Genomic DNA, 72,089 nt, shown 5'->3' with positions numbered 1-72,089 from the left:
TAGTTCGGACAAAGAAATAGCCAAAATGCGGGCGACTAGCTAGGAGAAGTAAATAAAAATACGGTAAAAGTAATTCTTTAATCCCATTCTACACACCCCTCTCCACCACAATTAAGACCATACCATGTGATTTTATATACATGTGCTATAACTCCACAATTACATTCAAATACCACATAAAAATCTCAAATCTACATCATTATGGACACTACACTTAAATATGCGAATTCAATTATGAAACCCATTTTTACCATAGAACCATGCCAAGCATCCAAATTCGACGACAAGAGCTCTTTATGTTAGTGAGATGGCTTATTGCAGAACTTCATTTATCTTTTGAAAAGACACACAATTCATTCAATTAAGGACTAAATTCCAGCCTTTAAGATTTAGAAGAGCAAAGAGAAATCAACTCCAATGACAGTCCAAACTAGCTTCACGACAACTCTAATAGACCAGGAGATCCAAAAATGATAAATTAACTTTGAGGCCAATATGATAAGTTCATCTCCTAAGTCCTATGCCAAACAGAGGAACCTTTATATAACATAAGCCTTATGTGCTTTTGTGTCAAAATTTAAAGAACAAATGAAAACCAATAGATCAAAGTAACATATAAATTACACATGCTCGATTCTGCCGAAAATAGGATCAATCTATGCTACTCAAATATCACCATTATCTTCATACTAAGGGCAATCTAAGCAGGACTGATAAAGCAAGGAATATAGCAGCCCAGGCATCTTAAACCAAAAGAATGCGATTGAGAACAAGTCGTAAATATCGCAAAGAAGTTCTCGAGATTCGACTTGCGCTTAATCTCAATCGGACGAGCAAGGCAAACTCAAGAGAATTAAAGTAGAACAATTTTATCACCTAAAAAAAACATAGACAGATTCTAGGCATTTATTCTGTTTTAATCCAAAAGTTCCATCATAATTTAGTCATACTTCAAATAAAAAAGGAGGTAAGATATAAACCTGAGTGCAAGCAACTTTCGATTAATAAATTCAGGAACGAATACGGGCAAACCGGCGTAGGAATTTGAAAGTGCGACAGAACACGAACAAGACAACAAGAATTGAAATCGGAACCGTAAACCTCGACTTCCGAATCGCACTCGAAACCACTCCGGACAGCGGCGATTTCAATAATCTTAGCTTGACTCCATAATTTAAACCTTTCTCGTTCTCTTCACTATTTTTTGGAGCTCTTGCTCTGTTTTTCGTCTGTATGTGGGAGAGTGGTGAAGGCTGTGCGTATGTTAAGATTGAAGAAGAAAGCCTTCAGGGGGGTCGTGTGTGTTCAGTGGCTTCAGAGGTCTAGGTCATTGAATGTTTGGTCAGTGGAAAAGGGGTGGAGAAGAAGGAGAATGGATGGGAGGGGTCGGTCGTCTGTGATATGCCGTTGAAGGAGATGAACAACGAGTGATGGGTTTTTCTTGATTATCAAAAGCGGCGGATAGCTTCAGCTTTTTAGGCTTAGGTCCCTAGGTATTAGGCATCGTTTGGTTGTATCCATCATCAGAAAACCACTGATTAGTAAATTAGGGGCCTAGGTCTTTTAGTTTATAATTTGGTTTATATTTGATAGGTGAAAGGATTATGACTATTGAATTAAAATGGATCGATGATTGAGATTAAAATGGTGTATTTGGGCGGGTCAACTGGGTTGATGGGTTATTTGGGCTGTGGAGAATTGGGTTGGTCCAAATTGGGTCCTAAAATTGGGCTCCAAGACTTTTAAAATTGTGGTCTAACACCTTAGTTAACTCCATTTAATAAAAGATAAAAATACTACACAATGCAAAAACTAATTTTAATTAATTAAACTAAACTATATTAAAATATGAAACTATTATATATTTTTTGTATTTTCAAGATTATATAAAGATAAAAATAAGGTACTATTTTTGTATTTATTTATTTGAATTTATGAAAGATACGTAAACTAAAATATTTTTGTAATTTCCTTTTTTTGTGACAAAATAAAGTAAAAGAATTAAAATTAGTTGAAATAAAAATATTAGGCCTAAACTAAATATTTACATGCTAAAATATAAAAAATCTTGGGGAGGGTCAAAAATCACATGTCTACAGCTGCCCCTCTTTGACTGGAAACATGAAGTATTTTCAGATAAAGAACGACTAGACAGGTTTTTTGACCCGACCCTTATTTAGGGAGACCAAAACTAAGAGAAAGGAGAATGTGACCGAGCCCTGGTATCTGAGTTGCCTACATATCCTTGGCTATAAAGGAATTAGGCCACGTGTAGTTTAGAAGTGCGTTAGATGATGGAGTATACCGAGGTGGACAACCGATCGAGGTGATATTCCGTCGAGGTTTCGGTCCGCGGTCCTGTTATTACATCAAAATCAAAACCTGAAAAAGACTAATTTGGATTGTAACTAACTTCTGTTGATCATCTCGGACTGTTGACTCATATTCTTGCCGCGAGCTTCTTTTGTTGCTGACTTGAATTGCATTCTGAAGTGAATTCCCTTGTTCTCCAGGCAGGCGCCTGATTACCAAAACTTGAATTGTATTCCCTTTGTTACCTTAAGCTGTTTTCCCTCGAAACCTGTGTTGACTTCCTTTAAAACTTGAACCGCTTTCCTTGTTCTCCAGGTGGGTGCCTGATTGCCAAAAGCTTTAACTTTATTCCCTTGCTCTCCAGGTGGGCGCCTGATTGCTAAAACTCTAACTGTATTCCCTTACTCTCCAGATGGGCGCCTGATTTCCAAAACTTGAACTGCATTCCCTTGCTCTCTAGGTGGGCGCCTGATTGCCAAAACTTTAACTGTATTCCCTTGCTCTCCAGGTGGGCACCTGATTGCCAAGACTTTGACTGTATTCCCTTTCTCTCCAGGTGGGCGCCTGATTGCCAAAACTTTAACTGTATTCCCTTGCTCTCCAGGTGAGTGCCTGATTGCCGAACTTTAACTACATTCCCTTGCTCTCCAGGTAGGCACCTGATTGCCAAAACTTTAACGTTATTCCCTTCCTATCCAGGTGGGCGCCTGATTGCCAAAACTTTAACTGCATTCCCTTTCTCTCCAGGTGGGTGCTTGATTGCCAAACCTTTAACTATTTTTCCTTGAGACTTAGATTGCTTCTCCTTGTTCTCCAGGTGGGTGCCTGATTTCCAACACTTGCACATGTTTTTCCTTGAGACTTGAACTGCTTCTCCTTGTTCTCCAGGTGGGCGCCTGATTTCCAACACTTGCACTGCTTTTCCCTTGAAAGTTGACTTGTTTTCCCTTGTTCTCCAGGTGGGCTCCTGATTGCTGAACTTGAATCGTCTTCCTTTGAACATCGCTGCTTTCCCTTTGTTCTCCAGGTGGGTGCCTGATTACCAACATTTACACTGTTTTTCCTTGAGACTTGAACTGCTTCTCCTTGTTCTCTATGTGGGTGTCTGATTTCCAACACTTGCGCAGCTTTTCTTTTGCACTGCTTTCCTTTGAAACTTGAGTTGTTTTCACTTGTTCTCCAGGTGGGTGCCTGATTACAACAAAATAGACAAAACAAAAGAAATGTTTCTGCCCCAGTTTGATATTGGGAACATCTGTGAGTGTTTACCAGTTCTTGTTATCAAAATAAGTTCTAAGCTAAATTCCTTTGTCCTGAAAAATTTCAAACCAAATCTCATCTCAAAAGTGAAAAACTTAAATGTTAAATTATACTTCCCAAAAGTAAAACTCTCGTCAAACCTTTTCACTTGCGAGGGTCTCAGAACTTACTAAATCCCGTTATCCATAAGGGTACTAGAAACTTACTGCCGAGCCTGTCTGGCACCTGCTTTCCTCACGGAGGGTTTCTCTGGAACAAACAAAACTTCCTGCCCATATTTCAATCAAAGAAAACTTGTGAGTTTAAACATGGTAGTTGGTTTGCGTACTTGACTTTGAGGGTGATTTCTCCTTCACTTCCCAGGATAACTGCGATTTCAACTCGAAAGACCTTTCCTGTTTATTGACTGACCACTTTCTCGGTCATCCTTATCACGGAAGATACCTCTGATCCGTTCAAACCCAATACCATGCATCTATTGCATTGCGCTCATGCATTGACATATACTGAACCTTTGTGTTTCACATGAATCCTAAAGCGCGTCAATTGCCACCCACTCAGTGCGCATGCTGTTCTTTCCTGACATAAACCACTAGCCTTGGCCTAGGTCTATTGCTCCTTCACTTGCCATGATAACTTTGATTTCCGCTTGGAAGACCTTGCTTGTCATTGGTTAACCACTTTCTTTGTCAACCTTATCATAGAAAATACCTTTGATCCGCTTACCCAACATCCTCGATCTGTTGCATTGTTCATGAATTGACATATACCAAACCTTTGTATTTCACATGAATCCCAAAGCACGTTGATTGTTACCAACTCAGTGCGCATGTTGTTCTTTCCTAACTTATGCCACTTTGATGTGCTAGCCAGATCTCGTTTTGTGCAATTGGAAAGCTGGTGGCAAATTTTGAAGTCATTTCTCACTTGTTCTAACCAAACAGACTCAGGAAGAGAAAGTAAACAAGACAAAGGAACAGAGTAAAGTACAATGGAAAGAGATGATTCCTAACAAGAAAACTACAAAGTAGAAACTTATCAGATATGGATACCAACTCTAATGACCATGACATGCACATTTGGATTAAGTGGCCTAATCTGTCAAGAAAGTCTAATGTTTAACTCTTGTTATACCTCTTCGCCGTGAAACTGGGCTTCAATGCTCCGATTACTCTATTTGATTCACGATCCTTGTTCGACTTGTGGTGACCGAAGGGTTTTCACCATCAAGACTCTCTCATTTTTCTCTCTCTCAACTTACTGTCGCCTTACGGTGCCTGTGAAGGTTTTCACCGATAAGACTCTCTCATTTTATTCTTTTTCTTCTTATTTTCTCTGATTCTGTAGATGACAAGGCATTGACCATGGTAAAATCATCATATAATCTTGGCATGTCTAAACTCAACACTCTCAAAGATTATCTGGGAGGTCTTTTTTTTGGACTGTGATGTGGCTTTTGAACAGAGTTAGAAAGAAAGGATATCATAAAGGCTCAAAATAACTAAGACAACAGGGTTAATTTATTTACAACTTTTGGAATCCATTCTAAAAACTTTGCCTCAATTTCTAAAACAAGGGAATTTGATTCTTCTTTTTTTTTCTTTTTCTTTTTGAAATGGAGTTTCTAAGAAAGACTGCCCCACTCTCGACTTCGTGGGATTATGAAATATTTTATTTGGTATGACCGAACCGTAAGGTTGCCTACGTATCTTGTGGTAACAAGAATCAGGTCAAACGGTTCACAAAGATACACTTTGTTGTTGCTATTTTTCTTTTTCTTTTCTTTCTTTTTTTCTTTCTTTTCTTTTTTTTTTCTTTTCCCTTTTTTTTATCTCTATTTTTCTCTTCTTTTTTTTTTTTTTAATTTTCCTTTTGGAATGAACCTTTTAAAATAAACCTATGGGGACATAAAAAAAAATTTTCTTTTTTCGTATGACTCTAACTTGATTCCAAAAGAGGGGAGGTCAAAGAAATTAGTACAGACTCAAAAGGATATCAAATGGTATAAGTGTTTGGGTAGCTGAAAGAGGGCCTCCCAATCCCTGAAAATGCCAAGTACAACACATGCAACTTGAAATGAAAATTGAAGATCATGCTCAATATTTCTTTTGCGGCTTCGGCATTGATATTACTGATATGCCTTCCACTTTTCTTTAGCGCCTTGTTAAGTACAAAACCCTCATTGGGTGATTCCCTTTTCACAATGAATGTCCTCAGTTTGTTCGGAGCAATCTTCCTTGGATGTATCTTGTTACTTGAGATGCACTTGAACTCAAATTTTCTCGCTTCAAATTGTCCGGATGCATTCTCCATTAACGAATTCTTGTCATCCTATTAACTTCCCAAATTATTTTCCCCAGTTTTACATAATTAGGGCTTTAAATGATCTCAAAAATATCCAAATCTATACTTATTTCCCTTAAGTGCCCCTATCATCTTCAAAATTATTTCATTGCTTTATGATTAGACTAACTTTTAAGACCAGGCCTAGAATTATGCGTGCATATCATGTCACTAGAACCAGCATGAAAAGAACTATAAAAGGAGAAGAGAACTAAACAAAAGGATAGAAGGGTTTGAGTCACAAGACAATATCCGGATTACAACCCTAAAAATAACCCGAACAACAGAAATGACAACAAAATAAATCACCACAACTCCTCCCCGACTAGTCAAGAAATGGAGCGTATTTCCAAGTACTAAGCACGACATCTTAGCCACTAGATTCCACATCAATATTGCCAAGACAATTACCAACTTCAATGTCATTAACTTCAGTCAGCAAATTCCCAAGAGGATTCACATGCTCCCTGTCACTGTCCTTGATCACAATTACCCCTTCTTGAATCATTCTTTCTATTTCCCTTTTCAAAGCACGACAATCTTCAATGTTATGCCCTTGGACGTTAGAGTGGTACATGCATCGTACAATAGGATCAAAACCTTTTGCATATGGGTCTGGAGTATAGCATAGGAGCGGCTCAATCAGGCCAGAATGCTTTAACTTTTTGAACAAGCTTGTGTAGGACTCCTCGATTGGCATGAAAATATTTCTTTGCCTTTGTTCTCCTCTCTGAACCTGTTTTCTAGGGTTGTTGGGTGCCCGAAAATGTTGTGAAGGCAAAAGCGCATTATGCGGTGCTGGCTCTCGCCATGAGGAATGACCCAGTGGTTGGACAGATGGTCGGACGTTGTTCGGAGGATAATACTGGGGTGGATAATGTGGACCTCGGGGATATTCATGGGGTCGGTATTAAGGATGAAAGCGTTTAGCAGGAACGCCCACTTGATCCTGTCATTGGCGGTACTCAGCAATATCTTTTCTATGAATGGGAGGATTGTCCCGAGAAACTTGTTCGTTCCATATGAACCAAAATTCCCTAAAACTTTCTTTGGGTTTCTTTTCCATCTGAGATAGGAAGGAGCGGTCTGGGACAATGTCTATATTGTACTGAAAGTGTCACACAAAGTCTTGAGCCATGTCATCCCATGTATGCCACTTACCGACATCTTGACGAGTATGACATTCCAAAGCTGCCCCAGTCAGGCTCTCATTGAAATACGCCATCAGCAATTCATCTTTCCCGCCAACACTTCTCATTTCACTGAAATAACCCCTCAGATGGGCTACTGGATCTCCACGCCCATCATACAAATTAAACTTTGGCATCTTAAACCCTTTCAGCCTTTTGGATTTTCATCTTGCTCCACTGTCTTAGCATGCTTTTCAGTTTCACTAGGAGGCTCAAAATTATGAGCATGAGAAGTTGGTTCTGGCGCATAGTGTTGGGCATCGGAGACTTTGAACATAGTCTCGTTAGAGGATCGAGGAAAAGTAGTTGGTGGAGGAGCTACAAAAGCATGAGAGGCCAAAAGAGCGGGATATGAGGTGGTTTTGGCGGGTGGAGTATGAAAATGTTGCAGGTAGATATCAGCAGTAGTAGGGAGCTAGATTTGTGACAGTGGTGGGATAGTTGCAGGGTTTTCAGTGTAGTTAGCGGAGAATGAAGGTGGAGGATGCCCCCCAATCCAAGACTGATACATTTCTGCCATCTGTCGTTTCAACCTTTGGACCTCCTCTTTCAATTCAGACTTCGACTCCACAAACTCCCTCGACGGGTCAACAACTCTTGTGTCCAGGTCTTTGCTAGTCATGGCTACTTTGCTCTTTGGCCTTGTGTTGTATTGATGAGTTACCGTAAGAACAACAAACCAACCACCCTTCTGCTATAATGAGGATAACAAAGAGGAGCAAAGTGAAGTCAACATGTTAAAGTTAGGGTATTTAACAGCTAAAAGTATCACATTACGTGCAATGCACCTAGCAACAATTAACGGTTCAAGAATGATTTCGAGGGTCACAAGGTCACTTGGCATCATCCTGTTGATACCAAATTTTTCCTATATATTTTTTATACTCAAAATACTTTTAAAATAGCATGTGTATACATATATAAGCATGCCCAGGTATTTTGGTATTTTTCCAAAAATTTTAAAGATTTTTAAAACCAATTTATTGTCTATTTTAGCAGTACAAAATCCAATAATTATTCCCAAAATCATCAATTTTGGTGAATAATTTATTTTATTCCCATATTTATACCAAAATATAGTTAATTTAATTTTTTTGTATTTTTACAAATTTATTGGGTATTTTAAAAGCTAAATTGCATATAATTGCAATTATAGCCTACTTTAAGATTAATAGCATTTTATAATTGTATATTTTTTTCTAATATTTTTAAATTAATATTTATATATTATTAATTGGGTAAGTACTTTAAATTTACTTTTAAAATCATTTTTATTATTTTTTATAAAATAAATAGCGAAAGAAATGGCTATTTAATATATAGCCAAATTGGCTTTCAATTTTAGCCCAAATTAACCCCCAATTAAACCCAATCTCAGAGCCCAATTACCCTGACCCACGACCCTTTAAAGAACAACCCACCCGGATCCCTTACCTACCCATTCAATCCAGGCCGTTGATCAAAATGATCAACGACCACCTTTTACCCTTTCCTAAATTAATCCCGACCTACCCCCAAACCCTAGCCATTTAGTTTAGTCTGCCACCTCTGAAATCCACTTCTCTCTCAACCTCCTCTGAAACCCTAGTCGCCTCCCTCTGATTACCACCTAAAATTGCATGAATCCATGGCTTCCAAAGCCATTAAAGGCCTGTACCAGCCTCCTGAGACTCCTACGTGCTCGATTATCATGGTTTCGAGACCAGACCTTGAAGAGGCTTGGCCCAAACCTTGTTTGATTCGAGTTCTTTGGCTTGTCTCCGACCTTGCTCCGGCCAGCTATGGTTGTTCAAGCTTGGTTTTGACATCTCCTGCTCCGATCGGACATTTTTCAAAGCCTTTCTCATTCTAGGGTTCTTCCGAAACCCTGACTATTCGAGGTTTTCTCCAATTTTTCTTAGATCTGTTTTGTATCCATGCTCTACTTGAGTGTTCAAACAATTTCCCCAACTTTTCTTTCAAAAATTACTTTCAAAATCGCTTCTTTTCGATATAGGGTTTTCTGAAAATGCCTAAAATGTTTCTCTGGCTTTTCTTTTTCTTCTCTTTGCATGTATTTGTCTATACTATGTTCATATGTTTTCTTTTCTACCACGCCTGTATTGTCCTTCTACTTTTCTTTTATACATGTTACTCATGTGCTCACATGATTATCCATGTTATGTTTTTATTACTCTTCTACTATATGTGTTTACTGTTAAGTTCTTCGATTTTTATTTGCTTTACTGGACTCTGTTCGTGTTCTTGCTAAATGTGTTTCATCTACTGCTTCTTAAGTTTGTATTACTTTTTCTTCTGAACTTTTTTAAGTTTTGAGTTTTTCTCAAAACGTGTTCTCCATGCTTTTGACTGTGTATCATGTCTGTTTGTTTCTCATAAGTCTTTGGAAAAGACTCCTGAGCCTCTATTGAATGGTTTGCCTTCTCATCTCTATTGTCTGATTCAACTCGAAACCCTAAGGTTCGGGGATTTCTTGGCATTTTGATCTTTTGTGTGCGAGTTAGGTTCCACTTCGGGACCCTGGACTCTCAGACTCATTGTGAGTCTGTAAACTAGACTTATGCCTCTTCTTGCTTATGATTCTGAACCTTTCTTTGTTAAACTCTCTTCTAAATAATTTGGCAATCCCCTCTGGTATTCACATATTTGTGTGCTTTATATAAGATAAATTCTTCTTTCAAAAAGGGTTTTTCCAACTATTGATTGATTCTGAAATCCTCTAATGGGGTTTGATTGATTGTTACTGATTTCTCTTTGATTTTTCCTTACTTGGTTCATTCGAATTGAACTTGTAATTTTGATTTCCCTGGCTGTTTGATTGATTCCCTTTCCTTATTTGCACAAACCGTGTACTGTTAGACTTTTGCCTTAAATAGTCCCTGTGTATTTATCCTTCTTGTGCTTCCTTGAAAAGATTTTGATCAGACTCTTTCCTTACTTATCTTTTACCCGTTTGAAATCAGAATCCCTTAACCAAAGGGAGACTTTATGTGATTGATTGCAAACTATTTTCTTGCCTTTCTTACTTGCTTCTCTGCACTATAAAAGGGGCACGACCCTTCTGCACTTTAATCATCCTTAACTTACAATTCAATACTTTTACAAAAAAAAACTTCTGATTAGTTACTTGCAATATTGTTTGAATTCAATACTTGGCTACGCTTGAGATCTTTTGGAACTACTTTGTTTGCAACTTGGCTCTCTCAAGGCTACTTTTGCTTACTTATTTTCTTTGAAACTGGTATGTCCTTTGTTTAAATATTCTGCCTCACCCCCTATGTGTTTACTTCACAGCTTCAAGCTTCTTGTTTACTTTATTGCTTATATGCCGTAATTTGTGCTTCATATCTCCTTTCTTGCTTCTGTTTCTGTTATGAATCCTCTACCCCCATTCCCTTCTATGTGCTGAGTTAAGCTCTTGGCCTGACAGTATCCTAATTACTGTCCAAGCCTTGGCTTGATCCACAATGGATCATAACTCTCAATGCTTGACTAGCAGGCTGGTCAGGGGTGTGCCAGCATCCCAATTGTTGGGCATGACCACTAGCTTGCCCTGTCTCTCTCTGATTCCCTTCCCCTTGTGCACTTACACCTATTCCTAGAATCTTAAGTTCTGCCCCTCTCTTTTGAGCCCTTCTTTGGGACCTTGAGTTCCCTCTGAACTTGGACATCTGAGAGCTGGCATTTCCCCACTGCACTATAATCTAATTCAGCAATATATTTGGGGTGTAAGCACTGCCTGGAGTTCCTGAAACTCCTTGGATCTCTGAAACGCCCCGGATGAGAGAAAGCTTTGGAATCTGATCTTGGGAAGTTGGTTTATTTCATATTTCAGACCTGGGGTCTGAATTAGGCTCTCCTTGGTTGGAATCTTTAATTTCTGATAAATTTTTCTTATTCATTCTGGTCTGTAATAATCTTGTAATAAACATTTGGGGTCGGCTAGTGGAAAAGGGCAGGGGACTATGCATGCAAGGGGTAGATACCATGTTCATAGGGAATTACTATACTTCTGAAATTCTGCACTCATGTAGACACCATGTTCATAGGGATTACCATTGTTCTAAAGTCCTGCATTTTATAAATCACTGAAACTCTGCATTCTCATATAGATACCATGTTTATAGGATTTTCTGCATTTTTATATACATACTATGTCTATAGGGTTTTCTGCAATTTCATAACAGATGTCATGCCTGTAAGCCGATTCTAAAATTCTGCATCTTCATATAGACACCATGCCTATAGAACTTTCTGCATTCTGCATCCGTCATTAGGCAAACCTATTATAGGATTTAAATACCTAATCAATTGCATGTAGACAATCTGCCTATAGGATTCCTGCATAAGCAATAACAATGCTCAAATCAGTGATACCTAGGAAGCATGTCTATAGGAGCTGTTAACTAATCCTGAATCGCCAACTCGCTTATAAGCCTAAAATCAGTAGCAATAATGTTTAACGCCTGCAGATCTTATGTCCCTGTAATTGACAATTCTTTTTCTGCAATCAGTTTACTTCTTTATTTCTGAAACTAATAGATATCATGCCTATAGGTTTTGTTTAACGCTTAGGCAAGCCTTAGGGTAAATATTTATAATTGCATCAGTTTTGATAATTACAACCAGCAGGCAGGCCTAATTCGGACTTCTTATCTGAAAATATATGATAAGTTAGCCACCCTTCCTACGTTAAGTTTAATACAGACCAAACCAGTATTTGTAAGTCATGCTAGATAATCTGCTGCTTTGAATGACGAGGCTGACTTGAGCCTTAATTTCTATTTGTTTCCCTTTTAACTGCTATCTGTTATTGTTTGTCGCCTAGATTTTTATCCTTTTGAAAACTCCGCAAAAGCCCCAACTCCATCCCCTTTAGGATTAGGAGTCTCATATGCCTCCGGGACTGATAGGATTGGGACGGGTAATAGCATGCAATAAGTAACGATACCATTTCGCACTTTAACACCTTAACGGGGTGGGAAGGGTAGATATGGATATGATGACCGGTGCGCTAATATCACGTGCGACCCCTCTTCTGAGGAGTGATCGTTGGGTATTGCATTGAAGTGATCCATATTAATTATAAACTTAAGACCCCCCTCCCTTTATTTGCTTTCATCTTTTCTTGTAAAATTATTCAAATCTCTTTTTTTTATTTTCTGCCCTCTCTATATACTTTCAAAAGTTTCCAACCTAATTGCAATGTTATATGTGAGTCCTTATTTGAGCTTTGATTGTTTACTTGTAAAGTCACAATTGCAATATGGCCGGGAACCACACTAGTGGATCTTGAGGGGTGCCTAACACCTTCCCCTCGAGATAATTTCTAGCCCTTACCCGAACTCTGGTTTTCCAACTCAAACTCTTCTAAAAAAGTGTCCTAATGCACTATAATCATTAGGTGGCGACTCTTCAACTTCTAAACCCAATTCTCGAAAGGGAATAGAGTTGTCCTCCCAATGTCGTATACTCGATTTCTGGCCCCACGGTTAGAGAAAAAAAGGGGGCGTCGACACATCCCAATTTGTTCATTTCAATCTTCTCTTTCGTTTCTTTTCTAGCACTTGCTTGCTCATTTTCCTTCCTCTAATTTTTTTTAATTATCATTCTTTTCTTTCCACTCATTTCTCACATCCCATGATTTCACGTCTCTTTTCTTTTCTTTTTCTTTTTCTTTTAATAAAAAAAGATTCGATCGAACCCTATATAGGTTGCCTATGTATCATGACGTCGCGTAAATCAGATCTTTGCGTAGATCGGGAAGATCGAGAATAAAGTAAACAAACTAACGTTCTCAATTTCTTTTTCTTTTATTTTTTACCTCAATGAATACTCTAATGAGAAATTATTAAGGAAAAACCCCTAGAAGAGAAAAATATTTTTTTGATTTTTTGATTTTTTTAAGAAGGAAATATAAAGGATGAACCAAAGAAAAATATTTTGAATTTTCGTTTGATATCCTGAAAGAAAGATTTCGACCAAAGAAATGAAAAAGATAAAATATGCTTTTGGATTTTAGTTTTGATTACCTAAGGGAAAACTCTAAAGATAAACCAAAGATAAAGTATGTTTTTTTTTATGTACAATATTCTAAAGTTCTAGTGAAAATAGAAAGAATTTTTTTTTCATTTTTCATTAATTTCCCAAAGAAGAACCTCAAAAGAAAATATTTTTGGATTTTTGAAATTAATACTTTAAAGAAAACTTTTAAAAATGTACTAAAAGGAAATTCTCTCTTCTTTTTATTTTGAATTTTTGGTCTTAATATACTAAAGGAAATATAAAAGTAATTTTTTATTTTGAGTTCTAGATATTAATCTCCTAAAGGAAAACCACCTCAAAAGAAATTTTTTATTTTATTTCTAGAATTAGTATTCTCAAAAAAACTACTAACGGAAATATAAAACGCAAAACCTCTTCTTTTTTTTGGATTTTTGAGTTACAACACACTTTTTGAAATACAAAGTAGAAAGTACGATAACAAAAGACTCGACATTACTGTACAAGACTAGAAAGTAAAAGACTACATAAAATGAAAAACAGACTCAAAACATAAAAAATACAAAAAAAAATCTTCTTAAGCAACTCCTGAATGAGCGATCCTGATTGGATGATCCCGGGGTATCTGTCATACTCAAACTCCGGTAAGCAGACCCACACTTGTACGAGAAAATTAAGACCAAATAAAGTTAAATACCTAGAACGCATGTGAGATAATAACCCTTCCTGTTGGACACATGCAAGACATGATTGTGACTATTTTTCTAAAATTAACCTATGTGGCTAAAAGTGGCTAAAAATGCAAGATTTGGCTATGACCCCACGAGCCAAGAACCTATGACTTACTAAGAAGAACGGACCCTATGTGGGTTGCCTACGTATCACGCCCCGAAAGACGAGAATCAGATATGCGTAGTTCGGGCAGATTGGATACGGGCGAGAATAAAAAAAATAACTAATTTAGAGAAAATATATTTTTAGTCCTTTTTTTAAAAAAAAATGATGAAACATGTAAACTCTTTTTGGATTTTCTTTTTTCCTTTTTTTTGATTTTTTGAAAATGATGGGAAAGTGCAGAATCTTTTTGGATTTTTCATGTTTTTTTGTCGTTTTTTTTTAAAAAATGTGAAAGAAGAACATAACTAGGCCCTACTTGCTTTATATTTTTACACTTCATCCTCTCTTTTTCTCATTTATCCTCAATCATAATTGGTTTGCCATATGACCCCTTTTACCCTTGAAGATTGCAACATGTAGCACATAAGATGCAACAGGATAGTCTTTTATTTTTCGGGTACACCTGTCCTAGATGGAATCAACCCTTGTGTTGAGTCCACAAAGTCAAATGCACATGATTCAAACAAGCGTTCCTACTAGGTATTCGGCATGAGGCTGAGTTATTCTAGGTTTAAAAACCTGTGTGTATTGCTCTAGACTTAGTTTACCCAAGCGGACAACTCGAGCCGGGAGGGGGGGCAACGTACCGGGAACCAAAAGGTCATCCGACTTTGTAACTTGTCCGAACCTCATCCTAATTAGGGTATGACACTAATTGAAAAGAAGTGACGCCAGTGTGCACTTCCTTGAAGATGTGAAGAGAAGTGTTTTGCAGCAGTTTATATACAGTTCAAATAATATCAAAGCGGTAAAAAGCGACATTTAGCACATTAGGCCCAAACATGTAAAAATCAGATAATAAATAAAGCCAACTATAACAATTATTTAAAGCTCGAATTCTGAACCCTGAACCAGAAGTTCTGGGTTCTTGTCCCCAGCAGAGTCACCAGAACTGTCACACCTCCTTTTTACCACCCCCGGAAGGAAGTATAAGGGAGTTTTTCCAATTTAAGTGACAATCGAAATGAGATTATTTATTAAAATTAGAGTCGCCACTTGGGATAATTTATGGTGTCCCAAGTCTTCGGTTTGAAATCCCGAATCGAGGAAGTTTGACTCTATTTATGGTCTGCGAATACAGAAATTCGGGTAAGGAATTCTGTTCACCCGGGAGAAGGTGTTAGGCATTTTCGAGTTTTGTGGTTTTAGCACGATCACTCAACTATTATTATTGGCCTAATTATCTGATTTTTTACACGTTTTAAACCTATTGTGCGTTTTTAACTTTTTAGCCGCTTTTAATATTTCGGGAAAATTCAAGGTTATTTAAAACACATCGTAAGTCACGCTACATGAAATGCACCCATGGTTCACGACACGTTCTATTTAACCCAGTTGGAAATAGAAGTCGGGTCACATGAAATGGACACCCGGGTTTTAAAATTAAGCATCACAACTATGTCACGGAAACCGTACCCATAGCTATGACAATTAAGAAAATAGAAATAAAATTAACTAAAATAAATAAAACTTGTTTCATGCTCATCCTTTTTTAACTTTTCATTTCATGTATTCGGCCGAGCCCAATTCCTAAACATGGAAATAAATTAATTATCAAATGGGCTGGTTATATCCCCAATCCCATAACCCCAAATTTCGTTTAAAAGCACATCTCATATGAAACAAAGCATGGCAGATAGTTCGGACAAAGAAATAGCCAAAATGCAGGCGACTAGCTAAGAGAAGTAAATTAAAATACGGTAAAAGTAATTCTTTAATCTCATTCTACACACCCCTCTCCACCGCAATTAAGACAACACCATGTAATTTTATATCCCTGTGCTATAACTCCACAATTACATTCAAATACCACATAAAATCTCAAATTTATATCATTATCGACACTACACTTAAATATGCAAATTCAATTATGAAACCCATTTTTACCGTAGAACCATGCCAAGCATCCAAATTCGACGATAAGAGCTCTTTATGTTAGTGAGATGGCTTATTGTAGAACTTCATTTATCTTTTGAAAAGACACACAATTCATTCAATTAAGGACTAAATTCCAGCCTTTAAGATTTAGAAGAGCAAAGAGAAATCAACTCCAATGATAGTCCAAACTAGCTTCACGTCAACTCTAATAGACTAGGAGATCCAAAAATGATAAATTAACTTTGAGAGCAATATGATAAGTTCATCTCCTGAGTCCTATGCCAAATAGAGGAACCTTTATATAACATAAGCCTTATGTGCTTTTGTGTCAAAATTCAAAGAACAAATGCAAACCAATGGATCAAAGTAACATATAAATTACACATGCTCGATTCTGCCGAAAATAGGATCAATCTATGCTACTCAAATATCACCATTATCTTCATACTAAGGGCAATCCAAGCAAGACTGATAAAGCAAGGAATATAGCAGCCCTGGCATCTTAAACCAAAAGAATGCGATTGAGAACAAGTCGAAAATATCGCAAAGAAGTTCTCGAGATTCGACTCGCGCTTAATCTCAATCGGATGAACAAGGCAAACTTAAGAGAATTAAAGTAGAACACATTTATCACCTAAAAAAACATAGACAGATTCTAGGCATTTATTCTGTTTTAATCCAAAAGTTCCATCATAATTTAGTCATACTTCAGATAAAAAAGGAGGTAAGATATAAACCTGAGTGCGAGCAACTTTCGATTAATAAATTCAGGAATGAATACGGGCAAACCGGCATCGGAATTTGAAAGTGCGACAGAACACGAACAAGACAACAACAATCAAAACCGGAACGATAAACCTCGACTTCCGAATCGCACTCGAAACTACTCCGAACAGCTGCGATTTCAATAATTCCATAATTTAAACCTTTCTTGTTCTCTTCACTATTTTTTGGAGCTCTTGCTATGTTTTCCCTCTGTGTGTGTGAGAGTGGTGAAGGTTGTGCGTATGTTAAGATTGAAGAAGAAAGCCTTCAGGGGGTCGTGTGTGTCTAGCGGCTTCCGAGGTCTAGGTCGGTTAAATGTTTGGTCAGTGGAAAAGGGGTGGAGAAGAAGGAGAACGGATGGGAGGGGGTCGGTCGTCTGCGTTATGCCGTTGAAGGAGATGAATAACGGGGAAGGGATTTTTTTTATTATCAAAAGCAGCGGATAGCTTCAGCTTTTTAGGCTTAGGTCTCTAGGTCTTAGGCATCGTTTGGTTGTGTCCATCATTAGAAAAACTGCTGATTAGTACATTAGGGGTCTAGGTCTTTTAGGTTATAATTTGGTTTATATTTGATAGGTGAAAGGATTGTGACCATTGGATTAAAATGGATCGATGGTTGAGATTAAAATGGTGTATTTGGGCGGGTCAGCTGGGCTGATGGGTTATTTGGGCTAAGGAGAAATGGGTTGGTCCAAATTGGGTCCTAAACTTGGGCTCCAAGACTCTTAAAATTGTGGTCTAATACCTTAGTTAACTCCATTTAATAAAAGATAAAAATACTACACAATGCAAAAACTAATTTTAAATAATTAAACTAAACTATATTAAAACGTGAAACTATTATATATGTTTTTATATTTTTCAAGATTATATAAAGATAAAAATAAGGTACTATTTTTGTATTTATTTATTCAAATTTATGAAAGATACGTAAACTAAAATATTTTTATAATTTTCATTTTTTTGTGACGAAATAAAGTAAAAGAGTCAAATTAGTTGAAATAAAGATATAAGGCCTAAACTAAATATTTACATGCTAAAATATAAAAAATCTTGTGGAGGGTCAAAAATCACATGTCTATAGTCATAAAATAATAAAAGCATGTACGAGTAGTCTTATTTAGGGGAACGAGGTTCTAGAAAGCAAAACAACTGGTTGGGTCGTTACATTCTCTACCTCTTAAACAAACGTTCGTCCTCGAACGGGTTTAGATTCATACCTGAAGTGCTGAATAAGTGTGGATATCTGCTCCGCATGTTCTCCTCGGACTCCCAAGTCGCCTCCTCGACTGGTTGGCCTCTCCACTGAACCTTTACCGCGGAAATCCTCTTGGATCTCAACTGGCGATCCTGTTTAGCAACAATGGTAGCTGGCTCCTCCTCATAACCCAAGCTCTCATCTAGCTGAACAGTGCTGAAGTCTAACACATGCGACAATTCGGCATGATACCTCTGGAGCATAGATACGTGAAAAACCGGATGAACCCCTGATAGGCTGGGAGGTAAAGCAAGCTCATAAGCAACTTCCCCAACTCGCCTCAACACCTCAAATGGTCCTATAAACCTTGGGTTCAGCTTGCCCTTCTTCCCCAATCTCATAATGCCCTTCATCGATGAGACTTTCAAGATAACCTTCTCACCTACTATAAATGATACATCATGCGCCTTCTGATCCGCGTAACTCTTCTGTCTGGACTGTGTCATGCGAAGTCGCTCTTGAATCAACTTTACCTTTTCCAAGGCATCCTTTACCAAATCAGTACCATACAACTTAGCCTCGTTGTGACCAAACCACCCGATGGGAGAATGACATCGCCAACCATATAAAGCCTCAAATAGGGCCATCTCGATGGACTGATAACTATTGTTATAAGCAAACTCGGCCAAAGGCAAGAACTGATCCCACTGTCCCCAAAGTCAATCACACATGCTCTGAGCATGTCCTCCAATATCTGAATTGTCCGCTTTGACTGTCTATCGGTCTGTGGGTGAAACACAGTGCTGAGCTTTACACGGGTCCCCAACTCACTCTATATGACTCTCCAGAAATGTAAAGTGAACTGAGGGCATCTATCAGATATGATGGAAACAGGCACACCGTGCAACCGAACTATCTCCCGAATATAAATCGGGGGCAACCTCTCTGAAGTATAAGTAGTTGCAACTGGAATAAAGTGTGCTGACTTGGTCAACATGTCAACAATGACCCAAACTGCATCAAACTTCTGCAAGGTCCGCGGCAACCCAACTACGAAGTCCATAGTAATGCGCTCCCATTTCTACTCTGGTACAGTCATCTGCTGGAGTAGGCTACCTGGCCTATGGTACTCATACTTGACCTTCTGGCAATTTAGGCACCTAGCTACATACTCAACTATGTCTTTCTTCATCCGTCGCCACCAATAATATTTGTGCAGGTCACGATACATCTTTGTAGTGCCTAGATGAATGGAATATCGAGAATTGTATGCCTTTTCTAGAATCTTTCCTCTCAAGCCATCGACATTAGGAACACATAGACGACCCTGGAGTCACAGAACACCATCCTTGCCAATAGAAACCTCCTTGGCACCACCATGTAGTACCGTCTCTCTAAGAACTGCCAAGTGCAGATCATCAACCTATCGCGTCTTGATTTGCTCCAATAAAGAAGAGTGGGCAACAACACATGCAAGAACTCAACTGGGCTCTGAAATGTCCAACCTCACAAGTCTGTTAGCCAAGGACTGAATGTCCAAAGCTAGTGGCCTCTCCTTTGCTGAAATGAATGCCAAGCTACCCATACTCTCTTCCTTTCTGATTAAAGCATTCGCGACTACATTTGCCTTGCCCGGATGATAAAGAATGGTAATGTCATAATCTTTCAGTAACTCAAGCCATCTACGCTGCCTCAAATTGAGATCCCTTTGCTTGAACAAATGTTGTAAGGTGCAATGATCAGTGTAAACCTCACATGACACCCCATAAAGATAATGCCTCCAGATCTTAAGAGCATGAACAATCGCAGCTAACTCCATATCGTGCACAGGGTAATTCATCTAATGAATCTTCAGATGACGCGAAGCATATGCAATAACTTGCCCCTTCTGCATCAATACACAACCCAAGCCAATGCGTGAAGCATCGCAATACACTGTATACATCTCCGAACCGGAAGGCAACACTAGAACCGGTGTTGTAGTCAAAGTTGTTGAGATTCTGAAAGCTCGCCTCATAATCATTGGGCCAACGGAGTGGAGAAACCTTTTGGGTCCAATCTAGTCAGAGGTGCTGCAATGGATGAAAAACCCTGCACAAATCGGCGATAATAACCTGCTAACCCTAGGAAACTCCTAACCTCAGTCACTGAAGTGGGATGGGGCCAACTCTGAACTGCCTCAATCTTCTTGGGATCCACCTTAATACCCTTGCCCGATATAACATGCCCTAGGAATGCCACAAGCTCTAGCCAAAACTCACACTTGGAGAACTTAACATACAGTTTCTGTTCCCACAATGTCTGAAGCACCACTCTCAAATGCTGCCCGTGCTCCCCCAGGCTTCGTGAGTAAATCAAGATGTCATTAATGAAGACAATAACAAGGGAATCAATATAAGGCCTGAACACCCAGTTCATCAATTCCATAAATGCCGCTGGGCCATTAGTCAAGCCGAAGGACATCACTAGAAACTTATAATGGCCATATCTAGTACAGAAGGCAATCTTCGGAACATCCGAGTCCCAAATCTTTAATTGATGGTACCCTAACCTCAAGTCGATCTTATAGAACACCCTCGCACCCTGCAACTGGTCAAACAAATCATCAATACGCGGCAACAGGTACTTGTTCTTGATGGTAACCTTGTTCAACTGGCAGTAATCAATACACATCTGCATAGTCCCATCTTTCTTCTTCACAAATAATACTGGTGCACCCCAAGGTGATACACTTAGTATCACAAACCCCTTTGCTAACAACTCCTCAAGCTGCTCCTTTAACTCTTTCGAAGCCATACGGTACAATGGGATAGATATAGGCTGGGTACCTGGAGCCAAATCAATACAGAAATCAATATCATGATCTGGTGGCATGCCTGGAAGGTCAGTAGGAAACACATAGGCAAATTACCAAACTATTGGCATTGAATCAATCGTCGGAGACTCCAACGTGGTATCCCGAACATAGGCTAGATAAGCCAAACAACCCTTCTCGACCATATGTCGAGCCTTCAGAAAAGAGATGACCCGACTAGCTGTACTAACAGAGGAACCTTCCATTCCAATCTCGGTAACTATGGGATCGCTAAAGTAACAGTCTTGGCATGACCATCAAGGATGACATGATATAGGGATAACCAGTCCATGAACATGATGACCTCAAAGTCGGTCATATCAAGTAACAGAAGGTCCGCTCTAATCTCGTAACCACAGAATGTGACAACACAAGACTAATAGATCTGATCCATAACCACAAAATTGCCTATAGGAGTGGACATATAGATAGGAGTACCCAAGGACTCACAAGGAATATCCAGAAAATGAGCAAATAGAGATGACACATATGAATAGGTAGATCCTGGATCAAATAACACTGAAGCATCCCTACCGCAGATAGAAATAATACATGTGATCATGGCATCTGAGGCCACTGCATCTGGTCTGGCCGTAAAAGCATAGAATCTAGCAGGAACGCTGGTGGGCTCGCCTCTACCTGGCTGAACAATAACTGGCTGACCTTCCCTTGCATAGCCTTCACCTCTAGGATGGCCCCTACCAGCCTGTACCCCACCCCTGGGTGGCCGAGTAGCTGGTGCTACAATCATAGGATGATGGCCCTGCTTTACTACCTTGCCCCGAAGTTTGGGACAGGTTCTATTCATATGACCCGGATCTCCACAGTCGTAACAACCTCTCGGCACCATAGACTGCTACCCCAAAGTCTGACCCTGATGGCCTGAATACCCACTTGAAGAACCTTGAATGACTGGTGAGTGGTATGAACTCTCTAGCATGGCACTAAAATAGGCACTGGAAGAACCCTGATGAGCTGGTGGGCGATAAGAACTCTCTGGCATAGCACTAAAATAGGGTTGCACTGGAGTCCCCCGAGGAGGTGGTGGTGCTGGATATGTGGGTCTTCTAGGCTAAGCCCTCCCAAACTGGCCTCTGCCCCTAGCCGGGGCACCTCTAAACTCTCCAGAGAAACGGGTCCTCTTGTCCTGCTGCATCTACTCCCTACCGCTCTGGTGGTAGCCCTCAATCCTCCGAGCAATCTCTACCACTAGCTGATAATCAGTAACCATATCAACCTCCCAAGCCATACTAGCCTAAATACTGGGGTGCAACCCCGCAACAAATCTCAGCACTCTCTCTGCACCTGTAGGAAGTATCATATGTGTATGGCAAGACAACTTAGAAAATCTTGTCTTATAATCGGTCACGGACATTTGACCCTGCTAGAGATGCTCAAATTGACACCGCAACTCTTCCCGCAGGGAGGGTGGAATATACCTATCCAAGAAAAGTCGCGTAAACTGGTCCCAAGTCATGGAAGGAGAACCTACTGGCCTGTCGAGAAGATAAGATTACCACCATCTGCGGGGCTTGCTCTCCAACTAGAAAGTAGTGAAATCCACCCCATGCAACTCTAATATCCTCATGTTGTGTAGTCTATCCCTGGAACTATCTATAAAGACCTGGGGATCCTCATGTTGCTCACCTCCGAAGACAAGAGGGTGTAGCCTAGTCCATATTTCCAAAAGCTTTTGTAGCTCGCTTTTGGGATGTATCATCCCCTACCTCAAGCTGGTGCCCTCCCCCGGCCTCTGCCTTGGCATCTAGCAATGGGGGAAGCATCTCTTCCTGAGTTCGGAATGTCTACTGCATGCGTTCTCACCATCTGTGAAAGAATAAGAAAAAGGAACTTAGTATACCATCAACTGTATGAAAGGAGATGAATAAAGAGTAGTTTCCTAACAACCTATAGCCTCTCGAAGATAAATACAGACGTCTCCATACCGATCCGCAAGACTCTATTAGGTCTGCCCATAACTTGTGAGACCTATGTGAACCTAGTGCACAGATACCATGTTGTCACGATCCAATATCATTATAGGCCGTGATGGCATCCAACGCCATTGATAGGTAAGCCAACACTGATCACTCTAGTGGTTTCCCATTTTTAAATAACTTATTAAGCGGATAACATTTCCTCATTCATTAAAAAGATTTAGAAAATTGCAAATGTAACATAATTAAACAATGGAAGCAGTGAGTACAAATCGTAATCATGTAAACATATCCAAAATCATAAGTCTACTAGTGTGTGCCAAGACCTGGTGTCACAAGTATGTAGGCGTTCTAGTAGAATGTACAAAAGAATACTAGTACACTGTATGAAAGGAAATAGACAGAAAAAACATAACATAAAGAAGACTCCAGCTACTGCAAAATGGCTTAGAAGGCAGCTCACCATGAAGTCTCTAAATGGGGATCAAATCGGCACGTCGGACTGGTGACCAGATGCAGCTGCCTCAAATCCTGTAAAACAAGTGACCTTTCAAACAATGAATCATACGAATTATAAGGGGTTCTGGTTCTATTATCACACACAAATACCACCGAGGACATTCGACCCGATCCAACATAAAAATAATAGTCCACTACCGAGGGTCGAACGGCCCGAACCATATATACATTTATTAACATGCCGAGGCGAACGGCCTGCTCCTATGAGAGTAGTGGAAACAATCACCTCGCTCACGAAATATACTTGCGATGCGGTTAAGTATAAATATAACTTAATATTTCCTCGATTTTTTTCAAAATAAATATTTGCTTGAAATCCTTGAAATCATGGCATTCTCAACTTAGTTCCATTCAATGCAAATCAACAATTATAATCATATAACGGTACCCACAAAGCATGGTGTAAGCCTAGAACTACTCGGACATAATAGGAATAGTAGATACGTACAGACTCTCATCACTTCATGCGTATGTAGGCCCCACAATTAATTATATATTAATTAAGTTCACCTATAGGGAAATTTCCCTCTTACAATGTTAGAAAAGAGACTTACCTCGTTTCGAGCCTACTTCCAACTTAAGAATGCACTTAAACCCTCAAACCAGAGCCGAACAATCTGAAACTATTCAAATAGTGTAAAAACTAATCAATATAGGCTCAAAAGTTCATATTCCCACTATTAGAGTGATTATCCAACCCATATTGCAAGATTCCTAAAATTCACTCCAGGGCCCACATGCCCGGATTCCGGAAATTTTCGAAGAAAGTTGTTACCCATAACCTTAGGATCAAGAATATATGATTTTTACTTCATTCCATAACAAATTTCAAGGTTAAATCTTGTTTTCATCAAAAACCTAGGTTTTACTCAAATCCCATGATTTTCACTAATTTATACATGTTAATCTACCCAAAATCCAAGTATTTAACTCACATATAGTAGAAATTACTTACTTCCAAAAGCTTGGTGAAAAGCCCCTCTCAAGAAGCTCAAAAACTTCCAAACAATGGTGTGAAATGAGCCAAAAATGTCTAATGCCCACATTAAATGAAGGCTATTGCCTTCAATGTTTTCCACATCTGCTATCCTGGGTCACATCTGCGCCCCCCACATCTGCGGAACATCGCTGGACCGTCTGGGCCGCTTCTGCGGAGAAAGGGCCGCATCTGCAGTTTTTGGGTTGGCCACCCTTGGCCACATCTGCGAGTCAAGGCCCACACATGCGAGCCCGCATCTACGGCTGACCAACCGCATGTGCGATTATGACAGAAGCTGGGCATTTAGTTCTTGCCCAAACTTTCCAACTTGGCCCGAGCCTCATCCGATAGACGCTATGGGCCCTCGAGGCCCAGCCCGAGCACACCCACAAGTTTGAAATGATAAAATGGACTCGCTCAAACCCTCGGAATGCCAGAAACAACATTAAAACTAGGAATCACACCCTAAAATCATTTGATTCAAACTTATGAACTTCAAGTTCTTCAATTTACTTCCAATGTGACGAAACACGCTTATACTACTCGGATTAACACCAAATTTTGCGTGCAAGTCTTAAATGATATTATTGAACTATTCCTAGTCTCAAAATTCCTTTCTGACCTTGATATCACCTAAACCCGCTCTAAACCAAATTTAAAGGTCTTCAAAATCCTTAAGGAATAAACTTTCGCTATTAGGCGCCAAAACGCTCCCAAGTCACCCAAAACCCAATCCGGACATACGCCCAAATCCGAAATCATCATACAAACCTATTGGAACCGTCAAATCCCGATTCCGAGGTCGTTTACTCAAAATGTTGACCGAAGTCAAACTTGGCCTTTTAAGCCATCCTTAAGGAACCAAGTGTTCCGATTTCAACCCAAACTCTTTCAAATCCCGAACCAACCATCCTTGCAAGTTATGAATCAGTGAAAGTAAGTACGGGAAGTCTTATTTAGGGAAACAGGATTCTAGAAAGCAAAATGACCAGTCGGGTCATTACATTCCCCACCTCTTAAACAAATGTTCGTCCTCGAACGGGTTTAGATTCATACCTGGAGTGTTAAATAAGTGTGGATATCTGCTCTGCATGTCCTTCTCGGACTCCCAGGTCACTTCCTCGACTGGTTGGCTCCTCCACTGGACCTTTACCACAGAAATCCTCTTGGATCTCAACTTGCAATCATGTCTATCAACAATGGCAACTGGCTTCTCCTCATAACCCAAGATCTCATCTAGCTAAATAGTACTGAAATCTAACACATGAGACAAGTCGGCATGATACCTCTAAAGCATAGACACGTGAAAAACTGGATGAACCCCTGATAGGCTAGGAGGTAGAGCAAGATCATTAGCAACCTCCCTAACTCACCTCAATACCTCAAATGGGCCTATAAACCTTGGGCTTAACTTACCCCTCTTCCCTAATCTCATAATACCCTTCATCGGCGAGACTTTCAAGAGGAACTTCTCGCCGATCATAAATGATACATCACACGCCTTCTGATCCGTGTAACTCTTCTGTTTAGACTGTGCTATGTGAAGTCTCTCCTGAATCATCTTTACCTTTTCCAAGGCATCCTTCACCAAATCAGTACCATATAACTTAGCCTCGTCAGGCTCAAACCACCCAAAAGGGGAGCGACATCGCTAACCATATAAAGCCTCAAATGGAGCCATCTCGATGTTGGACTAATAATGGTTGTTGTAAGCAAACTCGGCCAAAGGTAAGAACTGATCCCACCGCCCTCCAAAGTTAATCACACATGCTCTCAGCATGTCCTCTAATATCTGAAATGCCCTCTCCGACTGTCCATCGGTCTGAGGATGGAATGTTATGATGAGCTCCACAAGGGTCCCCAACTCACTTTGAATAGCTCTCTAGAAATGTGAAGTGAATTGAGGGCCTCTATCTGATATGATGGAAACAGGCACACTGTGCAACCAAACTATCTCCTGAATATATATTTGGGCCAACCTCTCTAAAGTATAGATAGTCACAACTTGAATGAAGTATGCCGACTTGGTCAACCTGTCGACAATGACCCAAACCGCATCAAACTTCCGCAAAATCCATGGCAACCCAACCACAAAGTCCATAGTAATACGCTCCCATTTCCACTCAGGTATAGTCATCTACTGAAGTAGGCCTCCTAACCTCTGGTGCTCATACTTAACCTGCTGGCAATTTAAGCACCTAGCTACATACTCCACTATGTATTTCTTTATTCGCAGCCACCAATTGTGTTGTCTCACGTCACGATACATCTTCGTAGCACCTGGGTGAATAGAATACCGCGACCTATGTGCCTCCTCAAGAATACTCTCCCTCAAGACGTCGACATTAGGAACACATAGGCGACATTGGAGTTGCAGAACACCATCGCCAATAGAAACCTCCTTGGCACCACCCTGTAGTACCGGCTCTCTGATGACTACTAAATGTGGATCATTAAATTGCTGGGCCTTGATGTGCCCCAATAATGAAGACTGCAACAACACATGCAAGAACCTGGCCGGTCTCTGAAATATCCAACCTCACAAGTTTGTTAGCCAAGGACTGAATGTCCAAAGCTAGTGGCCTCTCCTTTGCTGATAGGAATGTCAAGCTACCCATACTCTTTGCCTTCCTGCTTAAGGCATCTGCGACTATATTTGCCTTGCCCGGATGATAAAGAATGGTGATGTCATAATCCTTCAGTAACTCAAGCCATCTACGCTACCTCAAATTGAGATCCCTCTACTTGAACAAATGTTGCAAGCTGCGATGATCAGTATAAACCTCACATGACACCCCTTACAGATAATGCCTTCATATCTTAAGAGCATGAACAATCACGGCTAACTCTAGATCATGCACAGGGTAGTTCTTCTCATGAATCTTCAACTGACGTGAAGCATATGTAATAACTCGCCCCTCCTACATCAATAGACAACCTAAACCAACGCATGAAGAATCGCAATACACAGTACACATCCCCGAACCGGAAGGCAACACTAGGACAAGTGTTGTAGTCAAAGCTATCTTGAGCTTCTGAAAGCTCGCCTCACAATCATCGGACCAACGGAAAGGATCACCCTTCTGGGTCAATTTAGTCAAAGGTGTTGCAATAGAGGAAAAGCCCTGCACAAATCGACGATAATAACTAGCTAGCCCCAGGAAACTCCTGATCTCAGTCACTGAAGTGGGACGTGGTCAACTCTAAACTGCCTCAATCTTCTTGGGATCCACCTTAATACCCTCTCCTGATACAACATGCCCCAATAATGCCACAAACTCTAGCCAAAACTCACACCTGGAAAACTTAGCATATAGTTTCTGCTCTCTCAATGTCTGAAGTACCACTCTAAAATGCTGCTCGTGCTCCCCCAGGCTACGTGAGTAAATCAAGATATCATCAATGAAGATGATAACAAAAGAATCAATATAAGGCATGAACACCCGGTTCATCAAATCCATAAACATCGATGGGGCATTGGTCAAGCCGAAAGACATCACTAGAAACTCATAATGGTCATATCTAGTACAGAAGGCAATCTTTAGAACATCTGAGTCCCAAATATTCAACTGATGGTACCCTGATCTCAAATCGATCTTAGAAATGACCCTAGCACCCTGCAATTGGTCAAACAACTCATCTATGCGTGGCAATAGGTACTTGTTCTTGATAGTAACCTTATTCAACTGGCGGTAATCAATGCACATCCATATAGTCCCCTCCTTCATCTTTACAGATAACATTAGTGCACCCCAAGGTGATACACTGGGCCTCACAAACCCCTTTGCTAACAACTCCTCAAACTGCTCCTTCAATTCCTTCAACTCTTTCAAAGCCATACGGTACGGTGGGATAGATATATGCTATGTACCTGGAGCCAAATCAATACAAAAATCAATATCACAATCTGGCGGCATGCCTGGAAGGTCAGAAGGGAACATATTGGCAAACACCCAGACTATTGGAACTGAATCAATCATCGAATTTAGAAAATAGATGACCCGACTAGATGTACTAACAAAGGAACCCTTCCACTCCAACCTCGGCATCTCTGGCATCGCTAAAGTAACAATCTTGGCATGACAATCAAGGATGGCGTGATATGGGGATAACCAATACATGCTCAGGATGACCTCAAAGTTGATCATATCAAGTAACAGAAGGTCCGCTCTAGTCTCGTAACCATAGAATATAACCACACAGGACCGGTAGACCTGATCCACAACCACATAATAGCCCATGGAAGTGGAAACATAAATAGGAGTACCCAAAGACTAAAAAAGAATATCCAGGAAATGAGCAAACAGAGATGACATATATGAATATGTAGACCTTGGATCAATAATACCGAAACATCCCTACCGCAGACAGAAATAATACATGTGATCACGGCATCTGAGGCCACTACATCTGGTCTAGCCGAAAAAGCATAGAATCTGGCTGGAGCGTCGGCTGGCTGGCCTCCGCCTGGCTGAGCAATGGCTGACTGACCTCCCCCGTCCTGGCCTCCGCTTCTAGGACGGCCCCTACTTGCATGTCCTCCGCCTCTAGGCGGCCGGATGGCTGGTGTTGCAATTATGGGCTAATAACCCTACTGTACTGCGTTGCCCCAAAGTTTGGGACAAAATTTCTTCATATGACTTGGATCCCCACACTCATAACAACCCCGCGGTGCCATGGACTACTGTCTTGAAGCCTATCCTTGATGGCCCAAATACCTACTAGAAGAACCCTAAATGGCTGGTGGGTAGTATGAACTCTCTGGCATAGCACTGAAGTAGGCGCTGGAAGAACCCTGATGACTAGAATACCCGTTGGAGGAACCTTGAATAGCTGGCGGGTGGTAAGAACTCTCTAGCATCGCATTGAAATAAGGCCTCGCTGGAGCACCTCGAGGAGGTAGTGGTGGTGCTTAATATGGGGGCATGTTGGGTTGGACCTTTGCCCCTAGCTGGGGCACCTCTAAACTCTCCAGAGAATCGGGTCCTCTTGTCCTGCTGCAACTGCTCTCTACCCCTCTAGCGGTAACCCTCAATTCTACGACCAATCTCCACCACTAGCTGATACTCAGTCCCCATATCAACCTCTCGGTCCATGCTAGCTCGAATACTAGGGCGTAACCCCGCAACAAATCTCTACACTCTCTCTGCGTTCGTAGGAAGTATCATGAGTACATGGCAAGACAACTTAGAGAATCTCGTCTCATAGTCGGTCACAGACATCTGACCCTTTTCGAGCTGCTCAAACTGACACCTTAACTTTTCCCTCTGAGAGGGTGGAATATACCTATCCAATAGAAGTCGTGTAAACTGATCCCAAGTCATGGGAGGAGAACCTGATGGTCTACCGAGAAGGTAAGACTGCCACCATCTACGGTCCTTGCCCTCTGACTAGAAGGCGGTAAAATCCACTCCATTGGAATCCAATATCCTCATATTGTATAGTCTGTCCCTACACCTATCAATGAAATCTTGGGCATCCTCATGACGCTCACCTCCAAAGATGGGAGGGTGTAGCCTAGTCCATCTGTCCAATAACTTCTGCGGATTGCCGTCCTCAGCTGGTCTGGGCTCAGGTGCCACTGTTACAGCTGGCTGGGCACCGCCTTCGGGTAGAGTACTCGGAGTCTGATATACAACAGCAGTGTGCCCAAGAGCCTGAGCAGTAGGGGCCTGTGCTCCCCCTCCTGCCTGAGATATGGTTGGGTCTGTTGGAGATAAACTAGCCTGAGTCATAGTGTCCATGAATCGCAGCATACAGCCCATGACCTCCTGGAAACCCGGTGTTGTCATGAAATCCGCCTGGGCAGGCTCTGCTGCGGGCACCTCGCCCTGCTCCTCAATAATGGGATCCCCTGCTGGATCCACCAGTGATGCAACTGGGGCAACTCTGGGATGCCCTCGTCCCCTATCTCGGGTCGGTGCCCTTCCCCGGCCTCTTCCTCGGCCTCTAGCAATGGGGGAGCAGCTCCTCCCAGGTCTGGAACATCTACTGTACGCGTCCTTACCATCTGTAAGAGAATAGAAAAAAAAAATTATTATACCATCGATTGCACGATAGAAGATGAATAAAGAGTAGTTTCCTAACACCCTATAGCCTCTCGAAGATAAGTACATATGCCTTCGTACCGATCCACAAGACTCTACTAGGTTTGCCCATAACTTGTGAGACCTATGTGAACCTAGTGCTCTGATACCATATTGTCACGACCCAAATTCCACATTAGGCTGTGATGGCGACAAACACCATTGTTAAGCAAGCCAACACTAATCAACTAGTAAATCCTCATTTAAATAAATAGTACGTAAAAACTTTTCCTTATTGATAAGAAATTAGGAGTTTGAAACTTAAACAAAATTAGATGAAAGTAATAATTACAAACTTAAATCATGATAGTAATCCAAAATTCATAAGTCTACCAATATGTATGCCAAGACCTGGTGTCACAAGTATGTGGGCAATCTAGTAGATTATACAAAACAATACTATCCTACTGTCTGGAAAGGAAATAGATAGGAAAAGTAAAGACATAGAAAGACTCCAGTTGCTGCAGAACGGATCAAAAGGGCAGCTCACCGGAAGTCTCAAGCTGAGGAGTCTACTCTACGCGTTGGACTGATGGCCAGATGTACTTGCCTCAAAGCCTGTACAATCAAGTACAGAAGTGTAGTGTGAGTACATCAAAATATGTATCTAGTAAGTATCTCGCCTAACTTCGCAAAAGTAGCGACGACGGTCGACTCCGACACTTACTAGGGCCAGCAAATATAATAATATGAAGTTCAATATTTTAATTCACAATGTATGTAGATAACAACAAGCTCAAACAAGAATAATACTGAAAATCCTTTTATCCAATAAATAAATCTAGGCACTTTCTTCATTTAAAACAAGTGACCTTTCAAGCAATGAATCATACGAATTATAAGGGGTTCCGGTTCTATTATCACACACGAATACCACCAAGGACGTTCGACCCAATCCAACATAAAAATAAACAGTGCACTACCGAGGGTTGAACGACCTGACCATATATACATTTATTAACATGCTGAGGCGAACGGCCCGCTCCCATAAGAGTAGTGGAAATAATCACCCCACCCGCGGAATATACTTGCAACGCGGTTAAGTATAAATATAACTTAATGTTTCCTCGATTCTTTTCAAAATAAATATTTACTTGAAATCATAACATTCTCAACTTATTTCCATTCAATTCAAATCAACAATTATAATCATATAAAGGTACCCACAAAGCATGGTGTAAGCCTAGAACTACCTGGACATAACAGGAATAGTAAGTGCATACGGACTCTCGTCACTTCGTGAGTGCGTATCCCCTACAATTAATCATATATTAATTAAGTTCACCTATGGGGAAATTTCCCTCTTACAAGGTTATAAAAGAGACTTACCTCGTTTCGAGCCTACTTCCAACTCAAGAATGCACTCAAACCTTCAAACCGGAGCCAAACAATCCGAAACTATTCAAATAATGTAAAAACTAATCAATATAGGCTCAAAAGTTCATATTTCTACTATTAGAGTGATTACCCAACCCATATTGCAAGATTACTAAAATTCACCCCAGGGCCCACGTGCCCGGATTATGAAAATATTCGAAGAAAGTTGTTACCCATAACCATAGGATCAAGAATATATGATTTTTACTTCATTCCATAATAAATTTCGTGATTACATCTTGTTTTTATCAAAAACCTAGGTTTTACTCAAATTCCATGATTTTCACAAATCTTTACATGTTAATCTATCCAAAATCCAAGTATTTAACTCACATATAGTAGAAATTACTTACCTCCAAAAGCTTGGTGAAAAACCCCTCTCAAAAAGCTCAAAAATCGCCTAACAATAGTGTGAAATGAGCCAAAAATGTCTATGGCCCATATTAAATGAAGGCTATTGCCTTCAGTGATTTCTGCATTTGCGGTCCTGGGCCACACCTATCCCCCCCCCCCTGCAAAAAATGGTCAGCTTCTGCGAAACTTCGCTGGGCTGGCTGGGCTGGTTGGGCCGCTTCTGCGGAAGGCCAACCGCTTCTGTGGAGAAAAGGCTGCATCTACAGTTTTTGGGTTGGCCACCCTTGGTCGCATCTGCGAGTCAAGGCCCGCACTTGCAAGCCCACATATGCGGCTGACCAACTACAGATGCAGTTATGACAGAAGCTAGGCATTCAGTTCTTGCCCAAACTTTCCAACTTGGTCTGAGCCTCATCCGATTGACGCTAGGGGCCCCCGAGGCCCCGCCCTAACATACCCACAAGTCTGAAATGATAAAATAGACTCGCTCGAGCCCTCGGAATGCTAGAAACAACATTAAAACTAGGAATCACACCCTAAAACCATTTGATTAAAACTTATGAACTTCAAGTTCTTCAATTTACTTTCAATGTGACAAAACACACTTATACTATGCGGATTAACACCAAATTTTGCATGCAAGTCTTAAATGACATTATGGAACTATTTCCGATCTCGGAGTTCTGTTCGGACCTCGATATCACCAAAATGTGCTCTAAACCAAATTTAAAGTAATTCAAAATCCTTAAGGAATCAACTTTCACTATTAGGCGCCAAAACGCTTCCGGGTCATCCAAAACCCGATCTGGACATACGCTCAAGTCCGAAATCATTATATGAACCTACTAGAACCGTAAAATCACAATTCTAAGGTCGTTTACTCAAAATATTGACCGAAGTCAAGCTTGGCCTTTTAAGCCAACCTTAAGGAACCAAGTGTTCCGATTTTAACCCAAACTCTTCCAAATTCTGAATCAACCATCCCCGCAAGTCATGAATCAGTAAAAGTAAGTACGGAAAGTCTTATTTAGGGGAACAAGGTTCTAGAAAGCAAAACGACCTGTCAGATCGTTACAATGTGAGTTGCCCTGTTCATTCAGCTCTTCCAGCCGCTTGTGGTATTCCAGCTACTCCTAAGCCCCAGGAGCCTTATTATGCACTGCCAGTATCTAGTGTGCCTTCTGCACGGGGTGCTTTCAGTGGTCAGTCCAGCAGACATGGCCCGAGCCAGCCACAGCATCCACGCCCTTTGAGAGCTTATTTTGAGTGCGGCCACACTAGCCATATGGTAAGGGATTGCCTCGGGCTTAGGAGTGGTGCACCTCCACAGATTTCTCAGGCACTACATGCTCCACTGGGTCCTCAGGCTATGATTACAGAACTAGCTACCACTCCACCTACTTAGCCAGCTCAAGGTGGAGGTCGGGGAGGTAGAGGTCGCCCTAGAAGGGGAGGACAAGCCAGATATTATGCCCTTCCTGCTCGTACAGAGGTAGTTGCTTCCAACTCTATCATTACAGGTATTGTTACAGTCTATCATAGAGATGTGTCGGTTCTATTCGATCCAGGCTCCACATATTCCTATGTGTCATCTTATTTTTGCCCCGTATTTAGGCGTATCTCGTGATTTTTTGAGTTCTCCTATTTATGTGTCTACACCTGTGGGAGATTATATTATTATTAACCATGTGTATCGGTCGTGTTTGGTTGTTATTAGTGGTTTTGAGACCAGAGCTGATTTATTACTGCTCAGTATGGTAGATTTTGATATTATCTTGGACATGGACTGGTTGTCGCCCCATTATGTTATTCTTGATTGTCAAGCCAAGATCGTGACGATGGCTATGCCAGGCTTACCACGGTTAGAGTGGAGGGGTACCTTAGATTACACTCCCAGCAGGGTTATTTCATTTCTTAAAGCTCAATGAATGGTTGAGAAGGGGAGTGACGATATCTAGCTTATGTGAGATATGTCAGTATTGATACCCCTACAGTTGACTCAGTCCCAATAGCGAGGGATTTCTCTTATGTGTTTCCAGCTGATATTTCGAGCATGCCGCCCCACAGAGATATCAACTTTGATATTAATTTGTTGTCGGACACTCAGCCCATCTCTATTTCTCCATATCGTATGGCTCCTCCTGAGTTGAAGGAGTTGAAGGAATAGTTATAGGAATTGCTTGATAAGGGCTTCATTCGGCTCAGTGTGCCACCTTGGGGTGCTCCTGTCATGTTTATGAAGAAAAAGGATGGTTACATGCGTATGTGTATTGATTATCGCCAATTAAATAAAGTTACAGTGAAGAATAAATATCATTTACCTCATATTGATGACTTATTTGATCAGTTACAGGGTGCCAGAGTATTTTCTAATATTGACTTACGTTTAGGTTATCATCAATTGAAGATTTAGGAGTCGGATATCTCGAAGATTGCTTTCAGAACTTGGTATAGTCATTACGAGTTCCTTGTGATGTCATTTGCGTTGACCAACGCCCCAGTAGAATTTATGCATTTGAATCATAGTGTATTTCTTCCCTGTCTTGATTTATCCGTCATTGTATTTATTGATGATATTTTAGTGTACTCCCGGAGTCGGGAGGATCATGCGCAGCACTTGAGGATTGTTCTTCAGACCTTGAGAGAAAAGAAGATATATGCAAAATTCTCAAAGTGTGACTTCTGGTTAGATTCAGTGGAATTTTTGGGTCACGTAGTGTCAAGTGAAGGGATCAATGTGGATCCAAAGAAGGTGAAAGCAGTGCAGAGTTAGCCCAGACCGTCCTAAGTTACGGAGATCCGGAGTTTTCTTGGCTTGGGTATTGCCGTCAATTTGTAGAGGGTTTCTTATCTATTGCAACACCTATGACCATGCTGGCCTGGAAGGGTGCTCCGTTCAGGTGGATAGAGTGTGAGGAGAGCTTTGAAAAGCTCAAGACAGCTTTGACTACAGCTCCATTATTAGTGTTGCCTCCAGGTTCGGGGTCTTATACTATTTGTTGTGATGCATCGCAAATTGGTCTCGGTGCGGTGTTGATGTAGGACCGTAGGATGATTGCATATGCGTCCAGACAGCTGAAAATGCATGAAAAGAACTATCATGTCCACGACCTTGAGTTAGAAGCTATTGTTCATGCCTTGAACATTTGGAGACACTATTTATACGGTATCTTATATGAGATCTACACTGATCACTGAAGTTTTCAGCATCTGTTCAAGCATAAGTATCTTAACTTGCATCAGAGGAGGTGGTTAGAGCTGCTTAAGGATTATGATATAACTATTCTGTACCATCCCGGGAAAGCCAATGTGGTGGCCGATGCCTTGAGTCGTAGGGCGGATAGTTTGGGGAGATTAGCATATTTACCAGCAGCAGAGAGTCAATTGGCATTGGATGTTCATGCCTTGGCCAACCAGTTTGTTAGATTGGATATTTCTTAACCGAGTCGAGTTTTGGCTTTTGTGGTCTCCCAGTCTTATCTTTATGATCGTATCAGGGAGCATCAGTATGATGACCCCCATCTGCTCGTCCTTAAGGACACAGTTCAGTACGGTGATACTAAGGAGGTCACTATTGGAGATGATGGTGCATTGAGGATGCAGACTATGTGTTCCCAATATAGATGGACTGCGTGAGTTGATTCTCCAGGAGGCTCACAGTTCGCGGTACTCCATTCATCCGGGTGCCACGAAGATGTATCAGGACTTAAGGTAGCATTATTAGTGGAGGAGAATGAAGAAGGACATAGTGGAATATGTAGCTTGGTGCCTAAATTACCAACAGGTGAAGTAAGAGCATCAGTGGTCGGGTGGATTGCTTCAGAAGTTAGAGATTCCGGAGTGAAAATGGGAGTGGATCACTATGGATTTTGTTGTTGGACTCCCACACACTCAGCGGAAGTTTGATGCAGTTTGGGTGGTTGTGGATAGGCTAACCAAGTCAGCTCATTTCATTCCTATGATGACTACCTATTCTTCCGAGTAGCTGGATCGAGTTTATATCCGTGAGATTATCAGGCTTCATGGCGCGCCGGTATATATAATCTCTGGGTACGTAGTTTACATGACGGTTTGGGAGGGCCGTACAACATGAGTTAGGTACTTGGGTTGAGTTGAGCACAGCATTTCAGCCTCAGACGGATGGACAGTCCGAGTGCATTATTCAGATACTTGAGGATATGCTTCGTGCGTGTGTGATAGAGTTTGGAGGTTTTTGGGATCAGTTATTGCCACTTGCAGAGTTTGACTACAACAACAGTTATCAGTCCAGCATTCAGATGGCACCATATGAGACTCTGTATGGTAGATTATTGGGTATAGACTTAGTTCAGGATCCGTTGGAGAAAGTAAAAGTGATTCAGGATCGACTTCGCATAACCCAGTCCAGACAGAAGAGTTATGAGAATCGGAAGATTTGCGATGTTGCATTCATTATTGGAGAGCATGTCTTCCTCCGAATTTTGCTTATGAAGGGCGTTAAGAGGTTCGGGAAGAAGGGCAAGCTGAGCCCAAGATTCATTGGTCCATTTGAGGTGTTGCGATGAGTTGGGGAGGTTGCTTATAAGCTTGCCTTACCTCCCAGTCTAGCAGGAGTTCATCTGGTATTCCATGTTTCTATGCTCCGGAAGTATCACGATGATTTGTCTCACGTGTTGGATTTCAGTTCAGTCCAGTTGGACAAGGATCTATCTTATGTTGAGGAGCTGGCGACTATTTTGGACAGGCAGGTTCAAAAGCTGAGATCAAAGAACATTGCTTTAGTGAAGGTTTAGTGGAGGTGTCAGCCGGTCGAGGAGGCGACTTGGGAGATCGAGCAGGATATCCGCAACTATAAGAACTCGTAAACTTTAAATCCTGGATCCACCTCTGCATGCTTACTGAAACCTTGCAACACATTAGCAACGTTTAGAACAATATTCATTTGCATAAAATCATTTTAAGTTAAATAGAAGAGGTCTGAATTCACCAAAAACCAACCGCCAGAATTTTATCCATAATGTAAGTTTTTAACAAAAAAATATCTACCCCAAAGGCCTGAATTCACCAAAAACCAATAGCTAGAATTTCATCCATAATGTAAGTTTTAACAAAATAATCTATCCCAAAATTAATTTCTAAATTTGTTAAACTTCACAATTTGATGTTATCTTCAGTTCTTCTTCTTTTTCTTGCTTCATCTTGGAGTTTGTTGAGTGTGAGAGTTGATTTCCCCTTACAAGTTGCCTTAGTTGGTGAATAAGGCAAATTTTATGGCATTGACACTCCATCTGCTTCTTCACAAAATTTAATTTTTCTTGTTCCTGTTGGTGGCCTTACTTGCAGCTTTCTAACTACAAGTCTTGTTTCTGATTCAGCAATACCTATTGGCCTCAGAGGTGAATCTTCATCAGTACCAATAACAGGACATAGCCTTGTGATAAGTCAGTTATGACATAAGAGAAATCTTGTGTCTGTTGTGTCACAACTTCAGTGTCAAAGTCAATTCCTTCATCTTCAGAAGCAGCAGATGCAAGTGGAAATTCCGGAACTGAGGTCTAACTTGAATCGCCATTTCCTTTCCCTTTTCTTGATTTTGAAGTGTCTGCATTAGTTTTCTCCTGGCACCCAAAAAAATGATTAGAAGTCGTGACAAATCATATAAGCTAAATCAGAAACCTTTGCCTTGAAACATCCCCTAGCATTGTGGTTTTCTCCACCACAATTGATGCATGTCATCACAACTCCCTTTCTTGAGTAACTCTACTCCTAATCCTTTGCCTTGCTTTATCTGATTCCCGGGTCCCCTTTACTCTAGGTCTGCCTACAGACATAGAAATATCAGTCATTTCCATCACCTAAGCAAGATCTACTTTTCAGAATTTTTTACCCCTAACTGTCTAGAACTTATGATTGTAAATCAATGAATATGCTTCTTTGTTGTAGTACCAGCGGATTTGTGATCACCCTAAAAAGGTAAAATTATGTTAGTAATTAGATAACTTTGGAAAGAAAATGGAAAAAAAGTTAATATTATATACTCATACCTTGTCATATAATATAGCCTTGATTGCATGGGACATGTGATCCCAGATAATTTCCACACTCTATATGTACATTTTTTTTGTTGAAGATCCACAATATGTCTATCATCGCCTTGATTAATTTCATCTCCAAAATCACCATTAAACTCAATCTTCCAGTAATGTGTTATTGCCATATAGTCATTATACAACTTCAAAGCAGTTGGACTGAAGTCACCATTCCATTTACTAATTTTATCTTTATTTGTAGCCAACAACTTCATAACCTTTACCTTTATCTCCTGTAACATCCTGATGATTGGTATCTGCTATGCTTAAAGAATCCATTGAATGATTCAATGAAATTTTTATTAACCATCATATTTTTATACAAAATATCAAAATATGCTCTACACCAAGCTTGGGGTGGATAATGCAGTAGGTCTTTAGCAGCAAAACCATCATCAGATAACTCACCCAGATTGGTAAGTTGATCTTTGGAAACTTCTTCAAAAGTGCTCCAAGCACTCCACCATAAAAGTTTATTCATCTGTCTAGTTCTTGACTTTTTCTGCCAATTAACTTCAATATGTCTCACACAAAACCTATGGTGAGCATTAGGAAGTGCGTTCCTTACAGCATCAAGTAAATCCTATTGACAAAAAAATGTCAAAAATAAAACTATACAGAATGAAAAAACAAATAAAAGATGAAAGTAATGCCTTTTCATATAGATAAAAGTAACTTCATGACCATCATTTAGCTCCAAAGAAAGCTTTTGAAGCTCAATAAATCATTCCCCAAGTTCTAGCATTTTTTTTGTCTATCACCCATGCAAATGGGTAAAACTAATTCATACTATCTTGATCAATAGCCACTAGCAACTAACCTTTAAATCTACCTTAAAAAAAGTATCATACAACTCAATAAGAGGTCTCAAGCCACATTTCCAACCTATCTTCAGTGCATTAAAGCATATATACATCCTTAAGAACTTTCTTTAATTTTTCCTTCTTCAAGAGCATATTTGGAAATATTAATTACAATATCAATGACATGATTAGACTACCTAAGTTCTTGCCCATAGGCCTCAAGTTTCTTGTGACTATTAACGAAATTGCCCTCTAACTTCTTAAGTGCCAAATCCTTGGTCATTTTAAGCTTAGACATTAACACATTTAATTCAAACGCAGTCTCTAACTCATCTTTCTAGTTTGTCAGCTTATACTTAGGATTATACTGCATTTTTCACTTAAATAGGTGTGCTAAAGTAATCAGCCCTAGAATTTTTGAAGCAAGGATCACATCTTTCTATGTCTTCATTTGATAGCTACCATTCTTGCCATCCTGTGAGATATAACATCTAAAGGGACAACCAGCATCACACTTATAGCTTGCCCTGGTTGAATCAGTTTTGAGTACCTCAACCCTCTTCTATTAGCTAATGCATAGAAGTTCACTGTCCTTTCAGCTTTTTTAATATCATTAAATGTCATACCTAACTCTGACTCCTTAAAATGTTTTAACCTATCAGTTACAACCCTTTTTCCTGTTCCAATAGCTTTAAGTTCTGAATAATCATATTCAGAACCTTCTAAATCATCAAAAACACCACCACCCAAACTACTTTCACATTCAGAAGTTGTATCAATGTCTAAAAAATATTTCTCTCTATGATGAGTAATATTTTGAGCAAACACCGTAACTTCAAACTCATCCACAGCAAAAAGGTTAATCACATTGAACTCTTTAGAAAATAATTACTGAAGAGTCCTCACACCATCATCATCATGTATCAGGTAGTACCTCCCCGAAGGTCCAGTCACTAAAAGTTGTTCGACTGAGCTAAACCCTAATTTTTTGGTAAATTTTTCGCACAAACTTTTATAGTTGACAAGAATCATAACCAGACAAAATGTACAAGTATTTTTATTATACACTTGATTAGGTGAAAATTCAATTACCCCCATAATGAAATACTAGGTCCATTTTAGCAATCATTTTCGGTTCGTATCACATGCAAAGGCATAAAAAGAAGGACAAGTGAAGGTCCACATCAGTAAATACAAAACCATAATCAATACACAAGTTAGACTTAAAACCCCTTAAAAGCAGACGGTTTCAATGCAAGACCACAACCAGACAATAAAATCATCAATTAATATACATTATTCACTGTATTTAAATATTTAGTAGGATAAAGTACAAAATAAAATTAATAAACAACAACCTCATTATAAAACAAGAAATCCTAACCCCACATATAGAATATAGACGAAAGAAACCCTAATCCCCAAATAGAAAAAAGAAAATAAAATAGAAAGATAACATACCTTGAAAAAGTATCCAGCCTTTGAATTTTCTCTGAAAAGGAAACCCTAGAGGAGCAATTTTATGGTGTGGTCGGCTTAATGGTGAGAGCAGAAATTGAGAGAAAAAAGCGAGGTGAGAGAGTGTAAACAAAATAAGAAAAGGGCTTAATAAAATAAGAAGACCGGGTGGTTGGAGATAAAATGAATCAGATATTACAACATGTGTCACAATCTGGTGCTAAATATTATATTAGTAAGGTTAATATGTGGGTTAAGCAATTATATTAAATATATGACATATGTGACCTAACTTATGCACAACAAGAGCAAGATTGAGTCCACCTCCGCAAATATGTACAATTTTGTATAGTGTAATGACATATATGGCCCTTTTCCATTAAAAAATTAACTTAAAGTTATTACTATGTAAAATTTTCTTACTATGGAATTGATTGAATATGTCGGTCCTTTTTTTCCTTTCAGATAACTTGTTTACTTATTATGTGAGTAAAATTGTTGTGTGTGAATTTAACCACAAAAAAAAAAAAAAAAAAAAAAAAGTTGGGGGGGGGGGGGGGGGGTCTACGGCCAAAGGAAGAAAATCGCGGTAAGATAGTGGTGTACGTGGAACAAGACAAGCCCAGTAGCAAGTACCACACGTTAACTCCCAGACTCAATTGTACAAATATGAAAAGTGAAAACAGTTGCTAAATGCTTACATTTCAAATTCAAATTCGTATCTCCGCTTCAATTCTCATCATGTTTATTGTGAAAGTAAAGGAATAAATACACTTTTCATTTCACTTCTTTTTTCAAAAGAATTCTATCTTCTTTTCTTTCTCATCACTATGTTTCTTTGGTTTGTTTTTCCGAACTGCAGACATTGAGAGCTACGGCATTTGGGCTTTATGGCTATATGAATTTCACAAAGTCTGGTTTTGCGTAAGTCCCCCCCCCCCCTTTTTGGAATATAAATTGTGCTTCATTTACCTTTTGCTTATGAGTTTCAACGTGGGGAGATTACTGATAATGATTTGTTACTCATTATTCTGTCTCTTGTTATGAGAATCAAGCTGATAATTACTCTTCTCTAGCATTTGGTGTGGTGAATTGGAAATTGTTGTGGAAATATGTACAACAACAACAATTTATCCGGTGTAATCCCACATTGTGTGGTGTGGGGAGGGTAAATTGTACGCAGACATTACTCCTATCTTGTGAAGTTAGAGGGGCGGTTTCCGAAGGACCTTCCGCTAAAAAAAAACAGTTTTCAGCAGGTTTGAACAGGAGAACAATAATGAGTAGTGGAAATATGTCATTTGTAAATTATTGTTTTCCTAAGGAAATATGTAGAAAAGGATTAATATTGATCAAGACTCTTAAACTGATAATTTGTTTTTGTGATCAAGATCCCATTTTTTCCCTTTCGATTAAAACTATTTGATAAGTGGAATCTATGTCTGGGAACTTCTGTGCGTCAAGGATTTCAATGGAAAAAGAATAATTTCTGGCTCCATTTGGATTTTAGGGAACACGCAAAGAAGTTCAAGCCAGAGGATATGCAAGTTCAAATGGAAGGAAAGAATTGCATTGTCACAGGTGCAAATTCCGGCATTGGTTTTGCAACTGCTGAAGGCCTCGCTTCACGGTGCTTATCCTGCCTTCAATTCTTCATTCTTATGGAGTTGGCATTGAGTAATCGATAAAAGAACAATGTTTTGATCTAAGTTTTACTAACAGTTTTGACTTCGAATGTTTCAAGTGGGGCGACTGTCTACATGTTATGCCGTAATAAGGAGAGGGGAGAGGCCGCTCTTACCAAAATTCACTCAATCACTGGAAATAAAAATGTTTACTTGGAGGTAGTTCTTAGTTGTATTATCTGAATTGCTGCAAGAGGAGATCTTTCATTTTGAAGCTTTGTTTATTGGTCACTTTTCTTTCAAAATTGGCAGGTCTGTGATATTTCATCGGTCAATGATGTCAAATCCTTCGCTTCCAGGTTTTGTTCAAAAGATGTACCTGTCCATGTCCTGGTAGTGTACCTTTCCTCAGCTGTGAACCTTTTTCCACTGACACCGTCTAAGATTCTTCATTAGATGATTTCTATTCTTTCTTACCAGTTTCATTTTTTCTTATATAACAAGGTTAACAATGCTGGCCTGCTTGAAAGCAATCGTGTCATCACTCAAGAAGGGTAGGCAGGCTCGTGTTTAGTGCTTCTTCAATAATACTCTCTTTGGGGATCTGTTCAAATGTTAATTACATCCTTTTATTATCTTAACAACAGATATGAGCTGAGTTTTGCTACCAATGTTCTTGGCACTTACACCTTGACAGAGTTGATGTTACCACTCCTTGAGAAGGCGGCACCTGATGCTCGTGTTATCACAGTTGCCTCGGGTGGGATGTACACAGCGCCACTGACAACTGATTTACAGGTAATTTTATTCCCAATTTCTGAATACATCGATCTTGCTAGGATGACTATGTTCTGATAAACTATATTTGCAGTTTAGTAGTAACAAGTTTGATGGGGTGGAACAGTATGCTCGGAACAAGAGAGTTCAGGTACATTAAATATATTGTCTTGAGAACGGGTACTTCTAAGAGATTTACTAGAGAACTCTTTGATATATATATGTATATGTGTGTATATATATATATATATATGTTACTCTCAAATGCTTCTACTCATTTTCTAATTTCATTTATTTAAAGATCCAAGAGAAATTAGTGATTTACCTCCCTTATTTCATTCAGCAAACCTATTAGTCATCTAATTTCCTCGTGTAAAAAGTTGAGCGTTTATGTGGTGTAAGCTACTGAGTATTTTGAACAGTAAGCCCCTTCGTGATGTCTTAAAGAGCATATGGAGATGCCATTTTCATCTTAGATAACTAAGGTGTCTGGTTCTTCTAAGATTCAAAAACAAATATGGAGTAGTTTTCTCTCCCTCATTCCTAGACAACAATCTTTTCATTTTTATCTTACAGCAAATTGGATTTGATTTGCTGATCCCATGGAGGCCTTTACCTCAATCGCAACCTAATTGTGCAATCCCAAGCATATGGTTTCTCTATAGAAGTTAGTTGATGATGGAGACTTTTAAGTCTTGTGGAAAAGTATAGAGAATTTTATCTCTCTGGGTTCCCCCTTCATTTTAACATTTGGAACTAACTAAAAGTTTTGCTACTTGGTCTTGCCAAATATGCGTCTTTCCTTTCTCTTTGTTTGTGTTGTGTTTGCATTTGTTCTAACATGGATACACAGGACATCAAGGATATGCATATCGTGATCTTTCAATAAACGTATACATCTAGATGTCCGTCCCTATCTTGTTTGCTTTCCACCTAAATTACCACTCTAATATTTTGTATCTCAAGGTTACTATCATCTCAATAGAGTTGCCCATCTTCATTTCAGGTTGCATTGACAGAAAAATGGGCTGAAATGTACAAGGATAAAGGTGTTCGTTTCTACTCCATGCATCCGGGGTGGGCCGAAACGCCTGGAGTATCCAAGAGTTTGCCGGATTTTTCAAAATCGTATGTGGATAGAACACTCCCTTATGAATTCCTTTATCTTCTTAAAAGATAGTAATACTATTCATGATGTTTTGTAGGTTTGAAGGACAACTTAGAAGTAGTGAGGAAGGTGCAGATACAGTAATCTGGTTGGCTTTACAACCAAAAGAGAAGTTGGTTTCTGGACAATTTTATTTTGATAGAGCTGAAGCACCTAAACATCTGCCACTGACAGGCACCAACAACTCCCATTCCGCTATAGACTCCATAATCGAGAAACTTAGATCTTTGGCCGGCTCATGATAATACATGCTTCCCCTGAGGAATCCTAATGCTCAAGTTTATTTATAGTTTATAGAACAGGATTATCATCTCCTCAAACATAGAACCAGTTATCTATGATTATGATACTGAAGAATGCGAAAACCCAAAAAGATAAAAGATGCCCGAAATCGAATGTATCGTGGCCTTCTACCACTAGACCACTGGTGCACTTTTTATCCTACTCGGTCAGTTATAGTTTATTAATTTTTCCTTGGTGCTTACAGCTCTGTGAATAACTATGAGCTAAACGGTTTGTGATTGTATACATAGTGCGAAGCCTCTACGACATTTCACATTGTACAATTTTTATACATGTATGCTCTGTGAACGCAGACTGCAAACAATAAATTCAATATAATTTAATCTCTTGCGGATCCCCCTTTTTTTCCAATAGAAAGCACGGGGTTAGTGTATCTTTCCTTTTCTTTTTACAATAGAAAGCTTGGTATATCTTTCCCTCTTTCTTTTTTTAATAGAATGTGGAAAATTGTCTGTGTATATAAATAAAATATTATTTTATTTTAATATATACAATAGCTTGCACAACCTTAACACAGCCGGGTGAGGTAGCCCAGCTGCGAAGGGTGTGCAAAATGTTCCACTAATTGTAGTTTCGAATCTCAATGCAAGCTTTTGGTACAGTCCATTTGTTTTATATTATCATATTTTCAAGAAGCAATATAAGGCCTCCTTTCTTATTTTTAAGATTAAGACGTCTGAATCTGAATATTAAGACATGTATTAAGATTTGAATATTAAATAATTAAGATTGTTTAATTTTAACATCTGAATATATAAAATTTATCTTTATTTGAAAATTAATAAACATAAAATTCAAATGAAATACTAATTAGTCTATATTCTATGGTGGCTCCTGATGGTGATGGCTAACGGTAGTGCTTGTAAATGCCAGCGAGAGGCGGCGGTTGGTGGTAGTTTTGGTTGATGGTGGTAGTTCAAGATAGTAACTAGTGATAATTGGTAGTGGAGGCTATTATGATGGAGGATAGTGGCGTGGTGGTGGTTAGTGATAGTTAGTAATGGCGGGTAGTGGTGATAGTTAGTAATGGCGGGTGATGGTGGTAGTTGTGATTGAGCAAGGTGGTGGTGGGTGGTGGTGGGTGGCGGTAGTTTATAATGATGGACAATGCCTTCTACGATTATTGATGGTGATGGAGTGATTAATTGAGGAGGATGAGTGTTGGTTGTGGTTGAAAATAATGGTGATGAGAGTGGTGAGGATGGTGGGTGGTGGTAGTCGACAATGGCGGCTATGATTGAGGATGGTGGTGGTGGTGGTGGCGATGGCATGATAGTAGTTGATAATGGTATGCCGTGGCGGCAGTCAATAATGAATGTAGATGATAACATCTTAATGAAATTAAGTTATTGTTATAGATCTTAATCATACATGCTTATTCAGACTCATTAAGTGGTTGTGAAGTAAAAAAAAATTAATGATTAAGATTTTAATAATTAAGATTCAGACTTTAAAAACAAACGACACACTTAAAGTTTGAGATTTGAATGATTAAGATTCAGACCTCCATTAAGTGCAAACAAATGAGCCCGTGTCGTTCTTTTCCACATCCCAACCAACCTCTGACTTTCTTTTTCTTTTTTAATTTTTCAATAAAAAAATATTAAAGATCATTGTTTAATTGAAAGCTACTTAATAAAAAAGTGACCTAAACCTAACTTTGCCAAAATAGAAAGAAGAAACACAGAGGAGAGAAACAAAAGACCATCCCTTGCTTTTTGCCTTGCAAGCCTACTGCGTTATTGTCGGATCACGAATGCCTGTGAAATCTTGCAGTCTAACTCTGAATCTGATTCAATTTCAGGTTAGATTCTTCTGTCTTTCTCTTTTTCTTTTCTTTTTTCTGCTCAATTTATAATCTTAATTTTATTGTTAGAGTCTTTAGAGATTGAAAACTTACTAAATATTTCTAAATCTCTTAAACAATTTACAACTAAGATAAAATAACTGATACTTAGATGACCTGATTCATCATTCCTGAACATATATTTGTTCTTTAAAAAAAAGTAAGGAACAATTTGGTGGTTGTGTATACGAATTTGGGACATAGTTTGAATTTTCAGATTTAAGAAGTAAAATTTGTATATTGCTCTTGGATTCTGCTAATTAAGCTGGAGTAGTGGTAAAGTTTAGCTTTTTTGACTCTTGTAGTGTTACAGTAAGTACTTACGGTGCTTTTTAATACATGTTCTCTCTATTTCTAATAAGTGTGATGCACTTGACTATTATTTCAGTTTGATTTGAAGTTTCAATGGACTTGAGGAAATTTTTCAGTAAAGTACCAAAAACAAGTTTGACATCTCAAAATCAACCTAATCGAGAAAAAACTGTAGACCAATCAGAAATATCATCGCATTCTGCTCAGAGACAAAAACTTAATTTATATTCTATAAATCATGATCCAGCTGAAAGAATTCCAATTTTGAATTATCATCCAAACCATCGTGATGAAATAAGGAGGGAATACCTTCGAATTGGTCCTTGCCAACCTCGGAGTCATGAGGTCCCTCAATCTGACTTTTCAGGATCAAAGCGTCGTTTCCTTTCTAATTGGTTTGATGATTATGGTGACTGGTTGGAATATAATGTGAGTACAGATGCAGCATATTGTTTACCTTGTTATTTGTTAAAGGTGATAATATTCATCAAGGTGGAGATGATGTATTTTCAAGTAAAGGGTTTAGAAATTGGCATAAGATCAAAGACAGCTTTTAAAAGCATATTGGTAGGCCGAATAGTGTTCATAATCAAGCAAAAAGAAATTGTGAAGATCTAATGCAACAACAACAGTCCATTCACGCTGTATTTGACAAACAGTCTAATCAAATGAAATATGAATATCGGCTTAGCTTAAGTGCTTCAATTGATGTGGTAAGACTTCTCTTGAATCAAGGATTGTCATTCCGTGATCACGATGAAAGTGAATCGTCATTGAACATAGGTAACTTTCTTGAAGTTCTTTCAAGGTACCGAGATAGATGTGAAAAGATTAAGCCTTTTGTATTGCAAAATGCTCCAAAAAATAATAAAATGACTTCTCCAGACATCCAAAAAAATATTATGACCGCATGTAAGATAGAAACAATTAAGGCTATAATAAAGGACCTAAATGGTGACTACTTTTCTCTATTAGTTGATGAATCTTTTGATGTGTCACGAAAAGAGCAAATGGCTATTGTTTTAAGATATGTTGATAGAAAAGGATTTGTAGTGGAGGCATTTATTGGACTTGTTCATGTTCCTGATACTAGTGTTTTATCCCTGAAGAAAGTAATTGTTAACATACTTGCTCATCATTCATTAAGTTTATCTTTTTTACGTGGACAATGTTATGACGGGGCAAGTAATATGCAAGGTGATATCAATGGTCTTAAAGTTTTGATTGAACAAGAAAGTAGATCGGCTTGTTCTATTCATTGTTTTGCTCGCCAACTTCAATTAACTCTTGTGGCAGTTTCAAAAAAGTGTGCTCAAGTGGGAGAACTTGTGCTATTAGTTTCAAATATTTTGAATGTGTTGGGAGCTGCTTTTAAACATATGGATGAACTTCGAGAATCTTTAAAAAAAAGACTCCAAGAGGCATTAGATATAGGTGAGCTAGAAAAAGGTAAAGGTTTGAATCAAGAGCTTGGTCTTGTTAGAGCCGGTGATACTCGTTGGGGATCTCACTACAAGTCGTTTGGAAATTTTATACTTTTGTTTGACTCTATTATTGATGTACTTGATACTCTTGCTGAAGATGCAAGTATTTTAGATGAAAGAGCTAAGGCAACAGGATATCTTAGAAGTTGCCAAACGTTTGAGGTTGCTTTCATGTTGTATTTTATGAAAGATATTTTGGGAATCACAATGATCTTAATATATCGCTTTAGAAAAAGGAGCAAGATATTGCTAATGCCATGATACTTATTGAAGTAGCAAAACAAAGGCTTCAAGAGTTCAGAGTTGATGGATGAGATCCACTTAAAAATAAGGTATCTACATTTTGTACCAGTCATGATATTCACATACCCAATTTTGATGAGCAATATGCTAACTCAGGATGATCACGACGTAAACTTGTTGATCATACTACTTTACATCATTATTATGTGGATGTGTTTTATAAAATTATTAATTGGCAACTTCAAGAACTTAACGCACGTTTCAATGAGGTGACAAGTGATTTGTTTCATGGAGTAGCTTGCCTGAATCCAGTTGATTCATTTTTTAGTTATGACTTTGATGAATTTAATTTAGGTGTCCTTGAGAATCAACTTGCTAATTATATTGTTGATGTACGTGATATTGGTCAAAGGTTCCCCAATTAAGGTGGACTTGGTGAACTTTCAAAAAAACTAGTTGAGACAAAAAAGAATATTACTTATCCTCATTCTGCTTAGTGAAACTTGCTTTGCTTCTGTCAGTTGCTACTGCACCTGTTGAAAGAGCTTTTTCTGTAATGAAGTTTATCCACAATGACGTGCGGAATCGAATGGATGATGAATTTTTGGACGGTTGCATAGTGCCTTATATTTAAAAAAAAAAAAAAAGTATTTTGTATTATTTCTAATGAGATTATAAAAATATGTCAAGAGATGAGACCTCGTCGAGTACAATTGTAATAATATATTTAAATTTTGCTTTCAGTAGTAATATTTTTTTTTTTTGTTGATTCCTTTATATTGGTTTTGATTTACAAAATAGTTAATTCTGTTAAAGTGTTTTTATGATTTAGCTAAATATTGTGCGTTTTATTATAAAAAAAATTCGGTGCACCAATTTATTAAAAAAAATTATTTACTTATCCAAAGATTGAACATCCTTTGTGAAATTTTTGGCTACGCCACTGATTTTCACGTATAACATAAATGGTATTTAGGTAGTACTACTCGACCACAAATACTTACTTTGCAAAAAAAAAAAGATAAAAAGGAGAATATATACCTTTAATGTCTGATGCACATTCTGCAGGCTTCTTTTCTTTTTCTTTTGCCTTGTTGTTGAAGATTCGAATACAACAACCCCTTTAAACGCGGGGATGCTACACACCGTTTAAAAAGCTGCTTCAATTGGTCTCGAGAAAAGAGTAGCTACGCATCAAGACTGCAAGACGACGTGAAGATCTAGTCAATGAGTGGGTTAGGGCCCAGGAAAGTCCCCGGGCCATTTCTGCAGAGATGCAAACTTGGGAACAAGTTGAGCTTCACGTGCTGTGTGAGTCCAATCTCTTGGCGGATGGGCTGAGACGAGGTGGAGCCGATGGACTCAAGCCGGAAGCAATTATTGGCCGATATTAACAGCTATTGAGAGAAGGGATTTTTACCTTCTTGTACCATATATGAAATCTTATTATCCTCAATGTTTAAGGTTTGTGTTTATTATATTTCAGCATACCAAATTACCATTTATATACCATAATTAATTTAGAGGTATAATTAATTGGCAGTTTCTTACTCCTTAATTAAAGGTGTTCATATATCTCACGTTTCTCTCCCCTTAATTACTAAGATCTGACCAGCCCGTTTTCCCCCTCCCATTTCTTTCTCTTCTCCATTTCTATTTCTCGTTTCTTTCTTATTCTACTCTGTTTTGCTTTTTAATCCATTTTTATAAACATAAAAAAGGTATACTAAATAAGTTGTTGGCTAGGTGATGAATCTCATTTTACCTAGTAATTCATGTAATAGTTGTTAAAATTGTATTAGCTAAATGAAGCTATTTTGCCAGCATAAGTTGATGGAATCTGTGTTGATTTGATAGTTGTACACAGTACACTTGTGGGTGGTTCTTCAATTACCGGAAAAAAATATCGAAGAGTACATGGTCAGCACCACCGTCGCTGCTCCTTTTTACCATCGCTATTGGAGATTTCAGAAGGTGTGTTGCTTGTGGTAGACTTGTAGGTAGTCGTCCGATTGCCAGAAAAGTTGCCGGAGTCGGAAAAGTTCAATGTACCAATCCAATAAACGGTGACGATTTTTGTAGATGAAGAGCAAATTTTGTTGTCAATATTTTTTTTCACATAAGATTGTAGTTTAATTGTAGTATAAATGTAGTAATTTTGTAGAAATTGTAGATAAATTGTACAAAAATTAGAAAAAATGTAGATAAATTGTAGAAGTTTTAGTCTTCCCAATCTACAATTTATCTACAATTGATCTACAATTCTACAATTTATCTACAATTTCTGGAAATATGTCTTCTTCTTCTTCTTCTTCTTCTTCTTCTTCTTCGAGTTTCAATCTGAAATTCAGTCAAAACCAAGTCTAATCTTCACCAAAACCCCTCAAAATTGAGATATAAACTCCTAAACATATTCCGAATTATTTACAACAACACCCAATCCAAACAAATAATGATTTTTGAAAACCCAAATTTGAATTCAAAGCTTTCAAGCTTTTTAATGGCTATCAATGGTGGAAAATATATGGAAGAACAGATTTTTTCAACTTTGAGTTGTTGAAACTCGAAAATTTGAATTGTTCGTTCTTTTTTTTTCGAGAATTTGAATTGTAGTTCTGGAGAAAAATACGCAGATGAGAAATCTCCTTTCCCTTTTTAAAAATTGAATTTAATGTAGAATCAATTAACACCAAGATTCTCTCCTTAATTTTAGCGCGTTTTTAGGGAATATTCTGCCCTTTTAATGCCTAATAGTCGAATGGTATATAAATTGTAGTTAAAGTGTGGACTGGGCGGGTAATTAACAAACTATGCACATTTAGAGTAATAAGGTTTCATATATGGTATAGTTAGGAAAAAATCCCTTGAGAGAACTTCATTTATAGTCCATCGGGCAAAACAAATTTCAATCGGTAGGCCACAAATTGATCCATACAAGTTATAGCCTAAAAATAATGACAAGTGCTAGTTGTCGCCTCCCATCCATATCTTTCTTCCTTACTATCTTTCTTCTTCTCTCTCACGCTAGCAACCCATGGCTGTGGTTCCATGGACGCTTTTCTCTTTCTCTCTCTCTCTCTCTCTCTCTCTCTCTTTTAAAAAGCCTCTTTGGTTTCTCTCGTCTCCCTTTTCTTGTATTTTGGGGTTTGGATCCTTTATTCGGTTTTTGAAAATCTGAAAGTCATTGTAATTTTCATCTTATATTTTAATTCTTGTTTGCAATTCATGATTTTGGGCTCTATCTGGGTTTTGAATACAAATATGCTATGACCCCAATTTATTGTCATCGCAAACTTATGATCCCAGATCTATTATGGATAAGAAAGCATGCATCGTGTTGTGGACCACACATTTGAAATGCTGATGAGCTATGAGAATGTTGTATTTTGAAGAATATTATGTTGGATCTAATGATCTGTGTTTTTTTTTTCAATTTCAATTTTGTGGTGGTCTAAATCTCCATTAGTTTGTGTTTTGTGACATAATTAATTGATTGATTCACAATTTTACCGTTTTTATAATATTGTGGTTACCATTTTCGGCGACTGTGAGGCCATGGATGCCGGTGTCTTCGTCGTTGAAGAAGCAACTCCGCCAACCACGACTCTCATGGCCTTATCTTCTTTCTCTGATTTTCTCTTATAGTTTCTGTAAATATGAAATTAATATTTTGAAGATCTTTGCCTGAAACTTTAAAACTCCGGCGATCTTGTTACCATTTTCGGCAACTGTGTGGCCATGGATGCCGGTGGCTGGTCTCTTAATAAGAGGAAGATGAGAGGAGATAACTATGCATAAAGTTAAAATATATACAAATAGACTGTCACTATACAAAAATTATACAAAATAGACTACCATTATACAATTTGTATACAATAGATATACAAAAATATACTGTCATTATATATAAAATAACAAAATAAACTGTCACTATACAAAATATATACAAAAGAGATTGTCACTATACAAAAATATACAAAATTGACTGTTACTATACAAAAAATATATAAAATAGACTGTCACTATACAAAATATACTGTTACTATACAAAAAATATACAAAATAGATTGTCACTATACAAAATAGACAAAAACTATACAAAATAGACTGTCACTATGCAAAAAATATACAAAAATAGAATGTTATTATTATACAAAAAATATACAAAATAGACATTTCGTATATGACATGCATTACATATTTCATTCAATTCTTAGCTAATATTATTAGATCCAGAAGTACAAAATACAATTTAAAATGCAATACAGGATTACTCTATCGCGCTAGGTAGGGGTCGAACTTGCAACCTTCAGCTTAGGAAATACACGCCCTATCCACTGAGCTACATGCACTTGTGTTGTCATGCTCATTCCTTTCGGGTACTATATGCAATATGTTTGGGCCGAAGGGCCATTTTTTGTAAGTGGTACAAAACATGGGCTTTTAAAATTTGAGGAATTGACACCGTATAACAATCCTTCACATAATTGGCATTGTATTGGCCATAAATTTAGGTTGGCACTAGTAGCCCAAAAATATTGGCATAAAATAGCCAAATCCCAAAGACACGATTATACAACCCCTCAAAAATAGGGGGGTTTTAAGATTCTGTCCCCCCAATCACGCTTGCATGATGTATCCCATCAGAAGTGTAACTACCCAGTCGACCAAAATAAAACCAAATGCAGAAAATATATTTCCTTCAAAAATCAACAAGGGTGCGAAGATTTTTCAGCCATCACGAAAATTGAATATCAAATTCTGTATTCTAATGCAATAATTAGTTCTTTCTTTGGAAACAATTTTTTATTTTATTTTTGAAGTTCTAAGATACCGGGTGAAGAAAGGTTTTAATCTCTGTATATAGAACACAGATTCAATGGCTACTTTGCCGATTTTGATACAGCACGGGAGACGCTGGGATAACAACAATCGATTTGTGGATTACTCAGTTGAAGGCGTGGTGATTAGTACCGAAACTAAATTTATTGATTTTATTTCTACAATTTCAAAACAATTGATGGTTGACACCACAATTAATTTGCTTGAAATCCAGTATAAATGCGATGAAGATTCACCACCAATGATGATACACAATGATATGGGATTGCGTGTATATATCGAGTTGAAGAAGAAAAATTATGCGTTTAATGAGTATCCGCTATGTTTAACAGTGAAAGAGAAAGATATGCACGCGTTTAATCGAAACGAGGAAAATTCATCTGTATGCCTACAAATTGCCAATACATATGATATACATAACGGGGATACACTACAGTTGATTGCGTTTGATAACGTAGATGATCCTGAAGTTGTAGATTTTGATGAAACTCCAATAATAGATGATCCTCTAAATAATACTGTTTTGGAAGGCCAACTTTACAAGGACAAGGAGACATTGATGATGGCGTTAAAAAACTATGCTATTAGAAAAAAATTCAGTTTAAGGTTGATCGATCAAGTCCATCAAGGTATGAATGTATATCTAACTTTAATAATTGTATACAATCGTCAGTTTTTTTATTTTCACAACACACAATAGTTTATCTTAATTTATTTACTATTGTGTAATTTTGGATGTTATTAGATACTGTCTGGTATGTGTCAATGACCGTTCCACGTGGTTTTTCAAGTCTTCATCGCTAAACAAGTCAAAAATCTTTAGGATTAGAAAATTCAGTAAGGATCACACATGTTCGGCGAGGGATAGGTTGTTTACACAACGTGTAGCTACTGCTCCTGTTATTGGAAGAATTATTTGTGATAAATATGTTGATCCTAAAACAATATACACTGCAAAGGATATAATAAAAGACATGAAAAAACATTACGGTATTGACTTAAGCTACTGGAAGGCAAATAGATCAAAGCAAAAGGCCCTTCAGTTTTTAAGAGGAGATCCAAGTGAGTCGTATGCAAAGCTGCCAAGCTACTTATATATGTTGATGCATTCCAACCCCGGGTCAGTTGTGTGTTTGAGAAAATCAGATGAAGGACACTTCATGTATGCCTTTGTCGCCTTACATGCATCAATAAAGGGATGGGAATTTTGCAAACCTATTGTTGTGGTTGATGGAAGCTTCCTTAAAGCAACGTACAGAAGAATGTTACTCACAGCTTGCTCGCAAGATGCTGGAGGTTTGTTCTAGAAATACTCTACTATATTTCATTTATTCTAAATATTAGTAACATATTCATGTATATCCAAATATCTAATTGTATATCAGACTATACATATATGTATAAAAGTTCTGTGTATAGCCATTTACACTTATATAGTTATTTTAAATCTGTGCATATCAATTAACCATCCATAGGTATTTGTTAATAGAATATATTTATAATAAACACTTTGTAGAAGGAATATAATTGATATATTGTAAACATGCAAGATTTTTCCACTTGCATATGCAATTGGTGATAAAGAGAATGATGCCTCATGGGGGTGGTTCTTTGAAAGGTTCAAAGAAGCGCTCGGTGATAGAGATGACATGTGCATTGTATCGGACAGAAATGAGAGCATAGCTAAGGCAGCTTCAATAGTGTATCCTCAAGTTTCTCATTGTGTTTGTATATGGCATCTATGGAATAACATAAAAGACATATATAAGAGGAGCCAAGAAGAGCTAAGAGAGATATTTTTTGCTACTGCAAGAGCATATACTATTCAAGAGTTAATCACCATATGACAGAGATGGAACAAATAGATGGAAGAGTGAAGGATTACTTATTTGATATTGGGTATCACACGTGGAGTAGAGCGCATGCAAAAGTCAACAGAACAATGACAATGATTTCCAACATTGCAGAATCATTAAATTCAGCAACTAAGGAAGCGAGGGAACTTCCGATACAGCAATTACTGGAAAAATTCGAATGTTGATCAACAGGTGGAACTACACAAATCGAAACACTGCACAAGCGACATTTACAAAGTTTACCTTTAAATACAATGCTATACTGGATGAAAATCTTGATGCATCACAACATATGATGGTAAGTTTATATTATATAACATATTCCTTATTTTCAACTTCATGTTTTTCTACCGAATAACTCAATAAGGTTACTCTTTTGGATTTTATACATAAAGTGTAGACTAATCTTGCTTTTCTACCAAATATAGGTGAGACCATCGATTGAAAACTTACATTCAGTTATTGATAATGGGAGGTTGTTCATCGTTTGCCTTAGGGAAAGGACATGTAGTTGTAGAAGGTTCCAGCTCGATCAAATCCCTTGTCCGCATGCGTGTGCGGTTTTGAGGTCAAAAAACTTAGAGGGTGAAGATTACTGCTCTATGTACTACAACAATTAATACATGTTGAAAGCATACGACATTCCAATTTATCCTCTTCCAGATGAAAGCACATGGACAATTCCAGTAGAGGTATTAGAACAAGTTGTGTTGCCACCAGTCTGGAATAAGATGCCTGGAAGACCGAAGAAGGTGAGATACAAGAAGGTTTCAGAATCACAAGCTAAGAGGCCAAAGAGTTCATGCGGACAATGTGGACGTGAGGGCCACAATAGGAGAACATGTAGAAATATACCTTATAACCACTGAATGACCTTAAAGATAAATTGTTTGTATATATATCAAGTTTATTAAATGATTGAAGTATTATTCATGTTCAGAAGTTATTTAAGTTTTGCACTTGTGTATGCAAGTTTAATTTAGCATTTTCGTATGTATATCAAAATGTATCATATAAATTAGTTGGACAAGGTCAATACATTAAGTTGTGTAGGACATGTATATCATCATGTATATTATTGCATTGACATGTAAATAATATTTTGGCACATGATCTTTACAATTTAATCATTTTATATGAAGTTGAATTAATATGTCGTCATACTGGACACTGAATCAAGTTTGGATATACATCTCTGTGCTTGTTACACATACAAATATAAAAATAAAATGTATACATGTTTTTGAACAATGAAGTATTGATATACATGGGGATAGAGTTATACAAAATACTGGTATTGTTAGTTCAAGGATATACACATCAGGATATACATGTTAGCTCAAATAAATGTAAACATGTAATTGTACAACTAGGTATTGATATACATGGGAACGGAGATATACTCAAAACTAGAGTAGTAGGTTCACGGATATACATAGTAGGATATACATGTTATCTCTATTAAATGTATACATGTATTTATAAAACTAAGTATTGATATACAGGGGATAGATATATATAGAACAGTGGTGTTGTTAGTTGAACGATATACAGAACAGGATATACATGTTAGCTAAAACAAATGTATACATGTATTTGGCAATTAATTGTTGATATACATGGGGATGGAGATGTACACAACACTGGTATAGTTAGTTCACGGATATAAATATCAGTATATACAAGTTAGCACACTTAAATATTTACATGTAGTTGTACAATTAAGTACTGATATATATGTGGATAGAGATATATACAATGCTAGTGTGTTAGTTTAAAGATATACAGAACAAGATATATATATATATATATATATATATATATATATCTTGTTCTGTATATCTTTAAACTATATATATATATAGTTATATAGTAGTAAAATTATGTATTGATATGGTAGAGATACACAATAATGGTGGTGTTTGTTTATGGAACTGCAACATTCATTTATGTTAGACATGAGCATGCTAAAGAAAATTAGACATACACATGTTAAATTTTAAAAAAAAAGAATAAACAGTAAACAAAGTAAAAAAAAATCCATAAATATACCCATGCTACATACTGGTAATTTCTTAATTTGACGAAAAAAGGAAAAAGATACGTTTAACCTGCAAAATATAAATAATATATTACAAATATTGTGCCATAATGAGCCATTAATAAAATACAAATGTATTTACATATCCCAAAATAATAGATAACTAAACTAAAGAGTAAGACTACTTGTTCTTCAATGTTAAAGGAGCATTTATTCTGAAACTTCTTTTAGAAAACTCTGGCTCACTTTCATCTTCATTCTCTTGTTTAGATCTACCATAATCCCACAACAATGTACCAAGTCGTTTGCGATGTTGCTCTACATCGAAGACAGCTGGAATTGATCTTTGATGGATAAAATACTCCACAAAAGATGCCACATATACACCACAATCACTAAAACAAAGTGAAGATAATTTAGAAGGAATCAACGCCCTTTAATAAAATATAATTATTTAAAGAAATAAAATATACGAAAACTTAACATACGCGTTTTCTTGTTGTGGCAGATCATCAACCAAGTGAATAGCTAATGGATCAGCAAGTGGTCTGTCATTGTATGGTACATTGGTCAAATCAATATCATGTCTCTTCCTGTAAAAACATGTACTAGCCAAGAAACGAGCAATCAACACTGCATATGGTTGAACGGCCTCATGAATTTTAGCATCATGTTGCGCTCCTCTGATGGAATCATACACGTGTATGCACCTGTCCTTAAAAGTCAACACACCTAAAATCCAATGCCATTCGTCTTTTAAGCCTATAGGAATTAGTACATGATCGACAGTGTGCCACGGAACATTACACGACAGGCGAGAGCCTCGCATATAATCAGCTATTTCATGATCCTTAGGGATGACACCATAGTCCCTATTGCTTGACAGAAACTGATCATACAATGATTTTACCTTAACACTAAATGAAAAGTTTGTCGTGGTGAATGACTTTGGAACGTTAACATCATACTTTATTTTTTTCCTTAGATAGTAGAAGATGACATCAATATGCTGCCAAAATAAAAACAGATTTAAGTCAATAAATATAACACTTAAAGATTTAATAAAATAAAACTAAGCATTTAAGTAAAAACTGATGTGTTTCAAGTTAAGCATTGTATGATATACAATTAATGTCTTGATATACATGAAATAAATAATATAAAAATATATTTATATTTTTTACTCTTAGATATACATATTAGGATATACTTTTAAGAAGTATACGTGTAAGAAGATGAAGTTAATAATTTTTGGGTCTGATATACATGTAGATATACAACATATCCATATAGTTGAAGGTTTTAATATACAATTACGCTAGTCAGTTATACAGTTACTTCCATTGTTTATAAATGGTTATAAATGACAGTACGACAATTAATTACTCTCACTAGACAAAGCACATACAACTGCACGAAAGAATGACGCTGCAGCGATTACTTTGGCATAAGAAGGTACCAAACAATCTTTATTTACACACAAATTTAGCCTATCATAATGCGCAAAACCTATTTTAAGGAGATATGTTATCAATTTAGTTCATGTGAGCTCTCAACTCCTTCAAAGCAATAATAAAAAAAATGAATTTGGTAAGCTTGATATTGACCTGAAGCATTAACCTTACATTATTAATCCAAAGTAATTTAAAAAAAGAGTTAAGAAAAACATTAAATAGACATAGTACAGAGTATTAATCGGATAAAAATGGAGAGAATTGGAGTATTTGAAAATTTTGAAATTTGGGGAAGATAGAGAAGAAAAGCGTAAAAGAAGGAGAAAGGGGAGGAGTGAGGGAAAAGTGCTGAAGTAGATAAGTTGGTTATGCTATGCCAATTAAAACAAATAAAAATTTAAAGTAGGGCTATAGGGTGCAAATATCTAAAACTAGGGCTTTTTAATGCTAATTTTCTTAATAGGTTGTCATACCATGCCATTTTTTCTTAAAATTTTGAGGGGCTATAGAGGGTAGTTTTCTCACAGCTATTCAGGTGGTCCAGTTTAACTGGGCTAACTGAACGGGGCTTATGCTCTTGCAGTTATCCATTTTTTACTTTTTTGATTTAGCCACTTTCTAATAATATGCTTATGTGTTTGGCCGCACCAGTTACGAAGTGATTTTTGTTAATACTAATTTTAGTATACGTGTGCATCACGTTTATCAATATAAAATATATACGCAAATTATTGAAAACATAGCAATGGAGGTTAAACTAAAATCAATATATTTTTAATGATGAAAATAAATATTAGTAAATTGATACAATATATGGTTGAATTCAACATTTTCTGAATGAATTTAGTGTAATTAGTTCTATAGTATTTATAGTTATAAATATTATATTATATAAAATAAAAATATGCTATGTTGTTGTATCTCATCTTGCATCTCTTTGTAAATTTTACGTTCATTATGTCATTAATACAAAAAAAAAATGTTCATTCAAAGTTAATCAAAATTATAGATAAGTCAAATGGACCTCTTCATGTTAAAAAAGTTGCCTGGATTCTTATTGATCCAAGTGTAAATTCCCTTCTCTGGACGTTCATCCAATGCCAAATAAAAGTTAATACTATTCTAAACTCATTCCGAATATACTTTGCTAATAACAACTTTGAAATTTCAAGAGTTCACAATGTTGATGTCAAATTTTAAAAATTATAGGAGGGAAATGATAAATTTATAGCTATTTCAAAAGCTCCAAATACATTAGTTTATCGTAAGTTTAAAATATTAGTTGTAGTTACAATTTCACATAGTATGACTGTAGCTTAATTTATTTCTAAATTTACACCATATTAGTTCAGACTTTTAGAAATTTAAAGTTAAAAATAAATTAAAACTCTTAAGAAGTTAACAGAAAAAGATGAACTTGCATTGCTCATTGATGTTTCATATTTTTAGGTAATCAATTATTGGTAATTTGGAGAAAAAAATAGTATTACATACCTCATAGGCTAAGAATTAAAAAAATAACATTGGCCACGTACTAAACTCTAAAAGAATATTTGTAAAAACTGATCAAATAAAGAAAACATTTAATAAGGTAAATTTTAATTGAATTTGAAGTCATAAATATTAGGATATTCTTAAGTAAAATTTTAGTTGAATTTGAAGTTTTAAATATTAGAAAAATAATTAAATGACTATTTTGTCTAGTGTGAAATATTTTTAAATGGTAAAAAGGCAAAAGGCATTTTGATAGGGGCTTCAAGTTCTCTTTTGCTAGTCTTGGGATGCGCGCGTTGCGCGTGTACCCCGTCTCGATGTGTACAAACTTTTAACAAATACATTAAAATATGTTAGGTTATAAAATAAAAAATTTAAAAAGTATATGTTATCAAAGACTATGAATACTGATCCTATTTAGTTAACTTAATAAAGGAAGCCCCATAAAAGTCTTCGGTCAATCTGTTTAATTTAAAATTATTTCAATTTTATAATTGCATTACTTCAACTTCAAAAGTAATCATGCGCAAAAACGCATAACCCTTGAATATTTAAGTTTTTTTTTTTTTTGGAAAAGCATATTCTCAAGGAAATACCTACATCACGTTTAGTTATGGTCACAGGTATTCTAAAAGGCATAAACACTTAAACAATGTTAATTAATAACATAAGCAGTATTTTTTTTTCTTATGAGCAAAATGCACATATTCAAATTTCTTTAATCAATAAAATATACTTTAGGGATTATTTTCAATAAATTAGTAAGGAAAAGCTTTCTATTGCAAAAGTAGAATCCCATTATGATATTTACACGCACGGATTTTAGTTTACTTAATACCGGAAACAAAGTTCTAATTAGTATAAGCAAACTCATAATTTGGCGTAAAATTTCTACATTAATTAGAGAGTTTGGAAAAATAGGATGGCAATATCTAGAAAAATAACATAAAAATAACTTAGTGCAGAATTGTTCCAGAAGAAATGTCACCACAACAAAATAATATAGAAGTATTGACAATCAATCTAAAGAAATATTTTTAAGAAAAATTAATTACAATCATACATATAAAGTTCAAATTTAGATTGGAAAATATATAGATCCAGAGTCATACGTGCAGATTACAATTCTATTTTGGAACAAATAAACGAAACAAAATTGCAAAATAAATAGGAAATCAAGTAAATTAAATTTGCAAGTCTTATATCTTGATTGTAGGTGCGTGAATTCTACCGTAGCATTACAAGCAACTGAATTATATCTTGACCGTAGGTGCGTGAATTTTACTGTAGCATTGCAAAGCAACTGAAAGACCTGTCATTTGCAACCACAAGCAAGTAAAACCGAAGATCATTGAAAAAATATTCTCATAGGTTGGATAACAAAAAAATGGAAGCGGCAAATTTAGTACCTAATCTATTGAACAAAAGTACTTCTCAGTTTATAGATTATGTATACCGCATGGATCATCTCATGTGAACAAATTTCTAGCATTGAGTTCACTCATTGAGATGTGCAAAAGAGCATATATCACTATAAACCAATGCAACTCGATCAAAACCCACTAAAACAGTTAGTCTCGCAAAAATATTATTATATATATATATATATATATATATATATATATATATATATATATATAACTTGTTATAATTAGCTGAAAATTATTAGGAGCAGTAGATCTTGACTTGTGTAAAAATTAATTAATTTCCTTGTATAAAACTTAGAAGTATTAATTAATTAAAGAATATAAGGAAATAATAATAAAGCTTTTACAAATTAAAGATACAATGTATGTACAAAATAGGACTCGTACATAGCTAAAATAGGAAAATATTTAGTAGTCAATATTTTACATGATTTCAAATTCTTAAATATAAGAAAAATAGTTAAATTACTATTTCACCTATTATAAAATCTATTTTTAAAGGATAAAAAAGGCGAACAATATTTCGCTAAGGAATTTCGTGCTTTTAATATAGTATATAGATAAAAGCTATTTACATTCGGCGGCTGATCTTTCAAAAGGTCTTGAGCATCGAGTACGAAATATGCATGTATAGATCCACTTCAGTATTAGTATTCTTATTTAAATAGATAAGTAATTTGAAACATTTACTACGAGAGACTTTAATTAAATCATTTTAATTTCATTTGATTAATATGTAAAATTAAAATAACAAAGTAGAGAGTGCGTGCGTAGGAGACTTTGGTTCTCATAGAGTTGGTAAACAACAAGAACACCGGATTACATTGTCATCGATTTCCTATCTTTAGAGGTGTCTAACCGAGCCAATAACAAGTGCAGGGGGTGGGGGCAAGAAAGGCTATGTTCATGACCACATTCATTTTATCAAAGAAAAATGATCACTTTTTTAACAATGGAAATGGATCACTATAATTCAACAATGAAAACGGATCAATTTGCTTCTATAATGATTTGAGTGATATTAACCAGAAGTCATTAACCGACATTTTCAATCTCATTGGCTATCTAGGCCACCAAGATCCCTAACAAAATATGTCTTGAGTCTTGACATTGCATTTATTTGCTCTTTTTGTGTTCCTTAGCATAGTTATTAACTAAGGCTTCAACATCTTTCCAGAATAGCCCCTCCACAAGAACTCCATCCATGGTAAACCTGCAAAAAAGTAAATCACCATAATCAAGTCATTCAGTTCATGAAATCCCTTTTATACTATTTTCCTCTTTGAACAAGCGGGGTGGAGGACGGGAGGGAGAAAGAGACCATTGTGTGACACTCTTGGTAAATTCCACTTTTGGCTTTGCAGAAATCGACTTGGGATCAGCAGTCTCTACTGTAAGTGTGTACTTATCAGAGAATCTAGGCAGCTTCGAAGAGACGATTAAGCCAGTGCTGTTAAAAGACCCCTGTCACAAACAATCCTTTATGAGCAAACAACCTCATCCAACTAATAGTTAGTAGTTACATCAATGGAATTTGAGCAGAGATAAGAAATTCATTGCCAAACTGCAAGAAATTCAGTACGAGATTGACCAGGCAATAGATTGTTATTTCAGCTACTGCATCTCCAATTGACAGAAGATTAATGACAGTTTTATAAGGGTAGACGAGTTTGCCAGATGATCGAAAGTAGCATAACTACTGAGCCTTCAGACGCTGGAAGACAAGAGGCTCAACAAACATCTATGCAGGTGATACTCATGATTACACAGAAATCTTCGGGAGAAGCAGAAGCCTACGGTGTTCAACTTTCACCAGGTTCAGCTAAAGTAAGAATAAGAAAGCATCACAAAAGTCACAAGATCTAAAAACGCTACTGCAGCAGATATGAGTTGCCGATGGCTAAATGTATCTTGCAAGCGACAAGACAGCTAAATATATAGGAAAGAACACTGCAGGCATTGACATACTTCAAGAGCAGTAACCTCAAAATTCACCACTAAAAGCAACATAACAAAATCAAGTAGATAGTAGAGAATAAATGACAAACAGGCAGTACTTCATGCTTTCTTCATAGCAGCATATAAGCCTCTAGCAACTCATTAGAGTGTACCACTTACTTGAAAGGAGCACGTAAGTTCGCATACAAAAATGTTTAGGAAAAAAAGACAGACAAAATAAAATGAAAATCTACCAGAATTTGAAGCCGGAACATTGTGATGCCAGATGAGGAGCTATCGAGATTTCACACTAGAAATACTGATGAAGACTTCACACTTGGGAGGAAAAGAAAGAAATAAAAATTGATGGCTTCATTTGTATATGAGCAGACAATACCTTTATTTTGTAATTTTTGCTATGCATCTTCTAGATGCCATTTAATGAAATTCCCTTCATCAAAAAAAAAAAAAAAATGATGACTTCACACTAGGAAAGAAAAAAGTAGAAGACACAAGAAAAGAAAGGGGCTCCACCAGATGTGAGGTCTGTACACAGTATGCTGCCAGATGAAAGAGTTACGAGACACGAAGATCGAGATAAAGACTAAGAAAAGAAACAAAAGATGCACACCAGATTGGAATTCTGAAACACAATGTGCTACTAGACAAAGATTTCACCACTAGAAAAATAGAGCATTTTATATCGAGTGAAACTGACACTAGGAAGGAAATACAAAGGGTTGGGGCAAAAGAATCTTGATAAAAAGATTTGAGGTGCATTAGTGAGACCCCACCACGATAAACCCTGGAAGCACCAAGACAAAATAAAAAAAAACAGCATTGACCTCCCTTTTTGGTAGGTAAATAACAATCCTAGAGAAAACAACATGCAATATCAGGCTCCCAGAAACGCTGATGAGGGCAAATCTGTGGTCTGTTTTTTTATCTCAAGTCCATTCCTCATCCTGACCTTTCCCTGAAGTAACCACATGCTCAAATTTACATAGCCATAGGAGTACCACAAGCATTGAAGAAGGTAGCTCCAATATAAATAGGTGGCAGTATTTCACGGAACCTATGAACATCAAGGATGATGAAGATATACGAAGAGGTAATGATGTTGAATGTCTAAAACTCTAAGACAGTCATTCCACTTAGAAAAGTGGCGCATTAGTAGAGCGTACCCATTAAGCCTGCCTCAGTACACAATCACTGATAGCACTCGTCTTCTTTCCCCATTATAACCTCTTTTGCTCCTCAAACCAGAGCCCATCACTCTGTTTAACTCTGAATTATAAGACCAAGTGGACGCTGGAGAGTGGAGACTATACAATGGAAGTATACAAAAAATTCAAGAGAGAGAGGAACTCCACTTGAAGAAACATCAAGAATAAAGAATTAAGTGACATCAAAGGGAAGTGCCAGAGAAAGAAGATCCCATCTAGAGAAGAAAAAGATCAGGGATACTAAGTGCTCAGAGAAGTCATCTATAACCATTGAGATGTTTCTGACGAGCAGAACACTGTTCAGATGCGTAAAACCAATATTTCCGCTATACGCAACAAGAAAAGTAAAAGGAAAAGAAAAATATTAAAAAGCATATTCTCCAAATTTCTCCACTCATTATAATATAAAAAGGGAAAAGGGACAGATTTACCCCTCTACTTTTGGAAATAGTTTACATTTAACTTCCATTATACTATTCAAACAAAAATACTATCACCGTTATACTATTCATTGATTCAAACAAAATAACCTCACCATTAGCAAACTTATCACATATGCCCCCTTACCCTAATGAAGGTCCAGGAGTCCAACATTGCACCGCGTAACCTGACATTTGAGTGAGGTGGACGCCACGTGGCATGCCACATCACCACCTAATAGTCAGAATTTGAAATATGTTCTTTAAATTAATAGATTTTTCACTTTCTCATTTTTTCCATTCACACTAAAGAATGGGAGCAAAAAGGAAATCAAAACACAGAAATCCAAATAATGGCATCCCTAGGGAAGAGGTTTACTGTTTCCTCATCATTAAGAAGGCTCATCTACTGAGCAAAATCAGATCAACGCCACTTACCTTGATAGGCATCATTGTTAACGTTCATACTTTCAAAATAATTGCAGATTCTACGACTTTAGTTAAGTTAGGTTTTTTCTAATAAAACCACCCATGCTTTATTCTTTTACATTTTAGAAAAATTATTTTCCAGTTTCTCGCTAGAAAAAAAAAAGTTCTATTTTCCAAATTTGCTACTTTCCCTGCCTAGTCACTTTCCATGCCAGACTCCAATCTAAAATACAAAGATCCCAAAGTATCAATCAGTGGAAGTTCCAGAATTTATGAAATCTTCCTCAAAAAAATATTTTTTCATAGAAATGCTAAGATAATACTAAAGAATATCAAGAAAAACTCTTTTTAAAAATATACCTAACGTTTTAGAGCAGATTCTGCAAATCACATGAATGGTTTCCTTGTGATAGAACTTCTTTATTTAGACTCATCCATTCTAATGCTCTTCCAGAAAAGCATATCCAAGTAGGGTTCTTTGTTATTCCCAGTAATTCCTAGTGACAATTCTTTTCATCTGCAGTACATTTTATTACTGAGAATCCATCGCAAATTTGAAATTCATGTTGTGTTTTTCTTCTCTTTGAAGAACTAAGATTTTACAGTGTGGTGGTTTTTTGTTATAGATGGGAAGGAGTAGAATATAATTCAGTGGGTTTGGTGAATTTTTCTTTTCTTTTTCAAAGTGCGTTGGTTATTTATTCTAATAAAAGTTGGAAAATAAATACACACATGGCATCCAGGTGGCATTTTGGAATCTGGGTAGGAACATCCGTTAGGGTAAGGGGTATATGTGATAAGTTTGCTAATGGTAGGGATATTTTTGTTCGAATAGCATCCGAAAGTAGAAGGACAAATCTGGACCTTTTCCCGTATAAAAAATAAAGAGAGTTACTAGTTGGAGACTATTACTCATAATGAAGGTGTGCTCTGCATTGAACCTCCACTTAATAAACAACAATCTTTACTCCAGAGTCGGTCTCAAGACTTAAACTAAGACTGCTTATAAGAAATGAAGTATCACTACTTACACATAATAATCAATATGTTGACATAAGCATTATTGGCTAGCACATGATGACCTTGTGTTATCTCGATTTTCATGAGTGTTTTTTAGAACAAGCCCACTTATCATAAGAGCTTTATTGGTTAGCACACTGTCAAAGATGATCCAGTAACCCAAGTCATTTTTCATTAAGAATTCATAAACTCAACCTCCACAAGTCTTGCATTCACACCATAAGGAAGTCATATAAAATAAGTAGAACAGTGCATTTCAAACGAGTCATTATGTGATTCGTTTATCCAATTAAATCTGGTTAAGGATCTCTAATCCATTATCTACCCACTTATTAACGCACTAAAGGTCAAATAATTATTCACCAACTCATGATCACAGTTATCACAACCTTTTCACCCACTACATTCTTATTTATTCTATGATAGAATTCCTATACCTCTAAATAGGCGTCTTTCTATCTTTTAATGGTGTGTGGAAAAAAAGGGGTTGTAGCATGCATCAAAGTGAGGTGCAGCTAGGAACCAAAAGGCCCGAGAGTTGACAGTTCTCGTTGATTCCTCTCCTATTTTGATAAGAATTTATAATGATAATAAAGATGGGATTAGGAGATAATGTCTTGATTAAAGGTTTTATTATGAACTATAAAACACATAAAAGAGGAATGTTAGTAGGAAATAACAGAATAGACTTTTACAGATCATCTTTAAACCAAATGGGCAAGGGTAGAATGCTTAGGATACTGCCTGGGTAGCAATGTTGATGGACAAAACAGAAAGCTACTAGTCTATTAAAAAAACAGAAAGTTGTGCACCAGTAGTATAGTTTCGAGCTTAATGTAGTAATATGTTCAACAAAGCACAAGATTGTGGGAAGGTTAAAACTGAACAAACTCATATACCCTCCAAAATAACAGGACTACATGGAATGAAACATCATACAGACTTCCATGGACCTTATATTGTTTCTTCTAAAAAGTAAGAAATGATTTTGATGGAAAAAAAGAATTCTCAGCAACTTAGTTTTGAAATACTTTTCCCCGAGCAATCGAAGATTAAGTGGGCGACTCAATAAAGCATAATATTTCCAGGAAAATTCACCAGCCTAACTTTTGACGATTCAAAATAGACTGAAAATGTGTTAGATTAATATCTAAACCACCTGTTTTAATAGGTAGTTAAATTCTACTTCCAATAAGCACATTCAGCAAGAAAAAATCCTCACATTCATCAGTGGCTACTCCAGAAAAGACATGTTAGAATTCACAACTTCAATTAATGCACGACAAAAACTTATTAGCATGTTGCAATTTCACTAATATATTTATTGCTGGTAAAAAGGCATGTTGATTGACAACTTACTTCCGGAGGATAGGTGAACAAAATTGCATTCTTTTCCTTTGTGTGGATAATCAGCTGCAATATCACGTTGAACAGAATATACGTGCCATAGTCAAGGATACAAGAAAGTTGGACGAAAAGTTTCACATACTAAAAGAAAAAAAGATCTCAAGCATCATAAAACTTCCATCAATCGAACTCCCAATATGTACAAAGAAATTCAAATGCTTACCTTTTCAACCATCATACCATCAAAACCTATAAACGTGTAGCAGCTTTCAAAATTATCGCTTTCATTTATGAGCATTCACATCAAAAATTCAACCCTCTTTAACCATGGCTATTACATTACGACTATCCATTAGAACACTAAGGAACACCTACATCTAGATCTTGAAACTCATTTTAATAATTTAAATATGCAATTACCGAATATCAAGTTACAATTGTCAATTCCACTGGAGAATGGTTAAAAAAACTCCACTGGAAAAATAATTGGGTATTAGTTAAAAATAATAATTTTCTCACGGCAAACCAAACAGTATTTATGATGAATGAAACAGATACGATCAGCAAAATTGATAAAACAATGTAAAAAAGAGTCCCAAGCAAGCAGGCCCCGAATTAAATTGTTTTTTCTTTTCGATTTTTCTACTCTTCCTCAGTGATAAGCCAGCGGTGGAGCCAACAGCCAAGGAAGGTGTTTCAATTGAATCCCCTTCACTGGAAAATGGTACTGCACAAATAGGGCAAAAACAAAAAATTTTCCATATACATTTTAACTTTGGAATCCCCTTGAAGTGGCAAAGGTAGTTCAAAAATTGTTTGAGGTCACAAATCCAAATTTTTTAAATTCTTTTACTGATCAACGAAAACACAACTACTACGCTGCAATCTCAAATTAGCCGGGGCAGGTCATATAAATCCCTATATTCATTCCGTTCAATTTGGATCTATTTCATTCCAATACTCAGTAATCATCACAGCAAACAAATTAAAAAAAAAAAAAAAGAGTAGATAATTAACATGACAATAAAATCAAAACCAAAACGAAAAATTCAAAAAAAGAAAGAAAGGATATAACACAATGCAGCCAATGAGAAAATCACGATTAGCAGGAAACTCCTTTTTGTAGAATTGAGCAACAAGAGCAATTGCTATGATAATTGTCCCAATCAACAACCTTACATTACTCAATCTCACATCTTCTGGATATCCTTTGCTTGTCACAATCTATTGAACACATAATTAAACAAAATCAGCATAAAAACCCCTACAATTCAATTTAATCGTTGGGTAAAAAAAGTTACCTCGGTGACTGACTCATCGAGAAGGTTCTTGATAGAGTGATGATCTAAAAGATTGGCTTTCTTGGGGTTTTTCTTTGTGGGAGTTTGATTGGTGGAAGCCATTTTCTCTGATTTTTGTTTCTGCGTTTTTCACTAGGGTTTGTCTGGAAGTTTTTCTTTCGTCTTGCTATTGTTAAGTTAGTCAGAAGAGAAGAGGATAGGAGAAATGACGATAGATGAAATTACGAAAAGAGTCTTAGGGATGTAATTGCATGTGACATGTATCAAGGGTTATTTAAGTAATATTGTTGAAACGGCACGGGGGAGTTCTACTACTTGACAATTAAAGCAAATCTAGATTTAGAAAGATAACTTATTTGACTTGAATTACTCCTTGGTTATGAATTTCTCTCGCAAGTGAAAAAATCAAAAAATCAAATTGATGTTAGTCTAAATAAATCAAAAAGTTAGTGGAAATTAAAAGATGGCTTAGTTGAAAAACAATGCGTCTTGATTGTCACTAGTGATACAAACTTGCAAAGTTTTTAGTGATGCAAACCTCAATATTGAATTACAATTTCCTACGAAAATATAATAGAAGATCTAAATCTAAATGTTATAATATTAGTATCTGTATAATAATAGTATACAACTCCTTTCTCAATTTCAAGGTCCCAAACACTCCATAAACATGTGCAATGGTAATATGGTATGTTTTTTTATTGGGTAAAGAAAGAAGGTGAAGTGAAAGATGGAACAATTTACATTTTAATTAGACAATTTTTTAGGTTAAATTTTCAAATATCTAAAATTAGACTCATTTCATTTTGGCGAGGAGAAGAATAATTTTCCCCTATTATAAGTGAAACCAACTAAAACCTTTTATATGAAATTTCCTATCGGTTTTTATAAAAAATTAAAATAGTTTATGTAATTTAAAATAAAGACACACTTCTTTTTCTTAACACGTAATGGCTTTTAGGCCACTTAAACTTGCACCGGAGTTTAAAGCCGATACATGAACTTTTGATTTTTCCATTTTAGCACCCCAACTCGATAAAAATACTTATAATAAACCCCTCCCTCAGAGCGTGTATCTCAATTGCCTAACATGAATATCACGTCAATACTAAGACCATTTGTTGTTTGACATTTGTAATATCTGGGGCCCATCCCTTTTAAAATTAATTTACCAAATTTTTAATTTTTTTTCTCTTTCCTTTCTTCTTCACCATAGCTCCTCCAAAACCTTCCCTTCCCCAACCACTATTTCCAATGGTAAAAATTCAAATATGATCAATTCATATCCTAGTATATATCTTAACCAAACCTCAATCTAGAAATTAGTCCAAACAAGCCATTAAATCTTCTAAAATTCTGACAAGGTTTTCATCAGAATGGCATATTGATGCCACTCGTCAAAATCAAAGTTAACAAACCTCTCTTGAGCACCTATTACTTCCCACCTTTGAAATTCCAGTAATTTCGTAGTCTCAACCAGCCAAAGAAGATCGCCGAAAACGATGTCACCACCATATATGTTGTCAAACTGAGAAATGAGATAGACCAACCAACGCTAAAATGATTAGTTTGTAGAGAAATGAAGAGTGACCAAGGGATTGTTCAAAGTCACAATGAGGAGAAATGAGGTGGGAGTGGGGGATCGGGAAGAAACAATGGTGAAAAAGAAATTGAGTGGTAGTAGTGGGGGGAGGGTTAAGGAAGAAGATAAAAAAGGGGTTACAAGGAGGGATTTAAGTTTCTCGACTTTTTTTATTTTTTATTTGTTTGTCTTTTATTTACTTTTCCATTTCTTATTCAGATTTAATATTTTTAAGTTCAGTAATTCGAGTGACGCTCTTTTTCTGCGTGATTAACACACACTTTGACTACGTCAGTTGTGCTACTGCCACATAAGCATAGTCAAAGGTCAAAAGTGTTCACTTACAAGTAATCAATTGAGTTGAAGTATTAAAATGAGAAAATTCAAAGTTCATATATCGACTTTAAAATCCGGTGCAACTTTAGGGGCCAAGAAGTCATTTCGTCTTTTCTTAAAACACAATGTTTCGATAAAAAGGTATGAATCAACGTAATGATTGTCCTTTTAAAATAATTTTTGAGTGGCTGATTAGTAGTTTCCTAGAAATATTGTCAATGAGTAGCAATTTGTTGCCACATTTAGAAGAGATAATCACATGATAATACAATTAAAAGTGCTCTAGCTGTTCTTCTCAACTAGCATTAGTGATTTAGTGGTAGAATAGTACCCTGCCATGGTACAGATCTGGGTTCGATTCTGGCTAGAGTAGTTGTTTTCCTATTTCCCCTTTTTTAGGGGGTGGATTGGGGAGATGAAAATTAGATAACCATTTGCGCATGTTCTCTTCCTATTTGGTTGGTTTTCTGTCTATTATTATAAAATGCTTACATTAGTGAAAAACTATGCAACCACTTTAGCTATTTGGGTAAAGATTCCTTATGTTCTAGTATAACCAACTAAAAGTTAAATCTTGTGGTGTTTTATTTATATTATTGTTTTCTAATTTGAATATCACTTATTCATGAGGTTAACTAAAAGTTAAATTTTGAACTTTTAAGAAAAAGAGGTGCAGCTATTATTGAACTGGACAATATAGTTGGTGCGAACACTCTCACTGGCAATACAACAGATACTTACCTCAATAATAGCCTATCAACATATATCGAAAGATTCTAAATGCTCCACTCATTATACGACGCAAGCCTGTTTATAATGAAAGCTTTTACATCTATACTGTTAATGTACATGTTTTTGACATCAACCAATAGCGGAGAATCTGTTTTTGCTTCAGCTGAACCGTTTACATGAGACAAGTTGTCTGTGGCACCTAAGAGTTCCGCCTTTCTCAACCAATACTGCTTGAATCTTCCCCTTGCATACTCCATGTAATCAAACTCAATATTATTAACATATGCCTGCCAAAAGAAACAACAAATACAGAAAGAAAAGATTAGAGGATTGATTTTGTCCCTCAAATGCGCGGTGAAATGTGATTATCAAGACGAAAAATGTAAAAGGCATTACCGAGATGACTCCCCACAATCCACAGAACAAGTGATTTGCAAGCGTATACTTCTCTGCTTCGTCAGCGAGCTTCTTTACTTTCTCATCACTTGGTTGATGGCCTGCACTTGTTAATGGGATTCCAAACTCAATTAAGATAATTGGAAAAGGAAACAACCAGAGTTGAGCCTGAGTTCTTATCATAATTTATAAATGCATTAGGTCCTACAA

The 72,089-nt window shown here is 37.2% G+C and overlaps 4 protein-coding genes and 1 long non-coding RNA gene across 8 annotated transcripts; 2 read left to right on the top strand and 3 right to left on the bottom strand.

Annotated features, from left to right (window-relative positions):
* Positions 1 to 27,998: 27,998 nt before the first annotated feature.
* On the bottom strand, positions 27,999 to 29,870 carry LOC138890050 (uncharacterized). Its single transcript, XM_070173400.1, has 2 exons — positions 29,547 to 29,870; positions 27,999 to 28,409 (listed from the first exon to the last, which is right to left on the bottom strand). The coding sequence occupies exons 1-2, from the start codon at positions 29,868 to 29,870 to the stop codon at positions 27,999 to 28,001; spliced, it is 735 nt and encodes a 244-aa protein (XP_070029501.1).
* A 7,121-nt stretch (positions 29,871 to 36,991) lies between these two features.
* On the bottom strand, positions 36,992 to 40,715 carry LOC104239782 (uncharacterized). 2 transcript variants are annotated; one of them, XR_714234.2, is made up of 3 exons: positions 40,285 to 40,460; positions 37,976 to 38,603; positions 36,992 to 37,896 (listed from the first exon to the last, which is right to left on the bottom strand). It is a non-coding gene; the product is annotated as an uncharacterized lncRNA (long non-coding RNA). The 2 variants fall into 2 exon arrangements; XR_714233.2 differs by having other exon boundaries at positions 36,992 to 38,603; positions 40,285 to 40,715.
* Positions 40,716 to 40,901: 186 nt separating this feature from the next.
* Positions 40,902 to 44,490, top strand: LOC104239781 (uncharacterized). Its single transcript, XM_009794498.2, has 10 exons — positions 40,902 to 41,037; positions 41,144 to 41,205; positions 41,792 to 41,911; positions 42,026 to 42,125; positions 42,219 to 42,299; positions 42,411 to 42,460; positions 42,554 to 42,704; positions 42,778 to 42,834; positions 43,690 to 43,811; positions 43,889 to 44,490. The coding sequence occupies exons 1-10, from the start codon at positions 40,975 to 40,977 to the stop codon at positions 44,091 to 44,093; spliced, it is 1,011 nt and encodes a 336-aa protein (XP_009792800.1). The 5' UTR covers positions 40,902 to 40,974; the 3' UTR covers positions 44,094 to 44,490.
* A 1,297-nt stretch (positions 44,491 to 45,787) lies between these two features.
* Positions 45,788 to 49,597, top strand: LOC104239779 (uncharacterized). Of its 3 annotated transcripts, none has more exons than XR_714230.2 (3): positions 45,788 to 45,958; positions 46,389 to 48,128; positions 49,108 to 49,597. XR_714230.2 is itself a non-coding variant. In XM_009794497.2 (2 exons), the coding sequence occupies exon 2, from the start codon at positions 46,930 to 46,932 to the stop codon at positions 48,055 to 48,057; it is 1,128 nt and encodes a 375-aa protein (XP_009792799.1). In that variant the 5' UTR covers positions 45,788 to 45,958; positions 46,389 to 46,929; the 3' UTR covers positions 48,058 to 48,368. The 3 variants fall into 3 exon arrangements, 1 of the variants encoding a protein (XP_009792799.1); XR_714231.2 differs by lacking the exon at positions 49,108 to 49,597 and adding an exon at positions 48,561 to 48,816; XM_009794497.2 differs by lacking the exon at positions 49,108 to 49,597 and having other exon boundaries at positions 46,389 to 48,368.
* Positions 49,598 to 62,054: 12,457 nt separating this feature from the next.
* LOC104239778 (signal peptidase complex subunit 2) lies at positions 62,055 to 69,023 on the bottom strand. Its single transcript, XM_009794496.2, has 5 exons — positions 68,834 to 69,023; positions 68,605 to 68,756; positions 67,545 to 67,626; positions 62,475 to 62,617; positions 62,055 to 62,366 (listed from the first exon to the last, which is right to left on the bottom strand). Exons 1-5 carry the CDS (start codon positions 68,933 to 68,935, stop codon positions 62,270 to 62,272), a joined length of 576 nt encoding a protein of 191 aa, XP_009792798.1. The 5' UTR covers positions 68,936 to 69,023; the 3' UTR covers positions 62,055 to 62,269.
* Positions 69,024 to 72,089: the final 3,066 nt, after the last annotated feature.

This window comes from Nicotiana sylvestris, chromosome 4 (assembly GCF_000393655.2).
Source record: "Nicotiana sylvestris chromosome 4, ASM39365v2, whole genome shotgun sequence".
In the NCBI taxonomy this organism is placed as follows: domain Eukaryota; kingdom Viridiplantae; phylum Streptophyta; class Magnoliopsida; order Solanales; family Solanaceae; genus Nicotiana; species Nicotiana sylvestris.
The sequence above is the reverse complement of the archived record's forward strand: the minus strand, read 5'-3'. Positions and strand labels throughout refer to the sequence as shown.

What these genes read in the sequence shown, in the direction of transcription:
- LOC138890050 (XM_070173400.1), bottom strand. Translation starts at nt 29,870, where the DNA reads ATGACTCAGGCTAGTTTATCTCCAACAGACCCAACCATATCTCAGGCA. An exon ending in GGATATTGGATTCCAATGGA is followed by an intron (nt 28,410 to 29,546) that starts GTGGATTTTACC and finishes ATTCTTTTTTAG; the next exon opens with TCTTTGGGTACTCCTATTTA.
- LOC104239781 (XM_009794498.2), top strand. Translation starts at nt 40,975, where the DNA reads ATGCTTACATTTCAAATTCAAATTCGTATCTCCGCTTCAATTCTCATC. An exon ending in TCATCATGTTTATTGTGAAA is followed by an intron (nt 41,038 to 41,143) that starts GTAAAGGAATAA and finishes TCCGAACTGCAG; the next exon opens with ACATTGAGAGCTACGGCATT. An exon ending in CTCGGAACAAGAGAGTTCAG is followed by an intron (nt 42,835 to 43,689) that starts GTACATTAAATA and finishes TCTTCATTTCAG; the next exon opens with GTTGCATTGACAGAAAAATG.
- LOC104239779 (XM_009794497.2), top strand. Translation starts at nt 46,930, where the DNA reads ATGCAACAACAACAGTCCATTCACGCTGTATTTGACAAACAGTCTAAT.
- LOC104239778 (XM_009794496.2), bottom strand. Translation starts at nt 68,935, where the DNA reads ATGGCTTCCACCAATCAAACTCCCACAAAGAAAAACCCCAAGAAAGCC. An exon ending in CTCATTGGCTGCATTGTGTT is followed by an intron (nt 67,627 to 68,604) that starts ATATCCTTTCTT and finishes TGACTATGGCAC; the next exon opens with GTATATTCTGTTCAACGTGA. An exon ending in ACCAAGAGTGTCACACAATG is followed by an intron (nt 62,367 to 62,474) that starts GTCTCTTTCTCC and finishes ACTTTTTTGCAG; the next exon opens with GTTTACCATGGATGGAGTTC.